At 40.4% G+C, this 72,089-nt stretch overlaps 1 long non-coding RNA gene across 3 annotated transcripts; it reads right to left on the bottom strand.

Annotated features, from left to right (window-relative positions):
- Positions 1-21,875: 21,875 nt before the first annotated feature.
- Positions 21,876-59,887, bottom strand: LOC102547655 (uncharacterized). 3 transcript variants are annotated; one of them, XR_010065399.1, is made up of 8 exons: positions 57,829-59,887; positions 53,602-53,672; positions 52,002-52,072; positions 51,314-51,457; positions 44,957-45,043; positions 35,150-40,638; positions 34,075-34,132; positions 21,876-22,813 (listed from the first exon to the last, which is right to left on the bottom strand). It is a non-coding gene; the product is annotated as an uncharacterized LOC102547655 (long non-coding RNA). The 3 variants fall into 3 exon arrangements; XR_005502491.2 differs by lacking the exons at positions 21,876-22,813; positions 34,075-34,132; positions 35,150-40,638 and adding an exon at positions 52,808-52,958 and having other exon boundaries at positions 45,003-51,457; XR_010065400.1 differs by lacking the exons at positions 44,957-45,043; positions 51,314-51,457; positions 52,002-52,072; positions 53,602-53,672 and having other exon boundaries at positions 35,150-35,236; positions 57,829-59,885.
- Between the last annotated feature and the right edge of the window lie 12,202 nt (positions 59,888-72,089).

The raw sequence follows: 72,089 nt of genomic DNA, 5'->3' as shown, positions 1-72,089 counted from the left end.
AATCCTGGCTTGCTTCACAGTATCTCTTAGAACTTGCACAGGACTCTGCATCTTCAAAGCACCATGTGGACATTAACCAATTATTCCATACTTGGACCGATGCCGAGTTACGCTATCAAGATTTGACAAACTCTTTGTACTCTCTGTAGTTCTACAGGAATGTACGTTTGTCTATTTCCATCAAAACCGAAGCCAAGCTGAGACCTTCAGTTGAAGGAAGCCCTGACAATTTAATATTTAATACAAACATCCTGTTCTCATAAACTGATCCTCTTTAACAGAAAAGAATATCATTAGAACACAGCTGAGCAAAAAGGGAAAAGGTTATAAACTTTGAAAAGATTAAAATAGTTGCAATGTGAGGCTCTTCAGGTTCAGCCACAGAGGCTTGTGCAGCTGGGTGAGTGGGGAGCAGTCTCACGTCCTGTGCTTTCATCTAGCTATGGATGCCTGGTAGTCAAGGCTTACATTTTGTTTATGATAACTGTGATGTGTGGTTATTTGCTTTATGAATTTCTTCCCTCTTTTGATTCTCCCTCCTTTCCTTGCCTTTATGGCACAGTGCTGATGGAGAGTGAGAGAGAATTTGGGCCCAGAGACAAAGCTATCTGCTTAAAGATAGGACAGACCTGCTGTGGGAAATCACAGCCGGATCCAACACCTCCTCTACACAGAGAGAGACACACACAAACACATACACACACACAAACACACACAGAGCCTGCCCACTGTCCTTTTTCAAAACTAATCATCCATCCAAGGGGACCACCCTCTTCAAGTTCTTCCCAGCATCTTCTCTGTGAGTCACGTCCCAGAACTAGCCCTATACCCACGGAAATCAAGGCAAGTGGCTAAAGTGCCAGGATTTCAATGTGGCAAAAATATCTCTCTTTTTCGTCAGACTTCATAGCATTAGACAACTGGATAGGAACCAAGACCCACCAAATACTGTTGACCATCTGGTCTTGATTTAAAAGCCAACCACACGGCATTTGCACTTCTCCTTGACTGACAAGTTCAATCACAAACCAACCCTGGCTCTCCTACTCTACTTGTCCCTGAGACTTTTCTAGAAATTGGCATTGGAAATGTTTATGAGCATCCTACCAGGGAATAGTGCTACATGATCATCCTGAAAATATAGAAGTCCAACCTTAATAAAATGATGCTACAACCGTAGACAGGAGAAAAAAATGGAGAACTTGAGTTTCAAATGGCATTAGCCATCAACAAGTCGTTATTTCACAGTAGGGACTTGGTGATTAAAGTTTCCCACTGGATACTTAAGCACTGCTAATGGCTGACATTTAGTATAAAAGAGGGGAATAAAAACACAGAGGTTTATAAGAATTCCAGAAAACTTTGCCTCCCATAGATCCCCATGCCTGATATTTCACTTACCCATGTATTGAAATCATAATCGCATGTAAAGGCTCAATTCCAGAATCCAAGCACTTGGTGCTTTTGTCCCCATGAATCTTCTATACTATCTATAGTCTGTTTAGTTTATAACTATGTGTGCTTGTGTACACGTAATGGATGTCTCCTATATCATGCTGCTTCATAGCATTGTGTTACTTGCTCTACTTTAAATGAATAGTTTCATCTTCTAATAAACCTGAGAAACACAGAACTGTAGACAACACTTGGATCTAGGCAGCTTGTTTGAGAAGTAGCCCCAGAACTAGGAATGAAGGAACAGAAAGAGTGGAATAAGCAAAAATGAAGATCCAATCCAAGTGCGTGAAGCACCATTAGGGTCGCTACAAAAGATACTATATCTTGGTTCCACGGGGCACACTATGAGGAAGGAGAAGTGCAGATGTGCTGGTACATAGGAGATAACAAGTCTGAAGCTATCCTGGGCTACATGGTAAGTTCCAAGGCTAGGCTACAATAGGAGACTTTATCTCAAAGAGCAAAACAGAAAAAGCCAACAAACCTCCTAATACTTTCAGTCTTGAAGGAGAGGGGCTGCTGTACCTGCTCACTATGTTACATCACTCACTGAGCATCACCTTGAGATTTTGATCCCCAGGTCTTCTGGTGGCAGTTATAAGCCAACCATGGTCTATGGGTTAGCAGCAAATGCCATACAATGCACCCTTGAAGCAAGATGCTGGCAGTTAGTTAGGTTTCAATTAATGGAGTTGCCTGTCACATGTGTGCTGTGAGTCTGTGATGCCAATGCCAAGGACATTTGTTCTTGTCTCACCACACTGACTTGACTGCAAGTTTCTCAGAAAGAGGCTGTCTTCCAAGACAGAAGCCACTCAATGCATCCATCATAGAGTCAGATACTTGGAAGGAGGTGAAATAATTATTTTTAATAGAAACAATATGATCAGAATAATTTGATCATTTATCACATATGCCAATGTCCTATCTCTTTTCTTTTAACCCTTTCATTGTTTCTTTTTACCTTTCTTTCTTATTTTATTTTTAATGTACTTATTTTAGGACAGGATCTTTTTATATATCTGAGGCTAGCCATGGATTCTCAGTCCTTCTATCTCAGCCAGGAAGTAGTTTATAATTGGGTTCCTTCTTGCCTGGCCGCCATGTTTCTTTCTTTTTTCCCCAACTGTTTTAGTTATGTGTGCTTGATGAAACTTATACTGCAAAGTCCTGAAGCTGACTTTAAACAGACAATGGGCGGTAGGTCAGAATGTCTCTGAGATTTGATATGAAAGCATGTAAGTTTCTTTCCAAGTGACAGTCATATAAAAATGAGCATGCTGTGTGTGAGACACTTGGAGACCACCGATGTAGCACCACATGTAAGAAACATTCTTCTTCCCAAAACCCATCAACACCTGCTTCCTACCTTGTCCTCCCATAACAATTTCCAAACATTTCAAGTTGCCATGGAGTCACAGGACGAAAGGAAATTACATCATCATGAAAAATTACAAATTAGAAAGTGAAGATGCCCCTGTTCATACTCAGTTCTGGAGTCCTGCTATCCCTGGCATCTTTGCCATTCTACCCTATGGCTTCCTCTGAATGCCTAAGTTTTATGCAATTACTTCCTGATGATTCTAGAACAGAGCAGTACAATGCTTCCCTATCTCTTCAGTTGATTGGGAAGGGGGTGTCCTTTATTCACCAAGAAGAAGCAACTGACTCATTTTTCCCCCACAGCCAAGATTTTTCTCTCTGCCCAGCAGAAGTTCAGGATTTGTACAAGTTAGCCATATGTTGTGTCCTCCTATGTTTAGAGGAAACAGGCAGACATGTACAATATAGTCTTGGGTCAGAGAATAAGCTGTCTCTTTGCACTCAGTTGTACAAACATGCCTGGGGTGAAGACTCCAACATCATTAACATCACATTCATGGACAACCATCTCCGACAGTTGAAACCGGGTGAGAGCAAACCCAACACTTGAAAATTGGAGACCTCATAAGCTTTGACCTCTTTAAAGCTGAGCCATGTGGAAGCCCTTTCAACAACCTTCATATCACCAGTCTCTGCAAAGAGAAGCAGACAGTGAGATCGGCTTCCTAACAAGGAATGATATGTTCTTAGTAAGCAAGCTGTGGCCTCAAGCCTTTCTCATGGACCACTCATGTAATGCCAATACGACAGGAGTCGTGGTTTTCATTAGCCCTTTCATTATATCATTAGCACAATCCTTAGTACTGCAGCACGGGATGATCAGAAAGGTATATTTTAAAGGTGCTTAGTGTCCTTGGTATTTGATCAATGATGACAACCATGCCTGCTGAGCATCCTTGAGAGCTGAGGTGAGTTAGAACTCGGCTAGGCATTAGGAGGGGCAGAAAGAGAGACATCAGGAAAATCAAATTATCTCAGCTGCACACAAATGAAATCAGACAGCTTGCTATCATCTCTTGGGAATGAAAAATGTTAATGTGCCTAGTGTTATAATAATAATAAATAGTAATATAATATAGGTAAAGAGATGAAAAATGAAAGACTTGTTTCAATGAACCAAATCAAAGCAGAGATGAAATGTTGCCAGTCAGAGCATACCCACCCCAAGTATGAGCCATGCCCTTGTCCACTGCATCTCTATTTCGAACATCAGATGACCTCACAGTAGCTTCCTGAGCAATACACACACTTTGGCCCCTTTACCTGCAGAACCAGGAACTAAAACCAGATCCTCCCCAGATGACTTCGCTTGCTATTACTTGAGCATCCCAAGGCCAGCTCCACCATTGTCATCCCTGGCCCAGGGCCCAGGCCAGCATGCTTATGAGCGTCATGAGCTCCACAATTAATCCCAGAAGGTTGGCATCTTTCTAAGCTTACTTTGACAGAAGAGGAAACTGAGGCTTCCATTGGGGAGTAGCCCTACAAAAGTCTACTACTAACTGAGGTTTGAGGAGGAACTGCATGGGCAATCTTTCACCTTACCCACAGCTGCTGAGTCACAATCCAAAGACAACCCCCAAGTACTTCTTAGCCATGTTAGATCATAAGTCATAGTGCCCCAGGTCACAGTGCCAGGAAATGTCAAGGTCAGAAAACAAATTCAAATAAAATGAGTGTATATTCTAAACTCTTCCAGCCATTCTATAGGCAGGATTCTTGTTTCTTGAAGAAAGAGGGGTGTGCTTAGTTCTTTTTTTTCTGGAGCTGGGGACTCAACCCAGGGCCTTGCACTTGCTAGGCAAACACTCTACCACTGAGCTAAATCCCCAACCCATGCTTAGTTCTTATTAGCCATGATCTGGGTGCCAGGCAAGCCCTGAATACGTTCTACACTCCTCTGAGTGATCTTTAAATGCATTGTGTACTATCAGAATAATCTCTAGGATTACTTGGTCTCTGCACTAATAAAACTATCTTAAACCAAAATGGCAGCATATCCTTCTCCTTTTCTAATAACTTTAAGGATAAAGTTTAAACGGAAACTGAAAGCATTCTGGTGGGCCTAAGAAAAGGTATTTTAGGAAAGCTCTGTTGTAGATGAAGGATGGCCAGGGACTACTGCAGGTATCAGAAAGGACTTCCTTTCCTAACAATTGGCCTTGGTTTCTCTCTTGGTACCTTGGCTTAAAAGACATCAGAAAGGTTCTCCACTTTGCTGAGAATTGAACCCCAAAGCAGATTAAACCACCCCCTCCCATTTGTTGGGTTCTTCTGGAGTAGTAAACACAGTGCTCTCCCAAGCTCTTTTCCAAGATGGATTGTATATAAAGCATGTGTGGGGCAGGAGATGATAGTACGCTGGAGGCTTTCAGCAATCGGTGTTTACAGACTATAATGGAAACCACAAGTTTCTTCTTTAACTCAAGTCAGTATACATTCCTTCAACCCGCAGGCAAACTGGGACAGGGAGAGGGGCTGGGAGGGGCTCCCAAATGAGTCATCATTTCACATTTTTTAACAACTTGATGAACATCTAGAAATGCTGCACGAGCCAGAAAAAATACAGTTTTCTTCTTTCCCCACCCAGCACCACTGATTCAACAGTGACCCTATTTGAATGTGGAATTTCTTGAGCATCTACTTGAATTGTCATGATAGAAGGTGTGTGACTGCTATTTCTACTGTGGAGTTACAGGAAAACAAAGACCTCACTGCTACAATTAAGGTAAAAACCACGCCTCATATTGCCCCACATATGAGAGGGGAAAAGCATTATTTCTCCTAGGTTCCATTAATCCTCCGGAAAGCCCCAGCCCTGGGTGCTTGGGGGGGGGGGGGGATGGAAATCCCAGATCTGCAAAGCATCCTTCTCAGCCAAGATTCATGGGACAAACAGACAGATGGTAAGTAGAGCTGGGTTCTAAAGCCACAGCTGTGTGCCTCTGGGTCTCTCAGATCTATGTGTGTGATCACTGAAAAATTTCAGATCATCTGAAATGGGAGGCTTTGTGTGCTCTTGGTAAATGTGGCATCCCTGGATCTCTTACATACTCAGCAGCCACATGTATCGTGTGGGTGAGCAAGGGAGATTGAGGAGTGTCTCCTGCAGACATGTTTTATGCTACATTAAGTCATTAGTTTATCAATGAATCTTTAATAACTGAAAGAGGAAAAAACCCTGAGTTTATTTTCAGGATTTTTTTTTCCTGAGCTCCAGATAAACTCTATTTTATTTTTCATTGTTCATTCTCTCTTTAGTTTTAGTAGTATAGCGTATGTGCACATTTCGTAGCAGCTATGACCAGAACCATGCCATTTGTCCTTAACCAAAGTTGGCATGTTTTAGAGAAAGGCCAGTTCTACAGGCAATTCAGGGGAAGAGAAGGTTTGAATCAGTCAATTTTATAATGATTCTTTGAGCTTTTCCTGAATTTCCAAAAAAAAAAAAATAGAAGCAAACATGATTGTAGCTACTTGTAATCTCAGTATTTGGGGAATGGAGGCAGGAAATCAATGCTATCCTTAGCAACTCAGGCTAGCTTGAGCTATATGAGAATCTGTATCCAAAAAAATCCCCAAATAATAAAATAAAAAAGATGAAAAATCAGGCATACCTTAGTACCAGGAGATTGGTTCTGAAACTCATGAGAACAAGAGACCATAGATGCTCAATGCTCAATTCCTTTCTAGAAAAAAAGAAATCATGTGATCGTTGCATACTGCCTACTCCACTCTGCTTTATATAACCATCTCTAGATTATTAATAATGCCTACCACAATGAATGTGTTACATGTGCAATTTCTATATTCCACTGTTAAAGACTAATGACAAGATTCAATCAATGCCTGTATTCAATACAGATGCGACTTTATTTTCATCTCCAGTTGGAAGGTTAACTTTGCTGATGCAGAACCCGTGGATATAGAAGCCCAACTGTAAACCATTTCTGTCATGATGGCCAGAATAGCTCACAGATACTTATTCTATGTCCCAAAGATTAACATTAAAACTGTATGTTCGTTCAAAGAAATAATTTAAGAATAGAATCATAAATTATGTGGAATTTGTCATGACTAAGAACAATTCACATATAATTTTCTTAGAATTAAATTGAAGACTGGCTTAAAAGAGTTTAAAGAATTCTTTATAAATACTGACAAAAATAAGAATCTAAGCACCTAAATACATTTTATGTTTGCAGTTACTGTGTAAATCCTCAGAATAAAGATGATTCAACATCGTTAATTCTACTTCTTGTCTTTCTAAGGTCATCTGTGTTGAGTTATCATTTAGTCCTGTTGGTGCACGTTCCTACTCAATATAGTCTTCAGAGAATTTGATCCGGAAAAATCTAACAAGTTTCAGCTCAGTTTCTACTTTTCTTCCTTTTGAGAAAAAGCAAAAGGGGCTAGAGACATGACTCAGCAGTTAAGAGCACTTAATGCTCTTTCAAAGAACCCAGGTTTAGGTTTCCAACACCCACATTGGGCTCACAACCATCTGTAATTCCAGTTCTAGGAATAAGTTATCCTACTTATGAGTTCTTTGGATTTAAAGACGGAAAAGGGCAAGCCATGAATGAATACTAATGATGTGTGAACAGGGTAACTCACACACACACACACACACACACACACACACACACACACACACACACACAATCACTCTTTCAGCAGCTGTTAACTTCCAGGCGAGTGTATAGATTACAATAGGTGCAGGGAATCCTGTAGAGTATGAAGTTGACCAGGTCCACCCTTTATATAGATTTTCAGATTAATAGTGAGTAGACAGTAAAGATAAGACAGTAAAGAAATGAAATCAATGGGTTAATAAGAAAAATGTTAAAAATAAGACTGAAAGCTAGGGATATATAGACTTTACTTAAATTACAACTGGAAATCTGATCATAAAAGATACTTTTAAGAAAACTGAGGAAAGCTTGATACCACCTGGATATTTGACGTTGAAGAATTATATAAACTTGGTTTGGGATCAGGGTTTGATGAAAATGTTTAAAAAGAAAATAAGATGAGCAATGCCCTTTAATTTCATCCATGGTGTCACAAATAACAGGATGTCTTCATAGTAGCTGGATATTAGCACATCACGGGCAAATAAATAAATATAATTATCAATTAATTATTGATTATTTATAAATACCAATTAATTATTGATTATTTATAATTATTAACACAATTAGTGTGTTCTTCATTATGTCCTAGAAAAGAACAGGTTTTAGGTGTTCTTACTATAAAATTCAAAATTATCAGGTGATAGATATGTTGACTCATTTGGTTATAGAATCATTCCTATATATGATACATATATTATAGATAATAAAAATATGAAGGAAGATTAAAAATATTCCATTAGATATGTGCTAAAGTACTTCTAGGTGAGTACATGCTAGAATTTGCTTTCTATCTAAAAGGGACTCTGGAGGGGTAAAGCTATTTGAAGCATGAATGGTAGAAGGGCAACATTGTTAGAGGTGGGCAAACACAAACAACTTATTTTACTATTTTTCAGGTTGGTGACTGTTTCGAAGATATCCTTAACATTTAATACAATGAGTCTTGAGAGGTGGCTCAGTTGAAAATGTACTTGTCATGTAACGATGAGGACGCGGGATCAATCCCCAGCACCCATGTAATAACCCTGTGGAGTGTGCTTATATATAATCTAAACACTGAGAAAGAGCCAACCGTCAAATCGGTGTAGCTCACTGATCAGCCAACCTATCCTACTTAGTGAGTTCAAGGTCAGTGAGAAACCCTTCCTCAAAAACAAGGTGGATGGCTCCTGGGGAACTGCACCTAGAATTGTCCTCTGACCTCTATAAACATGCATCAACACACACCAATGTAAAATAATAATATTCACCCTGTCAAAGGAGTTGTCATGTCTATGCCATAGGAACAGAGTGGACCGTCATTCAAAAATTTGGCTTGATATTCAGAATAATAGTGCCCCACATACCAAGAATATATGAAAACCTATAACTCACACCATGATTTCCAGTAGGGTAGACCCAGACACACACACACACACACACACACACACACACACACACACACACAAAAAGGTGATTTGAAGGTGCCTTGACAGAGCAAGAGGAAGGCACTGGGGTAGAGATCTAAGTGCTGGTGACAGGCAGGGTCAAGGATTCCATGTGTAGACAGGACCTTGTACAGTCTATCACTTTCCTAATAAGGAACAGTGTGCTTTCTTATCAGCTTTTCCAGATGTGAGACACAAAGAAAACAGGGAGTAGTGAGTCTTTAAGGCTATCCGCAGTAAAACATCCAAAACTGGAATCAGACTACTGCAATCACTTCATTTAATCTACATTAAGGTAGATTAGTAGTTCATAGAGGAAAGGAAAGCTTAGCAACATTAAAGTACCTACCCTGATTACAAAAGTAACAATAGCAGGGCCATGCTGTTCTCCATGCACAGTGGTATCTGAGATCTTCTTCCATAGGGTAAGAGGCACTTCTGCATAAAAGGATGACTCTGGACCATTCTCCAAAAGAGGAATGTCAACAAGGTTTATTGCACTAAGACTCAACATTGGGAATTTTAGCCCAGATGAAGCAATAGGCACCGGAAACAATGGCAGTTGGAAAAAGCACACAGACTCCTGCTGATGAGATGCTTTTCCTCTGAATCAATTAAGATGTTCTTGCTGCCAGTAATCAAGGCTCTGAAACAATGAGGAATTGTACAGCAATCCGTGGCACAAAGTGGAGAGTAGGGTGGGACTCTGGGTGGGTGGGTTCAACAGCTCCTTGGGGTTCTCAGGATCTGTGTTTTCTTCAAGTTTATATACTCTGACTTGGTCTGGTTTCACTCACAGACTGTGACACGAAAACAAGTGTCACGTCAACACATGGTGTCAAGGGGAAGAAGAGAGATCTCCCAAGAGAGGAAAAAAAATCTTTCTCTAGAAGACTTGCACGTTTTTTGTATTTTATTGGCCACTGGGCTGGATCACACACCCATTTTTGCACCAACCACTAAACAAACTGCCAAGGTCAGTGTTAAACCACAACACACATTTGACCTTGGAACTGAGAGGAGACTGTAGGCCTGGGAAGTCTGCACAAAATGAACAGGGCAGGTTTCTAACTGACTGGGAGAGACTGGGCTGAATAGTAGGGTGGATTAAGTGCCCTGAGACCTTCAGTTTCAGATGAAAAGACAGTAATAACTTTAAAAAAAACTATATTTACAAGTGTTGCAATACATTTAATTTCTAAAGATATTTTGTAAGCTAACATCTTTTTGTCTGCCAGAACAGGGCTAGCAACTGAATGTAACCTTTGGCTTGCCGGGATGAAAACTGAGAAAATGGAGTCATTAGGGATTCTGTTTTGAGAAGGATGGAGAACAGGCCATAAGCATTTTTAGCAAGCTCCCAACCACACTTGATGCTGTTGTCTGCGGACCACACAGGCACAGCACTATTCACCACTCTTAGGCCACTCTATGAAATGACTGGGGAGCGTGAATGCTTAGCTCTGCCCACAGAAGCAGACTGTGATGCCTCACTTCTTTCACGGTACCTCCTACCTTCCCCCTGACATTTCTCTTCCCTATTTTTGACCCTTAGTATGTACTTTTATGGAGACAAATTTTAACTTCTAGCTTTCTCACTGGTGTGTCTTGCTGTCTCATCCCAAATGGAATAATAAATTGAAATGCACTGTGATGTAGAAAGGCAGAGGGAACTTCAAATGTGCTGGTTACTTTGCTCCACACATTAAGAAAAGGCATAAACCAAAGCCACATTGTTCATGGTAAGTGAGGCAAGGTAGGCTTGGTTTTAATGAAGCGGTGATCTCCTCTCCTTATCCTAATGCCCAGACACGCACAGTTTCATCTGCTCCTGATTTTCAGTTATCGATAAAGTGATACAGATTTATTTTTCCTTTGCATTATAGCTTGTTTTCATCTAATTTGTGCTTCCTACTGCATAGGTTTTCAAGGCTGAACTATTTCAAGTCACACACACACACACACACACACACACACACACACACACACACACACACAAATTTCAAAATGTATAGGGTGCCCAACCCATTGACATCAGGAAGAGGACCCAGACCTTAGTGTGTGAGAATCCCTCGGAGAGTTTCTGTTCTCTGAGCTAATCACACTGGGAGACACTAAGGTGGGAAGCAGAAGAGAAGCAGAGAGGACCCAAGCTGCCTTTATTCATGTGTATAGCAGTGCAGAAAACAGAGTGAAGCAATGTCTCCAGAAATTTCCTCACACTGCACTCTGACGCACTCTAAGGAGGGCACAGAGGAACAGTGAGAGAGTGAAAGGTATGGCAAAGGCATCACAGATATTACAGCCTCAGCTTGTGTGCATGCCAGATGATGGAGAAGAGTCAGTTTTCTTCATCCAGTGAAGGTGAAGCGAAGGTGCATGCTTCATACCAGAAAGAAACCTCCAAACCCTCTGGGTAAGCCTGAGAAGGACTAGTGAAAAACAAAACAAAGGCAGCAGAATGCACTAGGAAAAGAAAAAGTACTCAGAGCTCCACAAAAAAACACAGCGTCCTACAGGATGAAAACCTTCCAGGGTGACCCTTGTGGTCCTGTCAGTCCTCTGACTATCCTAGGTAAGGATCAAAGCTTATTCCCTTAGGCAGACGTGTTCCTGCTCAGAGCTCTCTGTACCTGGGTCAGCGGCATCCTCTTTTCCCGCTAGGACATTGAAAATAAAATATAAATTTCAAGTTTTGATAAATGTGCACACCTGTGCAACACCTACCCCAACCAAACATAAAATACTCCACGTCAGTCTGGGAAGTTCTCTCAAGCTCCTCATTTAGTCAGCTGCTCTTGTCCCTAGGACAATCCTGATCTAGGTCAATCACACAGAATCGTTTACATGTCCTAGAAGCCTACCTAAATGGAGTATAAAGTACACTGCTTTCTGTCTGTGCTCTCTTATTTAGTGCAATGTCTGTAAGATTCATTCATACTGGTACATGTACCAAGGGTTCATTCTTTTTATAGCTGGCTTGTGTTCCTCCAGACAGACACACTACAAGGTTTTGTTCACTCTGCCGGCCTGTTTAGATACCACAAATAAAGCTGCTATAAACATGTACAAGCCTATAGTTTTATTTCTGTTGGGAAGAGAGCCAAGGGAAGAACTTTGGTTGTAGGATAGGTGGATGCTTTACTTTATAGAAAATAAACTGTTTTTCCAAATGGTCACAGGATGTTGCACTCTTATTAGCCACGCATGAGACATGTTTTTGTCATGTCTCCTGGACTTTGTCTTCTGGTCAAGTCCTCTGGTCTTTATCATAACTTGAGAGTCTTGGTGTTTTGTAATTTGTCATTCTAGTATGTATATAGTGAAATCTCATTAAGTTCACATTTGTATTTTCCTCGAGGTTACTTTGCATTAGCCTCCCCCCTTTTTTTGAGGGGCTTACTGGCAGCATCAGTCAGTGTGGGCTATCATAACAAAATACTGTATGCTGGGATGTTAACAGATTTTTCTTTTCACAACTTGCAGGTTAGAAGTTCAAGATCAGAAACCTAGGACGCTCCATTCAAGAAGGGAATTTTCCCTAGTCTGCAGATGATGACCTTCATACCATGTCCTCACAAGAGAGTGTGAACAGGGGGAGCAGAAGAGAAAGAGAGAGAATTTAGAAGGGCACTGGGTTAACTGCAAACTCAGGGCCTCCTCTCACTTTACTTCCTGAAGTTCACTTCTTCAAAATACAGCCACATTAAGATCAGAGTTTCAAGCCAGGGGTGGTAATGCATGCCTTTAATCTCAGCAAAGGTAGGTAAGCCACCCTGGACTACAGAGTAAGTTCCTGGACAGCCAGGACTACACAGAGAAACCCTGTCTCAAAGAAACAAACCTATACAAAACAAAAAAAATTAGGGGTTTGAACATAGAAGCTTTTGACAGACACAAATATTTAGTCTGTAATCCCAGTCATTTTTATAACTTCATTTCTTTTTTTTTTTTTTCCAGAGCTGGGGACTGAACCCGGGGCCTTGCGCTTGCTAGGCAAGCGCTCTACCACTGAGCTAAATCCCCAACCCCTATAACTTCATTTCTTAAGAGTCTACTCACATATTCTGTATTTTGTATAGGATTGTTTAGCTTCTCATTGGATTGTATCATTTATATATTTTTGATCAGAGTACATCATGAGAAATTTATTAAGATATTTTATCAATTCGATATCTTTAAAAAATTAGAGGTTACAATTTTGATGGCATACATGTAATTGTTTTCTTTTGAAAGTAGTAGGAGATTGTTATTGTTTTTTGTTTTGTTTTGCTTTTTCCTTTTTGAGTAGTATCTTGCTTGCCTATGAAAATCCTTTTCTTCCAGAATTCTGTGCTTTTGGGCTTCTTGTTTCATGATTTTATGTTTTATATTTAGGTCTAAATATTGATTTGAGTTAATGCTTGCAAATGTATGAGAGACAGATTAGATGCTCATTTTGCTTTCTATCCTTATATATGGCTGTCCCTGAAGGAAGTGTTGATACGTATTTTCTGCATATTGAGTTATGCAGTGGCCACTCTGACAAAACTCAGTTAACTGTAGATGCAGAAGTATTTCTGGACTTCTTTCTTTTATATTTCTATTCCTTCTTTTCTTTTCTCTCCCTCTTTTTTCCTTTTCCTTTCCTTTGTTTCTGCTCTCCATGATGGAGATGGAAATCCATGCTCTCAAACATGCCTAACCAGTTCTCTACCACTGATTAAAAGCTACAGCCCTGTTCCTACATTGGCAAATACATTCAGTTAATTGCTATGCCCGCTGAAATGCACTATAAGTTCGTATACATTCAGACATCCTGAATTCAGGTAGGGCAGGCTCTTCAACTTTGCTTTGTTTGTTTTTTTTTTCAAGATGCCTGTTTTTTCTAGGTCTTTTGCACTTTCATATAGGTTTTAGCATCTCAATTTTGAGTAAAAAGTCTAATAGGGATTTGGTTAAAATAGATTTGGACACTACAGGTGTCTTAACATTATGGAGTCACTAGTATGTATTTAGGCATTTCCTCCCTTCTCTCAGCAATGTTTGGTACATGTTGCCTAGGGATGTGGTCAACAAAATATCCAGGCAGCAACTAGAGAATTTCCCAGGTACCTTACTGCAGGTTGGCAGACTGGTACTGTGGCTGGCAGAAGCCCTCAGCATTTTCTGCTTGATCTTTCTACAACGCAGCTTCAGAGTCCTTTTGACATGTCAACTGCATTCTCCTGATAAAGCTACTATGAGGCTTCAAGACTTCTTCTAAATCACAGGTTGTAGCTGGCTGACTTTAAAGGTACATCTTGATTTGGTGTTGAAGCACTCTCTCCCGGGCTGGGATACCTGACAATAGAGACCAATACAGATCATCCTAGAGAGTGCCTCATATGTCAGTCATTCCAACCTCCCAATAAGACCCTACGCCTAAGCACTCAGAAAGACATAATTTCTCCACTTGGTAGTGACCATATAGAATTTGAAAGGATAAGCCTTGGACCTTAGATTTTTTTCATAGACCTGAATTTCATAAATCCTCATTCTATTCTACGAGAATTATCACTCTCTGAGCCTATCTCTATTGGCAAAAAAAGATAACAATACCCATATGATAATGCTACTATGAAAATTAGATACATTCATGCATTTTACAAAATAAATAAATACAAAATTAAAACAAAATACAAACGATTTGGCACTCGCTACATGGTAAGTGTAATAATTACTACTTCTTTTAGTGTGTAATGTTACTGAAGAGTAGAGTTACTCAATTACTTCAAAAGACTAGCACCATTTCCATCAGGGGAGATAGTCTGATTGGAGAGCCTGTAAGAGGGATTCTTCCTTCATGTGGAACTGCCTTAACCTTCAGAGATGGAAGTTACGGTGGATAGTGTTCAGGGTCAACCTGGCCAAATCTACATCACCAATGAGATGGGCCTGTGATCAGTCCTATAAAGGAATGTCTTAATTTGGTTAAAAGAAATGGTGGGAGTATTTACCCCAATCTGCACAGCCTCGTTTCATGGGCTGGGACCTGGATTGGATAAAAGAGGAAGCAGAGCAGTAAACATGCATGCCCTAACTCAGTGCTGTCTGACCTTGACGATAAATGTGATGTTACCATTGGCTTAAAGTTCCTGCCTCCTTGACTTCCAGGCAATAGGGAGGGAAAGGAAAACAGGAGCTATTGCTAATGAACCCAGATTATAACCAAAATCCTTTGAGCTGTACTCAAAGCATCCCATTCAGATACAGCCAGTTCTCCTGTATGTCTCTGTATAAAGCCTCTCCCATGCCACCCTCCACCCTGATTTGAACAGAGCTCTGTCAAATCTTAGGCGTGCTGGACAGCTTCAAATGGAAAGTAAGCAGCTCATGAGTGCCCCACACTGTGGAACCGAAGCTGAAGAAGACATGTCCGAGCTGCCGTAGCCTGTGAGGGACGAGTGTCAGCTGTCTTCTATGGCAGGTGACCCAGGTCGTTCCTAGCAGTATTAAACCCTATGGGAGTAATGTATGTCTCTAAAACTCTTCATTGATCATCTTTGTTTGTTCTTCCTTTACTCTTCCAAGTCTCTCAGTGTTTTTACCTAGACTTACTCCCAAATCACCTATGGGCACCCAAATCTGTATGTGACCAAATTCGTATGTGAGGAATCTCTATTTGAGGCATGTCACGCTAACATAGAAACTAACCTCGGAGCAGTGCTTTGAGCCCATGGAGTGCACTGAAGGGTAACCCTCTTTGGAGGAAGAAGTAGAGGGAGAGAAACGCAGTGTCCTCTAAATTAAGAGCCCAGGTTGGAAGGAAAGTGAGAGACAGTCACTCGTGATAGACTTTGATCCCAAATCATCCCTGGCATCACACTCAAAGGGTTCAAAAGCACTTATCCAGGAGATTTCTTAGCTAAGGGTCTGAGGCCATTGGCCAAAACACCTTGCTCAATAGCAGTCTCCTGAAAGAATGGGGTAATGTCTAGCCCGTGCCTGCTTTTCCTAAGATAAGCAAGCCACAAACCACAGGTAGAGGATATTATCCCAAACATAACAGATTCACAATACGACAGTTTCCTTTGAAAGGGTTATACAAATACATGTCTCTCACTTGAGGACTTCAGTAGAAAAATAATTATTCTTTTCTATCTCGTAATATATATTAAAAATGTTCTAATGTGGTTTGGTAGGGAAGTCTGCCAAATGTTTTGAGGCACCATATCCAGCTTTGCTTAATCTTAGACAGCCTGGCAAATCTAGTCTAAAATACTCTTTCATACAAAATGAATTTGCTAGAAAGGCTAAAATATATGCCTTTATATTAAACACCAATTTTTAAAAGGCATCTTTGGCCTCTCTGGGCGATCACATGAAAAGCAATTGTTACATGCTTTTCTAAGCTTTTCCTACCACCAAGAAACAAAACAAACAAGCCCGCTACCTTCAGAAACTGCAACATACGTGACAAGAAGGTTGTGTGCAGATAAACCAGATGTTTTATTGCCACCCTGGCATACACAGTCTCCACAGCTCAGCTCACGGCCCCTTCTTGTTCCTATGAGTTCATGCCAACAACTAGAAATGAGCACAAAGGCTGTGCGAAATGCTGCGTTTGTTCGAGTGTTTGTGTTGGCTTCCTTAAAATCGGCTGATTTCCAAATCCCCTCCCTACCCCACCTTAGTTGTATTTATGCTGTGGGCAGAACAACCTGGAGCCTGTATTTAAATACAAAATGCTTTGTAGCCATTCGTGCAAATCTCTTTATCGGGGTCTCGCACATTAACGCCCTTCACAATTGACCCACAGGCCGATTGTTTAATGTAAGGCTTCCACGGGGCTGTTTCCATGTTTCCACCGAAGTCCAGCCTTGTTTTTAGTTTTCTTAGCTTTTCTGGACAATCAAAAGGAAGTGGAACCGAGCCGGCTAGCTGGGGCTGGAACTGCCCTGTCTCCTCCTACCTTCTGTCTCGGTTTTGTTTTTCTACCTTTTTTTTTTCTTTTTCTTTTTCCCTCCTCATCACTTTTGATCATAGTGAAAAGCCGAGCCAGACAGGGAGGTTGCTTGCTTGTGATCTGGTGTCTGCTGCTTTTTCCTTTTAGTTCAAAGCTCCTGGGAAGCCACTGACCAGGAAGCTATATTGCTACCTCCTTGATTTCAGCAGAAGCAGATTCTCTGCAGCTAACGGAGAAGTTAAGGAAAGTCCGTGCGCGCGCGCGTGTGTTCATGTAATAGGAAATGTGAATTTCCGCATTTCTTTTTCACCTAGGGAGATGCGTTAGCCAGCTTTAGGCTCCACAGTACTTTCCCTGCTTCCCTTTTTCTCCGTTGGAAGAAAAACAAGGGTTGAGGCAGATGTAAACTAAGCACAGACTTAAGATGCCAGAGGCACTTTCTTTGAAAGTTCTCACAAGGTTGGATGGCCATGACTCACACTCCAATGCAGTGTGTTCCGCTGCAAGCTAGAAACTGATTTATATTTATGAGTGTTTATGGTAGCACTGGAAACGGGCTACACACACTACAGACAATAATAATGTTCATCTTAGATGATGGCTATGAGGACTTAAACTATCCCAGGAGAAGCCCAGGGTGAGTATTGCAGAAATGTCAGTCATCATCATCATCACCACAAGTTATGAATCATAGTAAGACCTAAGAGGTCTTGATCTGGGTGGGGTAGCTCCCACCTGTAATTCTAGCACTAGGGAGATGGACGTAGGAAGATCATGAGTTCCAAGCCAACCTGGGAAACACAGCAGGATCATGTCCTGAGCCTAATGATGAATGTCTCCATTGTGGCTGGTACATCAATCATGTTTTGGAGAGACAAATATGCATGTGCAATTGCTTATTCTACAGTTTTTTACTTGCATGGACTTGGTGTGTTTTTCTATGCTCCACAAACCCCCAAATCCCTGTCTGTAAAAAGGAAACTAATAAGGTCTCTCTCTAACTGAAAGAATCACTGTGAGGGCTATGCTCATGCAGGTCCTTGACACAAGTATTCTGCTCATCAATACACACTGTGTTTACCAACATGTGGTTATCATATTTAATATGAATTGTTTCTTTAATGCATTTTATGGCAAGGGCAAAATCCAAATAGGCTCAAAGGATAAATATATACTTACTTGTCCATGTACCATAAAGACACAAATTATTTGCATAATTTTTTGGTTGGATGATAAGTGCATTCTTTATTCCTTGGAAATGTCTCAAACCAGTGTTAAGCCACATAGGAAATGAAAAAGAGAGCTAATGAGGCAAAGACGCATCCTGAGATTCATTTTCCTGGGAGACAGTTAGTTCGATGTTACTCTAGTTAAGATATGCAGTCCTTAAGCCACTACCCAAAGACTATACTTGGACTGACCCTGGGCTCCAACTGCATAAGTAGCAATGAAAAGCCTAGTAAGGGCACCAGTGGAAGGGGAAGCCCTTGGTCCTGCCAAGACTGAACCCCCAGTGAACATGATTGTTAGGGGGAGGGCAGTAATGGGGGAGGGATGAGAAGGGGAACACCCATATAGAAGGGGAGGGGAGGAGTTAGGGGGATGTTGGCATGGAAACCGGGAAAGGGAATAACAATTGAAATGTAAATAAGAAATACTCAAGTTAATAAAGATGGGGGGGGGGGAGGATATGCAGTCCTTAGTGCAGCCGTTGGCACTTACATTATAATTGCTTAACATTAGGCACGGTATCTACTGGTCATACACATAAACATTCTATTCACATCCATAGATACCCAAAGTAAATCTGTGAGGAGCTCTGCTAGTTATTCAAGAAGCTGTTCAGGTCCCACTCAGTCTATTCTCAAACACCCTTTTTGTTGAAACCTATTTCCATGAAGATGGCAGGAAGGGAAGGCAAAGTCACTGGAGGATCTTGTAAGATATTTCAGGGCCACTCCCCGGTGTAAAATACATTGTTTCTGCTAGCATGCCATTGACTGAACTCAAGTTATCTGCTGCCTCTGGTTTCAAGGGATCGCAAGAAAATGAAATAGCCTAGTGCACTTCTTTGCTCCTGTCTGTAGGGAGAACTCACCTGAGCTCTTTCAACCTACTTAAAGCTAGTTATTGGGCAGTGGCAAAGGCATTCTCAATGCTTTTAAGTGCTACAGGAAGAACAAACCCAGGCTGAGCTTTAGGGCATTGGTTTTTGAGGAAACAAAAGGAAATGGTCTCTGAAACGTGTTGATATCTCATCTCCCACTGCTCACTCTGGTAAAAACCAGCATGCCTCACTTTCATTCTCTGTCCCACAACCTCAAGAATAATTTATGCCACTTAGTAGGTGACAACGTAATTTTAAAACTTCGCTATATTTTTCTGAAGTCACATAAGTAAGATGATATATTTCAAAGCCAGAGCTTTCAATGTCCCTTCCCTCCTTTTAGATGCTTTAGAGAATTATCTTCTGCAGTTCTCCAATGACCTTGAAATAGGTCAGCTGTCCCCTACCAAGGAGCAGCCATTCCGTATGAAATACATTCAGTGAACTGCAAATGTGGCCACAGTTCTTTTCCACCATCACCATCCTTCATCCACGCCGTTTTTTTTTTTAATATGAAATTTGAAGCTCTTCTCATAAAAAAGTGGAGTCCATTTCCTTGTCTCTTAAATCTGAGCTGGACTTGTGACTTTCTTGGGCTAATAGATCATGAGAGAAATGACATCTGAAAGTTCTGAACTTAAAGACACCTTGTATATCTGCATAATGGCTTTAAATCCCTGCTCACTGGCCACATGAATAATCCCTCATTCACCGGATGTCAGGTGGGAGAATGCAGGGAGCAGAAATATGTCACCCCAGTGGGACATCCAAGAACCGATCAGATGGCATGTGAGCAAAGTCACCAATGGAAGATGCAAGGAGACACTGCGTTGAAATGTGTCACTCCAGTGGGTCACTTCAGAATGGACGGCTGACATGGCAAAGGGCAGCTGCTACATGAATGACCTCCTCCTGACGAAGAGAAGTTCTGTGAGTCCAGTCTACACTTCTAACTGGTCAAGCAGCAACCTACCCAAAAGCTCTGTTAAACCACAGAATCTTAGTGCCGTGGTCAGTGTTCTCAAATGTTATATCCCCTTTCCCCTTTTCCCCTCTGGAACTTCCCTCTCTCATCCCCTCTCCCTGCTTCTATGAGGGTGCTCCCCTCACACCCACCCCTCACACCATCCTTACATTCCCCTACACTGGGACATCGAGCCTTCACAGGACCAAGGGCCTCTCCTCCTATTGATTGCAGACAATGGCATTTTCTGTTGCATATGTGGCTGTGTACTCTTGGGATGGTGGTTTAGTCCCTGGGAGCTCTGGGGAGTCTGGTTGGTTGATATTACTGTTCTTCTTATGGGGCTGAAAACCGCTTCAGCTCTTTCCCTAACTCCTCCATTGGGGTCCCCATGCTCAGACCAGTGGTTGGCTGTGAGCTTTCGCCTCTGTATTTGTCATGCTCTGGCAGAGCTCTCAGGAGACAACTGTAACAGGTTCTTGTCAACAAGCACTTCTTGGCATCTGCAAGTTTCTGGGTTTGGTGTCTGTATATGGGATGGATCCCCAGGTAGGGCAGTCTCTGGATGGCCTTTCCTGCAGTCTCTGCTTTACACTTCATCCCCCATATTTCCTTTAGACAAGAGCAATTCTGGGTTAAAAATTAGGAGATGAGTGGGTAGCCCCATCCCCCAACCGGGGGCCTTGCTTAACCTCTGGATATGGTCTCTAAATATTCTCCCACCCCTTTGTCAGGCATTTCAGCTAATCTCATCCCACTTAAGTCCTGGGAGCATCTTGTTTTCCTGGCATCTGGGACTTGCTGGTGGTTACCCTCAATTCCCCATCCCTTACTGCTACACACCTCTGTTCAAATTCCTGACCCTCTGTATATCATCCCTTTCTCTCCCATACCTGATCCTGCCTCCCTTTTCCCCCTCCCCTCCTCAATTCCTCCCAAGTCTCTCCCACTCTCTACCTCCCCTGAGTATTTTGTTCTCCCTTCTAAGTAGGAATGAGGCATCCACATTTTAGACTTCCTTCTTCTTGAACTTCATGTGGTCTGTGAATTGTTCCTTGGGTATTCCGAGCTTTTGGGTTAATATCTACTTATCAGTGAGTGCCTACCATGAATGGTCTTCTGTGATTGGGTTACCTCACTCAGGATGATACTTTCTAGTTCCATCCATTTGCCTAAGAATTTCATGAAGTCATTGTTTTAAATAGTTGAGTAGTACTCCACTGTGTAAATGTACCACATTTTCTGCATCCATTCCTCTGTGGAAGGACATTTGGATTCTTTCTAGCTTCTGGCTATTATAATAAATAAGGCTGCTATGAACACAGTGAAACATGTGTCCTTGTTATATGTTGGAGCATCTTTTGGGTATATGCCCAGGAGTGGTATAGCTAGGTCCTCAGGTAGTACTATGTCCAATTTTCTGATGAACTACCAGACTAATTTCCAGAGTGGTTATACCAGCTTGCAATCCCACCAATAATGGAAAAGTATTTCTCTTTCTCCACATCCTAGCCAGCATCTGCTGTCACCTGGGGTTTTGATCTTAGCCATTCTGACTGGTGTGAGTTGGAACCTAAGGGTTGTTTTGATTTGCACTTTCCTGATGACTAAGAATGTTGAACATTTCTCTATGTGTTTCTCAGCCATTCAATACTCCTCAGATGAGCATTCTTTGTTTAGCTCTGTACTCCATTTTTTAATAGGGTTATTTGGTTCTCTGGAGTCTAACTTCTTGAAATCTTTGTATATGTTGGATATTGGCCCTCTATCAGATGTAGGATTGGTAAAGATCTTTTCCCCACCTGTTGGTTGCCATTTTTTTTTCGATTGACAGTGTCCTTTGCCTTACAGAAGCTTTGAAATGTTATGAGGTCTCATTTGTTGATTGTTGATCTTAGAGCATAAGCCATTGGTCAGTGTTCTTGTTGCTCACTTGTCTTCCGATTTTAAAAGAAAAAAAATATTTTTTAATAAATCTACTGTTTTATTTTTTTAACGTTTTGAAGTTAATATATTTGCCATCAAAGTTATTAAAATTTTGTGCACATTTTTAAAAACATAACTTTTAAGTAAGGATGAAAAAAATGGTAAACCTCAGAGAAGACCCATGGCAGGATTTAATTTATTTCTAATAAACTAACAGTTACGTATATTTATGGGGGAAAGTACAATGCTTTGATATAGGACTAGATTATAGAAAGCTAATAAATGTATCTACATATCTCAATAATTAATCACACTTTTGTGATTTCAAGTCTATTATTTTAGTAATTTTGAAATATGAAATACTTGGTTACGATAACCTGTAATAGCTTACAACAAAGTAGTCCTCTGGTCTAATTGGTACTTGGTACCAATGACAGTATTCTTGATGCCTGGATCCCCAGAACTGACTGATTCTTGCCCTCCATGAGCATGGCCTCAAACAGCACCTTTGATACTGTCAGACATCTGTATCCTCTCGACAAGTTCTTTTGGCATAAAGTTTTACAATTTACTGTGCAAACCTAAGTTATATTGAAGACTTCACTCCAAACTACATTCTTCTAATAAAAACTTCGGTCAGAGAGGAAGGCTAGTTATCACTTACAGTCACATGCCCCTAGAGGCAGAGGCCAAGGAATCTGAACAGCCTACTAGAGAACAGAATCATCTCAGTATGTGAGGTCATCATCACAGTCATTACCACCACGCCAGCATTAGCAGAGAAAGAGAGGACAGGTGCTTATAAAAAGTCCCTTCTATATATTAGGGACTAATACTATAGGGTTTTCAACTAATTATGGTTACTAGCTAGCAAAGCCTTTTTTCCTAGTGGGGTGGTCTTCAGAATGGTCATTCAGTGTCTCGGGCTCCTTCCAAATCATCACTTCACTCACATCTGGGTCTTCAGAGCCCTCAGCAATCATCCTACACACAGATGTGAAGGAAACAGAAAGAGATGTGAACAAGAGGACATTGTAAGCCAGCCTAGATGCACAGCTACCTGTTGTGCCTACATCCCATTGGACAAAGCATGGGAGCATCACCACATCAAACTCTAAAGGGGAAAACATGCAGCTGTATTCCCAGGGAAATATGAAGAAATTTTAGCTAAAGGCTCTCAGCAAATTTTATACAAAATCAAATTGTGGAGATTAAGTGCTTACTGGAGAAAAAAAACTGTATTTCAAAAGTGACCAACACAAGAATATACCCATATTGCATTCATTACCGAATAAAAGATAATTAAAAATGGTATGCACACATTAGAACACCCAGAAGCTGAAGTTCCCACATTCATGGCAACTTACTAAAGAAAAGCTCACTTAGGGCAGAGAACCCAGCTCAGCATGTACTATTGTCTTGCTGTAATGTTCTGCAGGTTTTTCATTTCTTGCCCCAAATAAGCCTGGGATTAGAGGGCAGTTTTCAAGTAAAACCACTGTTTCTTTCTTTCTTTCCTCCTTTCTTTCTTTCTTTCTTTCTTTCTCTCTTTCTTTCTCTCTTTCTTTCTTGTTTTTCTTTTCCTTTAAGGCAGCAACTATAACAGCTTATTAACCACCAGCTTACTCTTAAAATGTTGGCATGACTTTAGATTCACTCAGATACATTTAAAGGGAAAAGCATTCTTTACTTCTCTCCACCCCAGCAGATTTCTTTTTCCCTTCCAATTTCATAAGACAGTCCTCAGGAAAAATAGACATTATAACAGTATCAAATTAATGGATGAATTGAGCCTACATTTTTCTTTTCCCATGATGCAGTCTAAATGCTGAAAAAAGGACCAGACAGAAAGCAGGATCCATCCATCTACATTCCAAGACACGCTCTAGTTACCCAATCACGAAAATGCATTGCCAGCATGCAGAGAACATGATTTGGACTAAAAAGCAGAGCTTTTCAATATATTCAAGTCATAATCCTTAGCTGATAATGCAGACTAGCCAATCCTTAAGCAGCCAATGAGCTTAAAGGACACTGAGGGTGAAGTAGCATCTTCCTGGCTGCAAGGTGTGGTTCTCAGAACTATTGCTTCTAGGGTTACAAAACAGAGCTGTGAATGTGTATACTCTCTCCCGATTTTCACATTGCTTTGCTTTTCCAAAATGTTTCACTACTTTTCTTCCAGCCCTCACCCCCCTCCTCCAGGTCTTTCTAAAGACAGAGAAGAAACCTAAATTGTTTAAATAATTGGTTTTCAAAATATGCTAAGCATTTGGAGAGTAATTAGAAACAGTTTTAGTTCCTCCTTATTTTAAAGCAAATTATTATTGATTTACAACAGGCGGTTCATCTGATATCTCTCAAGGAGCCGTAAAATGTAGACTGTGTATTAAAAATGGTTGATGTCTTTCTGGCAATAGCACCTACACTCAGCCAATGACAGACCTTTCCAAGTGGATGAAAAACAGCCCAGTCTTGCTGTGTGTTCTGTTCACTCTTGTGCATATGCCAAAGAGCCTATATTCATAGGCACTTATTTTTGGATTGGCTTCATTTTTTTTTCAGAGGGATTTGTAGATACTGAGTTCATACTAGCAATTTGCAAAGCAAGGAAGAACATTTGCTAACATGATCGTGGACTTACAGCTAAACATGCCCTATTATAGCACAGCTAAAAAAGGGTTGTTAATCACTCCTAAACAATCCCAATAAATAGACTGGGATTGTCTCACAGACGTGCAGGAGCATCTACTCTTTTACTCAGGGGTAGAAATCTGGCTCTATAATTTAGCAAGTTCTAAGTTTTAGCAAGCCTCAGTCTTCTTCCATAAAAGGCAGGGAAGTGAAGATTTATACCTATGATCAACATAAAATATAACGACAGTTTGAAGGCTTCATCATAGTACTAGGTGTGTGAAGAAACTCTCTGATTACAGCAAGGTAATAGTACAGAACTAAGTATTACCAGATGGATTTATTATTTATTGTTCTTTATACCTCGGGCAGGTCCACAAAAGTCCAGCAATATTTGGTGCACCAACATGGGACAGAAAACCAGATTTAGACACTAGATTCAGGGTTAAGGCTCAAGACCAGATCCAGACACAGGAGCTGACCAAGAGAGCTGAGAACACAAAGTTTCCCCTCCTCCTTCTTCTTCCTCTCCCAATCCCCTTCCCCTTAGGCTTCCTCTTCCCCTTCTCCTTCAACTCCCCACCCTCTTCCCACTTCCTCTTCTCCTTCTCCTCTGTCTTCACCTCCCCTTTCTCCTCCTACTTTCCCTCCCCAGTTCTCTGTCCCTCCCCTTCACCTCCTACTTACTCTCCACATCCACTGCCCTTCCCCTACATCTCCCCCCACTTCCTCTTCCTCTTCCCCTTTCCCTTCCACAATAAGTAACAGCTCTGCCTACCCAAACTCATGACAAGGATCAGCCTAGGACAGCGTGATTTCTGCTTTTCCTCTGATCCTCCCAGAAGGATATGTTCTTGTCAAAGAGATATCTGGAGTTTACACAATACAGAATTGATATAGAATAAAAAAGAAGAAAACAAACCAAAAAAAAAAAGAAAAGAAAAGAAATCCAAGCTAAAATAAGTTCAGAATCATTATATAAGTGACCCTGAGGAGAAAGGCACTTCTGGTATGCCAGAGAACATGTTAAAATTATTAAAAGGAAATTTGAACTTCAGTTCTTGGGATATAGTTTCATATTTTTATAGTACTTCAGAAATGTAAAAAAAGTTTTTCTAATTTCAGTTTTTCTCTAGTTTTATTGAAGGGTGATTGACAAAATTTTTATAGGTTTATAAAGTATAATGTCATGTTTGATGTATTCAATTATGAAATGGTTACCACCTTCAAGCTGATTAACATATCTACTGCTTCATACAGTTACATGGTTTGATATGTATGAAAGAACCTTCAATATCGATTATCTTATCAATTTTTTCTGTAAAATGCAGGAACATTAATTGAGTTATTATGCTATAAAATGCATATACCCTACATAACTGATTATTTGATCAACTTCTCCCTTTTCTCCTGCTCGCAATTCATGGTAAGCACCTCTTTCTTCTCTGCTTCCATGAGGCCGACTTATCTAGATTCCACATATCACACAGATCATGTAGTATTTTTCTTTCTGAGATTGGCTTTCTATCACTTAGCATATCTTCCTAGATATTGCATGTTGTCGTAAATGACCAACTTTTTTTTATTCTTAAAAGTTAATTGTATTTCCTAGTAATGCCAGAAATTATACTCATAAAGTCTCACCAACATGACTGCCAAAACATGACATGCCAAAACAAGGATGGCAACAATGGACGTGACAAAGAGGACAGGAAAAGCCTTTGAGGCCTCAACCTTATACAAAGAATAATAGTAAGAGAGGGAAGCTGTGAGCTGAAAACATAACTTCTCCAGGGACGCACACACCAATGGATTGTTCAGTGTCGAAGGGTTAGTTCTGAAACCACATGTACAAGTAATGTTATATGGGCTGAACAACTTATATTTAGGAATAGATATGCATATACATACATGCATGCAATAATAATATATAAAAGAGTCTATGTATTTGAAGAAGAGCATAGAGGGGTATATGGGAGGGTTTGGAGAGAGAAAAAGGAATGGAGAAATGTAATTAAATTACATTATAACCTCAAATATACATAATATATTAAATAATATTCCAATGGTGTGATTTTTTTATGTTTTCATATGTGCATATTGTTGTACACTTCTTAAATCCCTACTTTGCTGCATTGTCTTTACCCATTCATCTGCCAACATATACACAGACTGATTCTCACCCTTAACTATTGCTTAACTATTGTGAACAACCAGAATTCTTGGAAACTGAAGTTTATGTACGTCTGAGAGTGCACACACATATACACACATTTGTCTTATCCTAATTGATCTGGCCTTTGTATTACAAATTTTGCATTCACTTTTCCTATTACTCAGGGGTATCTAGTATTCAGGTTTAAACTTGATAAGATTTCTCGATCATTGGTAACACATGCTTTTACTTTTAAGCATATTCTAGTTAATCTCCAACCATCAACTCTTTGCGTTGTTCTTTTTTTTTTTTTTTTTTTTTTTTTTTTTTTTGGAACTGAGGACCAAACCCAAGGCCTTGCGCTTGCTAGGCAAGCAGTTCTTTTTTATTTTAATCTTCAATTTAAGTTTTTCATTCTGCATCATCTAATTTGCCCTTGGAAAAAGTATTCTTCAAGGATCTTTTTAGTAAATAAACTAGTACCTTAACAAATCAACATACTGTAGAAGCAACTAAGTCTAAGAAAGCTAGCTTTGTAGGAATGTCTTTTCACCAGGTGAGCTTCAGTGATCTGATGAGTTCATCATGCACTCAAACAAGTCTTCCAAACACTTTCCATCAATACGCTCTTAAATATAGATCCAAAGTAGACAAGGCTAGGTAGAAAACTCAGGCCAATTCACGTTGTATTATGAACATTGTTCCTTAAGTAGCAAAGAAACTTAGGTTTGCACATAGCACAGTGGTAGAGAACTGCCCTAGCATGTCTAAGGCTCTGGGTTCAATGTCCTATAAGATGACATTTAAAGGACACTGACCCAGCTAGCTCCCCACAAAATTAAAACACAACCTTTTAAACTTATTCAACATGCTTTAAGCACACCAACTATGCAGCTATTCCTGATATTCTATGCTATCCCCACACTTCTCCAGCCATATGCCCCAAGTTACTTGCAGTTTGAATCACCTTGACTTGTTTTGTGGGTCCTCATAAAGAACTTTCTTGGCAACTACTCTTCATGCCTAACCTTATAGAGACATTCTTCCTTTTTCTCCACCTTGTGGCCCTTCTCCTGGACCTCTCCTGCCTCCTGCCCAGTCATTGACTACTCATCCTTTTATTAACTAATCAGAGATAATTGGAGAACAATCTTTATACCACATTGATACAGGAGATTTTTCAGTATTCATTACAATCTCACTGGGACTGTAAGTAGATCTAAGAGCACAAAAATCAGCATCTGAATGCACAGAGCACAAGACCACCAATCCCCAGCACAAAAGAAATTATGGGGAGAAGAATTAAATTTAACATGACAAAGCTATTAATACCTCCAGATCTTCCAGCACAACATATAAGTTAGTCAGAAAAGCTGAGTCTTCATGAAGGTTAATTGCCTATCATCATCATTTTTTTTGCCTTGTGCTGTATATATATCTGTCAAGAATTAGCACGGTCATAAAACAGGCCTGACTAGTCTACTAGGAAAGAAAAGTAACAGTAACATTCCAAGTCAGAAATTGAGATACTTGTGAATGTTATGTAATATATGGTCATTTTGCTTTCCAAAACACCACAAGAAATAAAAGAATTTCAGTGAGAACATTTGCATTCTGCGAGCAGCATCTTAGGATACCAGGTGAGGACAGCCTTCCAAGGCATCTTGCCCTAGTTTGGGTTACTATTGTTGTGATGAAACACCGTGATGAAAACAGCCTGAGGAGGAGAGGGTTTGTTTGGTTTACACTGTTCATCATTGAAGGAAATTCAGAAGAGGAAGGAAGTCCAGTCAGGGCCAGGACCTTGAGGCAGAAGCCCATGTGACCTTGGTGAATGAGTGAGTAAGAAAAGGAAAAAATACTAATTCTCTTCCTTTGAGAGAAAGTGAAGAAGTGTCATGAGATCAATAAAGATGTCTAAAACCAAGACAGATCAGAATGGCTCCAGCTTCCTCCTACTGGGGACAAGAGAAGCATAACCCCATCATCTCAAAAGTACCCAAGCAAAAGACACTCTGAATACAAGCCAACAAACCTCAAATCGCAGGACTAGCTTAGACAGTAGTTTCTCCCCCAAATGGTCAACAATGAAAGAAATCTCATTTGCTCAGACTTTGTGCATAGGAGAAATTAGCTGGTCATAGTCTTGAGAGTTCAAAACTGACATGTATCAGGTGGCTGAGAGCAGAAAAATCAAACAAGCCAGGGACTCTAATTAGACCTACCACAGCTCAGGTGTGAGGAACAAACCAGGAGGCAGGTTTGGAGGGCAGGAGGGTAGATGTTGGCAAGCCAAAACATGCAAGCATCAAAAGGCTTGCCTAGAACTAGATAGACGATATAGACTATGGACCTAGTCTTGGTGTCTGTGGACAAAGCTCATCAGTTGAGAAGAACCCTAGAGTTTGAAAGCTTCCAGCCTGAGGTCAGTGGGTAGAAGAAGCCTAGAGCCACTGGCTTGTTTCCTTCCACTGGTAAAGACACCATGAGCACTAAAGTGACACATAAAGCTGCATTCCTCCAGAGCACTGATTGACAGCTAGAATGTCTTGAAGATAGAAGATAGATTCTCTACAGTATAGACTTCAGTGTTTCTGTTGCTCTGACACAGTGATAGAAACAATGTCCGCCTGCCTAAAATAGTAGTCGACCCACAGAACAAGACCTAGCAAAATGTCCAGAGGATGGGTGAATTTGCCCAGCCCCTACTGCAAAGCTAAGTATAGAAAGCAGAACTCCTTGGTGTGAGAAGAAGGGATTCTAACAGACTTACCCAGTAGACTCATCAACAGCATAAATCATAGGGAAATAAGAGTCCATATGCTCACCTGTCCTTCACCTGTGACTATAACTTCAGTCTCAGTTTTCCAGCACTCAGTGGGTGGCCATTCTATCATGTCTTCCTTTTAACTTAATTTTTGAGCCTTGTACTCTTATTCTTTGGACAGTATTTTCTTTTATAGTTTTGTAATTTTTTTTCTTTTTTCTTTTTTTTCTTTTTTTTTCGGAGCTGGGGACCGAACTCAGGGCCTTGCACTTGCTAGGCAAGCGCTCTACCACTGAGCTAAATCCCCAACCCCGAGTTTTGTATTTTTAAAAGATTGTTTTATGTTATGTATGTTATTGCTTTGCCTCCATGGATGTCTGTGTAACACGTGTATGAAGTGCTCCCAGAGGCAAAAAAAAAAAAAGTGCCGCTTCCTCTAGAACTGGAGTTACAGGCAACTGTAAGCTGCCATGTGGGTCTGGGTACCTCACCCAGGTCCTCTATATGAGCAAGAAATCCTTTTTAACCACCTAGCCATCTCTCCACCACTTAGCTTTTAACCTAATATTTAATGTTTTTATTCCTGTTTATACTTTTGAACATTGTTTTTTAGTTTTTTATTATTTAGCAATCTTTTTTTCTGTTTTCTGTTACTTAGCAATCTTTTGTCCTTAGACTTTTTTTTTCTTTTTTCCTGTTTTTACCCTGTGGTCACCTAAACACCAAACCTATACATTTTATTTCTCCCTACTACACTTTTGATTTGATCTATTATCTTTCTCAAAATTCCTCTTCCTATAATTACTCGATTTTGTTTTTGAACATTTGTATTTTGTTCTAATTTCCTGCTTATTTCCCTTCCCCTCCCTCATGTTCTTTTCTAATACTCTTCTTTTCCTTTATTTAACTTTATTTTTCTTCTATTTCTCTCCTTTCCCTGCTTCCTTTCTTTCACTTGCTTACTAACTCAGTGCTTGACTCTAAATACGTTCATAACCTATTTCCCAATAATTTTGTTATTTTTTATTTTGTAGTCTTTGATGATATCTTAGAAGAAACTTAAATGGCCTCTAAATACTTGGAAAAGTGTTCAATAATAGCCCCATCCATCAGGAAAGGTGAAATAACTCTGAGATTTCATCTTCTCCTGGTCTGAATGGTCTTTGACAAGAAAACAGAGACCAATCAATGCTGGTGAGTATGTAGGGAGTGAGGAGCCCTTGCACACTGCTGGTAGAAATGTCAATTGATCCTGCCACTCCAGTATGGAGGTTTCTCAAAAGGCTAAAACAATAGTAATGGGGAGCACAGGGCCTGAACCAGACATCTTCTGTAATCCAGCAATACCTCAAACGGAGGAACTGGGACACCCAGGCACAAAACCTTCAAGTTGCAATTTGCCCTGCTTGCAGAGTGTTCTAGGATCAGAGCCTAGCAGAATCAAAAGGAGCAGAGAGACTTCATCCAACAACAGTTGAAAACAGATAGGGTACCACAGCCCAACATTAAGCAGAGCTCAGGGAGTCCTGTGAAGGAGGGAGAGATAGGATCAGAGGAACCAAAGGGGTCAAGGACACATCGGGAGAACAGGGCCCACAGAATCAACTGACCAGGTCTCATGGGAACTTGTAGAGCTCAGGGAGCCTGTAGGGATCTGAACTACATCCTCTACAGATATGGTATGGCTGAGTAGCTTGGTGTTCTTATGGACGTTGAAACAGTGAGAGAAGTGGCTATCCCTGACTCTTTTGCCTACTTGTGGGACTCTTATCCAATTAATAGGTTGCCTTATCCAGTCCTGATATGATGGTATGTGCCTGGTCTTGCTGTAGCTTGTTATGCTGTGTTTGTTTGATGTCCCTGAGAGACCTGCTCTTTGGGGGAGAAGGGGTTCAGTGGGTATTGATCTGGGTGAGAGGGGAGGCAAGTGGGGAGAGTATGGGGGAAGAGGAGGCAATGAAAACTGTGGTAGGTATATCATATATGAGAAAAGAATAAAAATGCAAAAATAAGAGGGGAAAAGGCTAAAATAGAAACTACTATATGACTCAGGTATATTATTCTTCAATATACACCAAAAACTCTAATTTAATATATCACACAAGTACTGTGGCATCATGTATATTGCTGCATTGTTTACAATAGCCAGAAAATGAAGCCAGCCTACATGTCCATCAACAGATAAATAGTAAAGATGTGGCATGATGTACGACAATAGAATGCTACTCAGTAATAAAAAATGTAGCAAAACTAATAGAACTGGATAATAAATAATTGAATTAAGCCAAAATAAGCCAGACTCTAGAAGACAAATACCACATATTTTTTTCTATATGTGTCACCTAATTTTAAAACCATATACAACACACACACACACATACACATACACACATACAAACATACACGGGTGTGTAATAAATATGCATATATACATACATATATACATGTATGTATATATGTATATATATATGTATATACGGGATCTTGAACAGAAGATATTTTAAGGGAGAGGGAAACTGAAAAAAGAGAAGGGATAACCTCTGGCTGAGGACCGGGTGGGTGAGGGTGGGTGAGTAGCAGGTATGAAGAGAACAGCAGAAGAGACAGATGAGTTAAAGCAAACCATATGATATGTATGAAATGCCATAACAAAACTGATTACTTTCTAACTTTAAGAAAGAGAATCACTTTTGGTAAAATGGCCATTTTTACTATATTAATCCTGCCAATCCATGAGCATGGGAGATCTTTCCATCTTCTGAGGTCTTCTTCAATTTCTTTCTTTAGTGTCTTGAAGTTCTTATTGTACAGATCTTTTACTTGCTTGGTTAAAGTCACACCGAGGTATTTTATATTATTTGGGTCTATTATGAAGGGTGTCGTTTCCCTAATTTCTTTCTCAGCTTGTTTCTCTTTTGTGTAGAGGAAGGCTACTGATTTATTTGAGTTAATTTTATACCCAGCCACTTTGCTGAAGGTGTTTATCAGCTTTAGTAGTTCTCTGGTGGAACTTTTGGGATCACTTAAATAAACTATCATGTCATCTGCAAATAGTGATATTTTGACTTCTTCTTTTCCGATCTGTATCCCCTTGACCTCCTTTTGTTGTCTGATTGCTCTGGCTAGAACTTCAAGAACTATATTGAATAAGTAGGGAGAGAGTGGGCAGCCTTGTCTAGTCCCTGATTTTAGTGGGATTGCTTCAAGTTTCTCTCCATTTAGTTTAATGTTAGCAACTGGTTTGCTGTATATGGCTTTTACTATGTTTAGGTATGGGCCTTGAATTCCTATTCTTTCCAGGACTTTTAAGCTGGAAAGAACCCAGATGCCCTTCAACAGAGGAATGGATACAGAAAATGTGGTACATCTACACAATGGAATATTACTCAGCTATCAAAAACAACGGCTTTATGAAATTCGTAGGCAAATGGTTGGAACTGGAAAATATCATCCTGAGTGAGCTAACCCAATCACAGAAAGACATACATGGTATGCATTCACTGATATGTGGCCATTAGCCCAAATGCTTGAATTACCCTAGATGCCTAGAACAAATGAAACTCAAGACGGATGATCAAAATGTGAATGCTTCACTCCTTCTCTAAAAGGGGAACAAGAATACCCTTGGCAGGGAAAAGAGAGGCAAAGATTAAAACAGAGACTGAAGGAACACCCATTCAGAGCCTGCCCCACATGTGGCCCATACATATACAGCCACCCAATTAGACAAGATGGATGAAGCAAAGAAGTGCAGACCGACAGGAGCCGGATGTAGATCGCTCCTGAGAGACACAGCCAGAATACAGCAAATACAGAGGCGAATGCCAGCAGCAAACCACTGAACTGAGAATAGGTCCCCCGTTGAAGGAATCAGAGAAAGAACTGGAAGAGCTTGAAGGGGCTCGAGACCCCATATGTACAACAATGCCAAGCAACCAGAGCTTCCAGGGACTAAGCCACTACCTAAAGACTATACATGGACTGACCCTGGACTCTGACTTCATAGGTAGCAATGAATATCCTAGTAAGAGCACCAGTGGAAGGGGAAGCCCTGGGTCCTGCTAAGACTGAACCCCCAGTGAACTAGACTGTTGGGGGGAGGGCGGCAATGGGGGGAGGGTTGGGAGGGGAACACGCATAAGGAAGGGGAGGGGGAGGGGGATGTTTGCCCGGAAACCAAAGAATTATTATTAAGTATTAAATAAATTTAAAAAAAATAAAATAAAATAACAATGAAAGTAAAAAAAAAAGAAAGAAAGAGAATCACTTCGGTCCCCAGCTCCGAAAAAAAAAGAAAGAAAGAAAGAAAGAAAGAAAGAAAGAAAGAAAGAAAGAAAGAAAGAAAGAGAGAGAATCACTTAGGTGGAGAAGAATGTAGATGAACATGGAAATTGGATAAGTTCAGGGTGTGCTAAATGACTTACCCCACAGTCCCAGCCCCTGCAATGCATCCTTACATCACTTTCCACTTCCCAGTCTCCCCTCCTCTCCCAAGGAGATGTGAGCCAATCCCTGTGATATGTTTCCAAAATGTCTCTTTGGCTCAGTATATTAGCATCGTCAGTAAAATGTGCTCAATACCCTAGGAGTATGTCTGGCCATGCAGTCCCATAGTCATAGTCCGAGGTAATACGTCATTATTCATTTAAGTGGGATTTTGTGATCAGTGTGAGCATGAAAAAGTTGTACCTGAAAGTGATCAAGATGACATCATTCACTAGCATTTCAATGTCGTCCCAGGAGGATCCTAGTCAATGACAAACAGAACCTTAAATTTACAAGAAAACCCAAGAATTCAAATACCTCTAAAATGTAAATCTAACTCAGTTCAGGGATGCATGTTAAACAGGGAACACAAAAAGCGTTGTTTGGAAGGGGAAGGGGAGCAATAGAGGGTGCACTTCCCTGAACTTAATAAGAAATGAGTAGGGTAGCATATCGCAGCCAACACAACTACACAAGGCTGCATATAGAGACTGATGAGCTCCCAGTTCTGATGCTGCATTTGTGTTAAACTTCATCGGCTCTCTGAAGCCATCAACCTACTAGCATGGCTACTGATTTGCAGTTCTTCAGTCACTTTTCAGTTCTGCATAAACTTTCCCATCTTCTGTTCACTGTGGGAAAACTTTATGTCAAGGTTAGCTTTTGTTAACTGGACACAAACTACAATCACCCGGGAATGATCGGTGTGGGAGGGTCCAGCCCACTGTGGGTGGTTCCAATCCTGAGCAAGTGATGGGGGAATATAATGAAAGGCAGCTGAATGAGAGCCTGAAAGAAAGCAATGAGCAGCATCCCACTATTGCTTTCTGCTTCAAGCTGCTGCCTTGAGTTGAGTTTTTGACTGGGACCTGGATGTGTGAGTCAAATAAACCCTTTCCTTTCCCAGGTTGCTTTTGGTCATGGTGTTTATGACATCGATAAAAAGCAAACAGGACGGCCTTGTTGGATTTAGCTTTTATCACAGTCTGTATTATTATATTTCCTACTATGTATACTCTATATTTAGAGTCGTCATCTTAATATTTGGAAAATCATTCTTTTCTTTGCTAAAGTAAACTCTTCATTACAATCTTTTTCTCAAAACTGGAAAACAATTCTTGAGTTATTGCCATCAATTCATATTCTCTGTTGCTTGCCTCTGATCTTACCGTCAACTAACTCAACAAAGAACAGTTGAATCTGCATGCCAAACTTAAAGAAAGTAGCACAAAAGCCAAAGACCATTTTTTTTATTTTATGTGAAAAAGTATCAATCTACCTTCAAGCTCCCTGTCGAGGCAAAATGACTGCGCATCTGCTTCAGTTCACTTTGTGCTTCTGGAAAACTCTCCATGCAAGATGGGTACTGCAACAGGAAGGAAGAGAACATGGTGCCTGAAACTCCAGTCAGCATAAACTCCGAGCATACACAAAGCCCAGCCTGGACACGGGTAGAAGAAAATAAAGTTTCAAAGAGGAAAGAAAAAATACTTTCTGAAGAATTTTTAAAATGTGGTTCTCCAGGGGGAAAGGGCACCAGGAAAATTGTGTGAGGGTGTAACCACAAATGGCTAATGGACAAAGCTAGGTGTGGTCCAGAAATACAGCAAAGCCTTTATTAGCAGATTCGATGATGCATAGCTCTCGTTGTTACATAAGACCCAAAGAATTTCTCCCATGATTCACAGCCTTCTTCATAATCACACCAGTACCTGACTAGGAAGCATGGCTTTGGGGGAGGGGGCGTGCCTCTGGATTTACAAGCATGTTGTGGTGAACATGGCTTTGCTGGAAGCTATTTCAAGATATTGCCGAGTTCCAAATCCTTACCCCGCAGTGGAGATTAAAACAGAATAAACTGCATTTTAATAACTATTTTGATACAGAAACGGAGTACCAGACTGTAAAACTTGGCTGAGGTCCCAGACAAAGGTCAGAGGTAACATGGACATACCTCATTCAATCTTCCCTCCTTGATGCCCCTTATACAGGTGAAAAGAGAATTCTGAGGTCAAATCAGGGGACTCCTGATGTGGGCAGCAGCAGCAGCAGCAGCAGCCATAAATGTGAACCCTTAGCTCTAGAGATTTGGAGGATTTATGGAGGTCTTGCTGTTTATCGTTTGCTACTTAACATGACAACCCCTCCAGCTGTACTGTGATTTAAAGCACGTCATTCACAGAAACTCCAAAGGCAACCATTACAAAACTCCCAATCAAGTGCAAAACCAGATAAATGAATCCATCCAATTAATTCCTGCAACAGAAGTACATTTTGAAACAAAAAAAAAAATAGAATCTAAATATCACTGGGATTTGTATGGCTGGTTTCAGTTTGAGCTAAAACACAACTACAAGCTACAAGCACCATATTAAGGTTGCCTGATTTTGAGAGGCTTTTTTTTTTAAATTTTTTTAATTTAAGGGAAACACTGTAAAGTTAAAGCAAAACTACTTTCTCCTCCTTGTCTATGTCCCAAGGCTCCAGGAGGGCAGAGCTACATGAGTTATGAAAACTGCATGTGAAAGGCCTTGACTTTCCCAAGAAAGTTCCAAAATATAATATAGCGGTGGATATTTGTCCAGCAAAGCACAAGCCATGGAATTTCAGGCAGGCAGTTAAAACCTGAGAGAAAACCAACAGCCCCCGCCCACAACAGAGCAATGGGGGCATCTTTGTCTTCTCATCATTTCTCTCAGTTTCCATTCCTCAAAAGCATTTGGCACTCACCACACCTCTCAAAGATCTTAGGCGAGAATGGCGGAATGCCCTTGAAACTCACGGAAACGTGTCTGTGGTTGTATGAGGTCAGTTCTTGTAAAGTAGAGCCCAAGACGGAGATTCTGATACAAGGGTTGTGCTGAGGGGGACAACTCAGTGGAGAAACCCACAAAGAAACAAGATAAGGGAGAGACCGTTCCTTCATCCTCAACCCAGGTAGCTCTAGAGAGTGTGTGGGTCTCTAAAATAGCAGGGACATATAGTTAAGTACCAGTAGCAGCCTCTGCTTGAATAGCCCTGAGGTGAGTGCCCAGAAAAATGAGGCAGGTCTGCATGGAGAGTTTACAACATCTATCACAGTAAATGTGATCAGTCACATGCAAGGATGGGACATCCTCAAAGACAGTTGATTTTGCTCAATATTGTCACTATAGTCACGTATTGTTATTGTCTCCTGTTGACAAAACTTTGAGGACTTTTTACATCAAGGAGAAATGTGTCTTTAAGGTTAAATAAAATATTTTATTTCAGTCAGTCAATAATGGCACATGCTTCATTAAGATTTTCTAATCTCCTGGACATAAGGGTGGTTTATCTACTTATTATCTCTTTATATAAAAGCCCAGGGGGTTCAGACAGTCCCACTCTCCAGTTTAGAGGATGATTATATAACTTGTCCATCAAATGTGACATCCCTTTAACTTCAAGGGTTGTTTGTGTTGTAGGCATGAACCCTCAGTGGTATGGACTACACAGTTGCTAGAGATGAACAGGAATGGTGGACAGATCTTGCAGCATGTAATTATTATATGACATCATGCACTAACTCAGCTTTTTATCTATTTAAAACATTTATTGAGGTTTCATTCCTGTAAGTCCCTCAGGTTAGGCAATGAACACACCAGATAAGGTCTTTCCTTTATTAGGTCACCGTGTTTGTCTACAATTAGGGCAAGGATGGAGGCAAACCAATAGCAGCAAAATAACTTCTGCGACTGACGGCTTCCAGAGGGAAAACAGATCATAGAATGAAGGAGGCAAGGAGTGAATGGATTCAGTACTTGCTCAGAGGTGGGCACTTGAACAGAGACTAAGGAGACATAGAGGAGCAAGCTGTGTAAGAATCTTACAACTCGGCACCCAGGCACATAGGGACCTATCCTTATAAGAGGTTTGGTAAGTCTAGGAGGAATTTCTTAACCTGCACTGAGATCGGTAAGATAGCAAGTCCTCAGGCATTTGTCTCAACATTGTCCAGTGGATGAAAGTTTTCTTGTGCTGAGTCATAGAATAAGCAAGGGGATTTTTGATATTGAAAGATAGCCCAGTTTTTCAAACTCCAGAAGAACATCAGGTATTTTAACTGAGACATCTTATATGGTAATTATGGGAAATCTTTCTTGCCTTGTTAAAACGTTCTCAAGATTTTAAAAGATATACAGTTGGACTCAACCTTCCTTTGTCCTTGGCAATGTGATAAAGCAGCATTTTTAGAAAAGAATGCAAGTTGGAATTGACCTTGGCTCTACCAAGGGAGAGTTATCAAGGTCACATTTTGTAAGGTTTTCTTTTCTTTTTTTTTTTAACTGTAATTGGTGTTAAAATGAATCAAGACATAAGTGGAGACCATGGCTTTCATGTCCCATAGGTTTCTGATGCCAATCTCTTTCCTAGTTGTTAAGCAAATGATGACTTTCCTTGATCCTTTTTTCATCATACTGGAGAAGGAGTCATGTTTAGGAGACTAGACCTTGATCACAAACAACATGTTATAACCATTATTCTCAGAAGAGACCACACCTAAAGAGCATGAGCCTCACAGAAACTGTCAAATGGAACCCAATGGAATGGTTTGAAAAGTGCAGGAAAACTGGATTTTTGGTCTGATATTCTAGGTCACTGTCAAAAATCAAGATTGGAGAACAACTGTCTAAACTATGATAAATTTAACATTTCAAATTAAGAATGAACTGAAATTTAGGTAATATTTAAATTCTTTGTAAAAATTTTTTTTTCATATGGTTTTCATTTTAAAAAGATTCCAGACCATCTCCACACACTGTTGCCTGTATCCACTCTTGCCCTACCCACCATGAGAGCCCATGTTTAGTTGAGGAGAAACAACCCACATGTTTCAGATTCTTGGTGTAGTGTCCTTTGGTAAGAGGTTGTTAGTGTCCAAAGAGCCTTCTAGGAATGTGTTCTAGCCAGAAAATCATGTATTCCAGCTTATAGTGGCCTCCAAAGTCAGAAAATCTTGGAAGGGCAGACAAGTTCGCATCTTTAGCGCCAGGTATGAACTGTGCTACGGTATCAAATGAATAACTGTCAATCCACAGAAAGCACGCAATGAGAGACGAAACTATGGGAAGGTTTGGCCTCACCATGGTTTTCCATTTCTAGAAGCAACCACTGAAATCCTATAGGGTCTATAAAGTCAGATTCATTTTATGAAGTGAGCTGGGCCAGATGATGTCAGGTTGGCATTGTATGGCTTTGAGCAAGACAGGGTCTTCCAGGAAAGCTTTCAGATTCCTAAACAGAAGAAGCATTCATTTATGAGCAGCTTCACAGTGGGTAGACTTCGACTTCTGGACAGCAAATCAATTGCCAATTTTTGACTGGAACAAGGGATACCAAGATGGCTTGGTGGGGACAAGTGGACAGTGATGCAGCAATGTATGTGAAGGTATAAGTGTGATAACCTTTGTCCCAGGTATATACCAGGGCGCTCTCCTCTCTCTCTCTCTCTCTCTCTCTCTCTCTCTCTCTCTCTCTCTCTCTCTCTCTCGCTCTCTCTCTCTTTCTCTCCCTCTCTCTCTTTCTCTCCCTCTCTCTCTCTTTCTCTCCCTCTCTCCCTCTTCATGTGTGGTGTGTGTGTGTATGTGTGTGTGTCTGTGTGTGTATGTCTGTGTGTGTGTCTGTGTGTGTGTGTGTGTGTGGTGTGTGTGTGTGGTCTGTGTGTATGTCTGTGTGTGTAGGCTACTGCTTGGCATTGATTATGATTATCTCTTTCTATCACTCTCTACGTTTTGGAGAGAGGGTAAGAGTCTCTCTCATTTGGGCAGGAGTTCAACAAGTAAGGTAAACTGGCTGACCAGTAAGGCTGGGAGATCCTCCTGTCTCCAACTTCCCAGAACTGAGCTTACAGACTTGTGCTTCCCTACACATCTTTTTGTTTGAGTGCTAGGGATGTGAACTCAGGATTTTATATTTAAATGGCAAGCTTTTTACTAAATAAACTATCTCCTTAATCCTCATACCTTTTTTTCTTTTAAAATTTTAACAATCACCATTTCTTAAAAACCTTTTTCCACTTAATGTATAAAAGATGGATTTTCTTATGGAACCCATATATTTTAAAGATACTTGATGTTTGTAGGAAAGGATAGTCTATACATAGTCTTAAAAAACAATGAATTAGACATGTGTAAATAACCACCAAAATGACCACTAAGAGCTGAAAGCTTGAAACCATAATAGCTTGTGTGTGTGTGTGTGTGTGTGTGTGTGTGTGTGTGTGTGTGTGTCTTATTCAACTTTTGAACCAGAAATGTGCTATATTATTACAATGCCATTTCCTGGAGTATGTAAATGTCCACCCATCCTGAAAAGCTTTTGAGTGCCACTAGACAGGAATAAGATAGCTTTAAAAGCAGGGGTGGAAATGAAACTTCTATTTCAGTAATTGCCCTGTGTACATTTTCCAAAGTGTGAGAGAGAAAACAGTTCGTGATGCTTTTCTTTCAATGAAGCCATAGCCATCTATCAGCAAGATTTTTGTTTCTTTTCTTCCTTCTCTGTTGTGGTTTTTAGCACAGCAATGTTAGTGTCACTGGAAACTGTCTTTGCAACTCAGATCGAAGTTTTAGTGTTGTTGTGCAATAAACTTCTAGTGACCCATCTGCATGTTCAAGACTGAGAAACATGGCTGGAAAACATCTTTGTCTTCACTCTGTGTGCACCCCTTGCCTGGATTGTGTCATTTTTCTCCAGGCTTGACTTGATCTTCCTCTAGTCTGTGTTCAATTCAGCTACCAGAGTAGTCTTTGGGAAAGAGAGAAGGTAGAGAAAACAACAGGAAATAAATTCCCTGGCTCTGTAAGAACATCAGTATGTTAACATATTACATAAAACAAATGCCTTGCAGTCACTTAAGAGTCCTACATGAAGGCCTTCTGCCATGTCTTCTGATCTATTGCTGGCCATATGAGCCTTTCTAGCTAACATATCCAGAACAAGCTTTCCCTGATCACTGGGGTAGAATTTCTTCACTCTTCCAGCCATTTTATTCTGTTTCATTACAAATATCACCCAGCAGGAACTACTCCTGTGTATTATATATTATGCCATTTGTACTGGTCCATAAAATGGTCTAGAATTCAAGATTTTTAAAACTTGAAATGTGTTCCCTCTTGGTTATGGAGAGCACCTAAAATCAAAGTGTCAGTGGTTTGAGAATCTAGAAAGGCTCAAGTTTCTGCTTCCAATATGGCTCCTAATCCAGAGGGGAAGAATTCATTGTGCTTACATGGTAAAAGAGGTGAAAGAACTAACAGGAAATGCCGAGGCTAGTTCCCATCAGGCCTTAAATCAGTGATCCATGACTACCTCTCCAAATGCCTCCAAGTCTTTGTACCACCACAAACCACAGATCAAGTTTCAGAATATGAATTTGGAGGAACATTCTGACTTCAGAAACTACCAAACCTAAATCTATCTCTGGTCACTTTCTACCCAGTTTTTATTTCATTGTTTTTAATGCTTTCTGAACCATAGGAAGTGGCCTTGCTTCTTTATTAATGGGCTGTTACCTACAATGTATAATCTGGAGAACACTTCTTTCTCACTCTATCCACAACTGGAACATCTGAGACTCTACCAAGAATAAATGCACTTCATTCATATTTGTTCAATAAATGAATCAATAATTTTACATGTATATAATCTCTACAAAATTGAGTATTTTATCTTCCTTATTTCTTCCCCCGTTTCCATTCCCTCTCCTTTAAAAAGTATTTGTTATGCATTTAGTCTATCCAAGATCAGGATAACTGGTAGGTAGAAGGATCGAACCTAGTCAATGTTGGGAGAAGGGTGTATACGCAGAAGCAAAAGAGACTGATGTTACCAAATTCTTACTGAGCAAATAAGTGATTTCCCAATAATCCCAGAGGAACATCATAATCTAGAGGCTGAAAGGTTACCATATGCATGGTAATGAGATAATGAATCAAGTAGGAAGAAGAGAGTACTTTGTGTGCAAAGATAGCATATATCTCCAGGCAATCAATATGCAATGTTAAAGGAGCACAAGGAGGAGAAGTAGGGCAGGGAGGAAGTGTTGGGCTGCCAGAAGGGTCAATAGGCTAGAGGAACTATGTAGGTAGGGTAGCAGTTAACTTTGTTTTACTTGAGGGAGTAGCAATTTATGTAAGAGATCTGCTCGAATTATTCATTGCACTGTTCTTTCTCCTCAACAGTGTCTGGGTTTGAATGATAAACCATGTGGTCAATCTCATAGGCTGTCTCATAGGCATCTATCCTCAGCGGCTTACCACAAAGACTTGTGATTAAGAATGATGACTCTGAACCCAGGTTTTCTGGATTTAAGTAATGGTTTCTGTTATTTACATTTTAAATCCTTGGGCAAATCCTGAAACTGAGTCGTTGCTTCCTCATCAGTAAAACAAGCATTCAATAATTATAGTTTCCAAGTCGGGGTTTTAATAAATCAATCTGTAGTGTGGTTTTCTGACATATATAGTAACTATATTGTAAGTGTGTGCTAGTTTATTAGTAGTCTTTTTAATTTTTGTGTTTTTATGTATGTACTGCATTGTTACTTAACTGTGAGGTATCACTTGATAATCCAGTGCTTGTATAAGATATGTAATGGTCAAATCAGGGCTGCAGGATTTTTAATATATGGAGAATAATGGTAGCCTGTGAACGCTATCTGAAATGGTTTATGTAGAATTGTTTTTTGCAAAATAAAAAAATTAGACTATCTTGTTAAATACTGTTGTAGGAGAATGATTAAAGTAGTAAATGCTTATAGACTTCTTTGTGAAGTTTCTGTAAAAAGTGTTCAGTAAATAAAGAAATGAGTACTTAGCATAATCCTCTACTAAAAATAGGAACATTTGCCAAGGCTGTAGCTTTGAATACTTCCTAGCGGTGGTGACCAAGCAGCGATTCAGAATATGAGCATCAACAGAATAAGTATTGCTTAAGAATTTGCAGAAGTAGTAATAATCAGAGTTGAAAGGACCACTCAACCCACTCTCCCAAGTCAAAACCTATATGTCCTGAAATACATCTCACTTAGAGGGCTTGGGCTTCACAAAAGGTTCTAAAATGTATGTGCCCTCCTTAGTGTATTATCAAGAAGGGTTGATCTTCAATGAAGTCCTCCCAGGAAGCCTTAAATTGAACTTCCCAAAACTGAGATATCTCTTCCACAGTTACTGACTCCTATACCCCACAGAGAGAAGGAGGAATATGGGTGTAGAAGATGTGTTCTCCACAGTCCCTTGTCACAGGAGCATGGACCAGGATCACAGAGAGATGCAGGTAGTTAATGGTTCCTGGTATGAACAGAAGAGATTAGTCAGTCACACAAAAACTTGAGTGCAACCACTTTCCCACTGAAATTAAGGAACAGTAAAGATTAACAGGAAATCCCCTCATAGACAGCTGAGGAGCCTAAGCCTTGTGGTAAACTATCAACTACTCAGTAAAGCTGGAATTCTTCACGGTGGAATGTGGCTTGTGTCTGTTTTTGAGAACAGCAGTAGAAAGTTCTAGGTGCTAACCTTCTAGACTATTGTTAGGGGTCAAACTTATACAAAATTATTTGTTGATAACCTTTTGCCTAATTCATAAGTAGACAAGTATTTAAAGCATATGATGTAAATGGAAACTCTTACCTCCATTTATCTCCTCCGTTGATGGCATTGCTCAGTGTAATTGTGGGAAGAACCTGCCCATCTTTCTCCCTCCCTTCCTTTCTCACTCCCACTCTTCCTTTCTCTCCATTCTTCCTTTCCTTCTCTCCCTCTGTTCCTTCTTTTCCTCTTCCTTCTCCTTTGCTACCCCCCCACACACACACACACTTCTGTTCCTTCTTTCTTTTAATACGGGATCTTTCTTTTTTTTTTTTATTAACTTGAGTATTTCTTATATACATTTCAAGTGTTATTCCCTTTCCCGGTTTCCGGGCAAACATCCCCCTCCCCCCTCCCCTTCCTTATGGGTGTTCCCCTCCCAACCCTCCCCCCATTGCCGCCCTCCCCCAACAATCACGTTCACTGGGGGTTCAGTCTTTGCAGGACCAAGGGCTTCTCCTTACACTGGTGCTCTTACTAGGATATTCATTGCTACCTATGGGGTCAGAGTCCAGGGTCAGTCCATGTATAGTCTTTAGGTAGTGGCTTAGTCCCTGGAAGCTCTGGTTGCTTGGCATTGTTGTACATATGGGGTCTCGAGCCTCTTCAAGCTCTTCCAGTTCTTTCTCTGATTCCTTCAACGGGGGTCCTATTCTCAGTTCAGTGGTTTGCTGCTGGCATTCGCCTCTGTATTTGCTGTATTCTGGCTGTGTCTCTCAGGAGCGATCTACATCCGGCTCCTGTCGGTCTGCACTTCTTTGCTTCATCCATCTTGTCTAATTGGGTGGCTGTATATGTATGGGCCACCTGTGGGGCAGGCTCTGAATGGGTGTTCCTTCAGTCTCTGTTTTAATCTTTGCCTCTCCCTTCTAATACGGGATCTTTCAATGTAGCCTAGGCTAACTTTCAACTTTCTTGTTTCAGACTCCTGAGAGCTGGGATTATAGATGTGAGCTGTCATATCTGAAGAGGATGTAGTTCTCTAAGTCAAAATGTTCTGTAAAACATTTTGGAATAATGGATGATCTTTCTGCTTCATCCTGCATTTTAGTCTCTTCTTCACAAACATTAAGCTTTTACCGAGAATGTTTTGTATTCCTTTAGGTTGCCATGATCTTTTTCCTAGCCACCAACTCCCACAGGCAAACCCACCAACCATGCCTGCCACAGAAGCAAGCAGGCCTGTGAAGCAGGCAGACAAACTTCAGATCTTCATTCTCCCTCCTCTCCTCCAAATGTAATACCCCAAGTCTCATCCCCAGCTCTGTTTTGGTCTTACCTCGTTGTCTGCCCCAATTTCCAGGTGACTAAGCAGATCCTGGTAAAACATCTGCTTACCCTCCTGTTTATGTCTACCTACTCCCAAACTATCCCAATTTCTAAGCATCAACTCCCAATACATAGAAATCCATTTTACCTCGAACACCCAGTGGCCACCCCTAGTGGATCTCATACTAGCAAACTCAACAAAGTACCTGAAAGCTGTGGAACAAAAAGAAGAAACCACACCAAAAACAAGTAGATGGAAAAAAATTATCAAACTCCGTGCTGAAATCAATAACCTGGAAACAAAAACAGGACAACAACATAAAGAAACAATAAAAGAAAGAGTTGTGTTGAGAAAGAATGTTCTGGGGGATCAGAACACAGTCGGTAATGGAGGTCCTGGGGTTTCTTGGGTGGGAAGAGTAGGATCTGGGATGATTGCCATGGCTCCCAGTCTCCTGTGTACCCAGATGCCACAGAGGCACTGCTGGGAGTTGAGAGTTGGGGTTTGAGGTCTGTGCTTCCCCTCAGTGCATCTAGGCATGGTGGGTGGGGGAGAGATGGCTGAACCTGGGATATGGTTGTGTGTATGTGCAAAACCCAGTTTGGTTCTGAGTGAGTTTAGAGAGTATGGAGGGGCTGGGAGAGAAAAGGCCTTTCCCAGGAGATTCATGTGCAGCTCTTTACAAGGAAAGCCACCTCCCCAAACCCCACGGTAATCCTTGCTGAAGAGAATGAAGAGACAGTCCTTACTTGTCCAAATTGTTCTATTTGATGGCAGACGTGAATGCATACACCGTACTCAGGGTAAGTCAGGGCTTAAATACTGTGTGTGGGAAGGAATGCCAATGAGGGGAAGCTCACTGGCTAAACACTTGGGGCCCCATCTAGATACCTCAACAGCATAAAGTATTCTAGGTTTTTATGCTACTTGACTGATTGTGATGGTCCCTTCAGCGGGCTGTCATGGTTACATGTTCTAAAACAGGTAGAGCTTGGCAGAGAGCTGACTCCACTCCTGCCATTCTCAATTCTGAGATTCCCCCAGGGGTCTAAGCCTGCTTAGCCTTACCAGTTCTTTCGTCTGGTGGCACAGTCTACTTGCCTCACAGAAAGTCAATAAGATTAACAATATAAGCTTCATACATGCACGTGCGCACGCGCGCGCGCGCGCACGCGCACACACACACACACACACACACACACACACACACACACACGAAGGCATTCTAAATATAATCCCCAAATAATGGACAGCATCCTAACTGGACATCTTCTGTTACCAAATAAAGCTACTTGTACTAGGAATGGATTTTATGTAATTGAGTGTTTGGCCAAAAGGGTCCAAACAACCTAACTGCTTCAAGACTATATGTTGCTCTTTACAAACTGACATGATGTTGCTTAAGAGAACACCACACAAATCATTAAACAGTGAAACATTGATGCTGTGCCTACATAGAGCCTTCGCCTGTACATTCTAGCATCTTTGGTACAGGAAGGTATCCCGCACGTGGTACCAAAGGTGAAATGTAAACACCAATTCAACTGCAAACCCTTTTAACTATGATGGTATCCTTCCTGCAAGATACACTAGTGCAATGGTGACACAAACATTGTGGGAGCAACCAACCAATATCTGATGGGAGTTGAGGCTCACTCTATGAGATGGAACTCATACCAGACACGACATGGGTGACCAAGAACCTGAGACTAGACAGCCCCAGGGACCTAGTAGAAACCAAAATTCTGTTCTGCTGAAAGAACACAGCAATAAAATGACTCTTAATTTCAGTCTGCTTCACTCATAGCTGCTAAACCATCATCAAAGAAACTTCCTCCTGCAGCAGATGGGAACAAATATAGATACCAATAGGCAGATATTATGTAGAGAGTGAGAGATCTTGGAACACTAAGCCCTAAACAGGATGTCTCCATCGAATCCCTCCCCTCAGGATTCAGATAACCCCAAGGAAGAGGAGACCAAAAGAGGGTAAGAGTCAGAGATAATGGAGAAGAAGGTCCTGAAAATCAACAGAATCAAGCACATATAAATGCACAGAACCTGAGGCAGTGGGCAGAGGGTCTGCCCACATCTATACCAGACGCAGCCCTAGAGCTACAAGAGAAGTAGACTCATGCCCATTCTTAAACCAGAAGTTAGTTCCAACTGGTAATCACGCATAAATGAAAATTTACATTTCTCTAAAGGAGTCTCACTGGGGAAACAAACTACTCTTAAGGGAGGCTGCGTACCCAGCAGTAGATGACCAACAGAAAAGGAACTCAAGAGAATCTTTTGAAATTTCCTTGTCTCATTGTGTCCTATCAGGGATTTTTTTTTAGTCTCATTTTTATTATTATTTTATTTATATTTTTTCTATTGACCCTATCCTATGGTATATATTATACCTTTCAGTTTACTGTTTTTCTGGGATGTGTGAGTGTATGAATGAGCAGGTCTCTGCGTCTATAGCTCTTTGTTGTGCCTTTTTCTCAGTTCATCTTTGTTTTATCGTATTCGAATATGTTAGTTTTATTTTATCCTATTACATCTTATTTTATTATTATCCTTTACAGGCCTGTTTGTCTTCTAATGAGATCAGATGGAAAGGGGGGTGGGGAGGAACTGGGAGGAGTAGAAGGAGGGGAAACTAATCAGAATATATTGTGTGATTTTTAAAAAATCTATTTTCGATATAAGGAAGAAGCATTGTTTTAGGATTCAAAAGAACTCAACCACAAAGCTTCAAAATTGTAAAACTTTTCTTTTCTGGCTGCTGAGAATGTTTATAGTTGTTAAGCAAAATATATTAAGCTAAGATAAAATAAAACAAAAATTATGTGAGTTGGAAATACCATTGAGAGAAAATACTAATATAAAGGTTAGGAGGTGAGCAGCCTCCCTACCTTTTTAATAATAACTTGTAAAACCTGTGGTTCAATAAATGTTTGCTGATAACCCTCTGTGTAAAAGGCATAAATGCTGGAACATAAACTTGTATGAGGGACATGTCTTCTCCTTGTCATTTTGGTTGTGAGCCAATTCTTTAACAGCTGAGCCATCTCTGTAGTACAGGTCGCTATTAAAACCCGGCTTTGTTAGGTCTCATCTGGCTGAAGCGAGGTTGAGAAGTGAAGGAACAAAATGTTCTGACTGAAGCAACTCTCTGAGGCTGCAAAGAAGTTAGAGGCAGAAAAGCTTGGAGATTGGAGAAAAATAGGACTCTATAAAAGTATGAGCAGGTTCCAAACAGTTCCAAGAAATGAAGATGATCAAAGAGATTTTGGGTTAGTCAGACATGTTGCCTCAGTCACTTTGTAACAGAGGAGAGAGCCTGTGGCTCCTTCACTTCAAATTCAGGTCCATCCTGTAGCCACCACTCACAAGTTAAGTGAGCAGGGACTCCAACTTCTCACTGCCTTCATCATTCGAGAAGGCAATAGAAAATTTTAATGTATGTCCATACATACATACCTGCATGCATACATATATACACACGCATATACATCTTAACTTGTAGCCCAAGTATAATAGAGTAATTGCTTGCCTAGAGTTCTGCAATGATACCATTGGCTGAATATGAGCTTATGACTCTGGAGATCAGCCAGCATTTTTCTCTATGAAGTAAGCTTTATATTGGCTAGTAAACACGGTGTAACACAGAAAGCCTTTGTTATCGTATCTACCTCACTGCTTTGAGATCAAGGAGAAAGTAAGACACTCAGTAAGGAAGGCGTGCGTTGACTGGCTTCCATGCATCAAGAGCAGCGCTGTGCACTGAGGACATGAGAATCACAGTTACACTTCACTTCAATTGAATCACACTTTCGAATCCCAAAGAAAACAATTAATTCCACCTCACAGTGCCAGGGAAGCATTTGGAAAGAGCTGGTGATGTTCTGCCAGGTCCTTAGAAGATAAGTAGGTGTAAGAAGAGATAAGGAATCCCTGGGCGCCAAAGGCCAGTGCGAAGATATTTGGCTTCATCTGAAAGTCGTGAGACAATGAGTAAAGCAGGAAAATGATGTCTTGCGATTTTTTTTCATGTGTCTAGGCCCACATTCATTTGCAAATGCAGTTTTATGAGGTGCATGTTCAAGTTTCCTACCTATTTCCCTATTTGGGTTATTTGTTTTCATTCCTTTTTGGTTTATAGGTGATTATATATATACATATATATGTATATATATGGCAGGAATACATAGAAATAGATACAAATAGAAATGTAAAAGTCTTGTAACATCGGAGTTCTCTTTTACTTAGACATTTATTCATTTACTCATGGCCTAATGCATACTGGGAAAGTCTTCTATCTCTAAACTATATCCTTAGGCTTTTTCTTTTTCAATAGTGTCTCTTGAAAGATAAGGGAATCTTAATATACCACCATCAATTTATCAATATTTCTCCTTATGGTAACCATTTAGGGGTTTGAAAAAACTTAAAACCAAGTTTTCATGAGTATACATTCACAGTTGCCCAAGGTTGGGGGTGACTCAGACGTCCATCAAGAGTAGAAACTAATACAGATGAAGTAAGCATAATTGAATACACAGTCTATGATTCCATGTTTTTAACGTTCCAAGGGTTGCAGGTCAGGACAATTACTATCCCTGTGAATTACTAGTTGAAAGCAATATTGATGGCTGTGTTCTGCTCTAGGACATGCTACTCTCTTCATTGGTGTGTGAGCTTTGTAAGTAAATAGTTCCTCTTTGTCTATCTTACGCTTCATTTAAAATTTTATTAAAAGTACTAGGGCAATGAAGCAATAACAGTATCCAAATAGTTAGTTGAGAGAAACAAAAATGTTTCACATTTCAAGATTTTGGTACTCATCACTTAGGAGAATTCTAAAATGTTTTAGAAATCTGGCTCTAGGAAGACTAATTTTCTGTGAGGAGGACAGATCTCAGGGGTAAGAGCAGTAGCAGGGATTTGAATCTACAATTGTGCAAGCAAGAGAAAAAGAGGCCTGGCTGGAGGCAGAGTCAATGAGTAGAAATTACCTAGCGATTTGCAGCTGATTGTTGCTTTAAAATCCATTCAGCAGTGTCATAAGGACCAGAAGCACCTGCTGAAAGTGTGGGGGGCAAGGACCTACAAGTCTTTGACAGATGTTGAGTTTTCAAACAATGATAGACCCTGATAAACAAACCTCTCTCCTGGATTTATTCAGTAGGAGCATTTTGGTCTGGATCTTGTCTTGGATGTTAGGAGCGAGTGCTCATACAAATCCACATAAGGATTAGTTGAAAGTTATAGAACTCACACGATACTGTTTGAACCCATTTTTTTTCCTTTCCTTGTCTCCCTGCCCTGCCATGAACACAGCTCATCTTGCTGGGTGGTTTCTATTTGTCTCCTTAATTCCCTCTTCTGTCTACACACTCGTTAAGAGAAAGAGTCATTCCTGTCAGTGCAAACGGAGAGCTCTGGAAAGCAGGGAAGAATTCAGGTAGGCGGCATGTTCCAAGACAGATCTTGGCCAAAACTCCAGGCTCAGCCAATGCTTCAAAGTCTCCCATGAGCACAGAGTGAGGACCACATGGGTGTCACCTCCAACAGTCAGGAAGGGGTGAGGCAAACACCTTGCTGTCATCAGGGTACCTTCATTATCCTCACCAGCAAATAATGATTGGGTATCTCGGGCTGAACCACCCACTCAATTGCATGCTTCATAGGAAGGGCAGGAAGGAAACATGAACTCTACCCCACTGCTCACAGTGAAATGATGATCAAAAGAACTAACACGTACCCCCCACTGCATCCTGCCCCAGGCTCTGTGAAGGCAAGTTCTGCCTGGAGGAGATTTCTTAAAGGAAAAGGAGGTAGTATGAAACCACTTTAACCCAGTCTCCTTGAGAGCAGAACCATAAGCCAGGAAGAAGCAAGGATTTTCAAGCCTACAAGAGTTTGGCTTTCTCATCTTTTAAGACCTCTCTTTGAACCTAATAATATCTTCATCCCCTACACATGTACACACACACACACACACACACACACACACACACACACACACACACACACGAATAAATGAAGATTTACTCTATACTTCTTTAATGATTTTTTATGTCTGTGTTTCCCCAGCAAAAATAGCCACGATTATTTTCATAGGTTTCCTGGGTGACCCTTGCCTAGAAAGTCACAATATCAAGATCAAATTCAGTATCATCCCCTTGTGTGTGTGTGTGCGGGAGGGTTATGGGGGGATTAATTGACATTGGCTCAAAGCGCAGCTTCTCTGTGTCTTTTCTGAAGAAGTATGGTCTATGGACTCCACTGCTCAGCCTGAAGGTTGCCCATATCTTTTGGATGGAAATGTCATTACATTATTACAGGAAAAAGCATCCTCTTAACCCCCGTCTCCCACTGACCTGAAATAATTTTTTGAATCTAAATCAGACCACACACTTCTAGTCCCAGCCCTTCTCCAGGAGAAGAGTGTCTCAGATCAAATTTAGTCTACAAAGTCTTCAAAACAGAATGGCATACAGTTCATTCCTGGGACAACAAATTTTCTATTTCTTGATCAGACCCATAAAGGCTACCAATTACTTACTGAACATTTAAATGAGTCACATCTTGGAAGCAAGCTTTGAAGTGATGCATGTCTGACCTTCAACCAGTAGAGTTGACCACCACAGTCCTCTCATGAAATATAACAAACTAAAACCTTTTCAGTTAGCTTATCCCTTCATTGGTCCTGGAATTGGAGAAAGGCATTTTTACTGTACTAAATCACTCACATATATAAGGTCAGTATGACCCACCACAATCTCATGTTTTCTTTATCTTTAAGTTATGCACAATTAATACACTATTCTAAATTACACGTGCCCTTTGACATACACGATCAGTACTATACTAAATTGGGACATTGCTTTAAGTTGATGCTCTAGGAAGCTCTACTAAGTTCTATTCCATGAGAAGCAAAGGATCTATTGCACAAAATCTTTGAAAGGGGAACAAAACAGTAAATGTTAACTAGCTTGTTGAATTATATTTATAGAAACATGCTTATTAGATGTCCCATAAAGACAAATTAAAAGTGTATGGAAGTATAAGAGATAATGCCTTACACACTTTTGAGAGAGAAAGAAAACACAGGAACTTCTCTGCTTTCCTCCATAGGAACTTCAGGATACACTACGTCTTAGAACCAATTGGTATTTAAATGAGTTTACCTCCTATCTCTTTCAGAGACAGAGGACTGTAACCCATCCATGGAAAACTTGTTCTGTGCCTACCTGCCAATGCCTCCAAGGAAGCCAAATTCATATTCATCATCTTAATTCATTCCCAAAGTCCTATTGGAAACCTTCAGTGAATGTGAAAGGAAAGAGAATAACATATTATAAGAGAAATTTCCCAGACAGCCAAAATTGTACCCAGCAAGAACTTTGGGATTGATAGTATCTTGGGTGCTGAAAACCCTATCTATTTGGTATTAACATGCTTATGTCATACCATACATCAAAATTTATTCATAAGGTTTATATTTCACCACAGGCCTGTATTTTTTTAACACACAGATCTCAACAACATGGAGTCCATGGTTTCTGGTTCCTATATACCAATGGTTATGGTCCCTTGGTCATCACAACTCCTAGTCTGGTACTCAAGACTCTTCTTCCAAGCAAAAGCTTAGATGAAGCAAAAACTACAACTACTTATGACAATTGCCCTCCTGAAAGTTCCAGTGGCAAGATCTCAACCATTATTATTACAGAACTGTTCAAAGATCAATTCTTCTTTCCATTCTATCTCAGTAATGGAGGCAAAAGTGGATCCTAAGACAGCTTCACTTGGTAGTCTGTCTGGACACAGGGTCTTGCTATGTAGCTGAGGGTAATCTTCAACATATTCTCCTGACTTACTTCTTTGAGTACTAAGATTACTGATATGTACCCCCCATGCCTACCTAGAAGATCATTTGTTGATTAAAAAAAAGAAGAGGAGGGAAAGAGGAGAGTAAGGGTATGTCTCCTTTGGAATCTAGCTTCATTCGGATCCAACAGAGAGCGCTGGGGCCTTGATTACACCACAGACTTACTTATGTCCATCCAGTTTTGAGGCAAAGTGTCTTTTTGAGGCCCCTGCATCAGTTAGTCATTGGCTATGGTTCATCTCCAGTGGAAGGAACATTGCAAAACCAGGCTAGGCAACTCCCATTTGGTCAAAGACAATTCTCCAAAGGAAGAGGCCTATAAGATATTAACAAAACCCAGTTACTGTGGCTGATGCCAAGAAGTGCTTGCTGATAGAAGCCTGATATGGATGTCTCCTGAGAGGCTTTGCCGAAGCCTGACAAATGCAGAGGTAGATGCTTGCAACCAACCATTCAACTAAGCACAGGGACCCCAGTGGAGGAGTTAGGGGAAGGATTGAAGGAGCTGAAGGGATTTGCAACACCACAGGAAGAACAACAATATCAACCAACCAGTCTCCCTGGAGCTCCCAGGGAATAAACCACCATCCAGAGAGTATACATGGAGCGACCCATGGCTCCAACTGCATATGTAGCACACAATGGCCTTGTATGGCATCAATGGGAGGAGAGACCTTGGTCCTGTGAAGGCTTGATGCCCCAGTGTAGGGGAATGCTAGGATAGTGAGGAGGGAGTGGGTCGGGGGAGAGCACTGTCATAGAAACAGGGGGAAGGGGGTGTGGGATAGGGGTTTGCAGAGGGGAAACTGGGATAGGGAATAACATCTGAAATGTAAATAAATAAAATAACTGGTAAAATTTAAAAAAAAAACCTGTCAATGTTCACAGCATATTGGATTAGGGTACCACAGTTTAGTAAAGAGAATCTGGCAAATTGATAATAGCATCATTACACTTACCTGCCTAAGTCATCCCAAAACATTTTCCAATGGACAGTGTTTGGGTTTGTAATGTTTCCTTTAAGGCAATTCTAGTGGAAAAGGCATACAATACACATTAATTTAGACTGTTTCCTAAGTGCTGAGTTTGTGTCAGGTACTTCTTTAAATGTACCATACTCAGATATTACTTATGAAGTAGGTATTATTATCTGTATATTACCTAGTACTAAAACCTTAAAAATGGCAGATCCAGGGCTAGAATCCATTTTCTTTTTTTAAATTATTTTTTTATTTAGAACTTATATTTCTTATGTGTATGAGTGTTTTTCTTGCATGTATATGTGAACCATGTTTATGCCCGGTATATGTTGGAGTCAGAAGAGGTAGCTGGATGTCCCATAGCTAGAATTACAGATGATTGTGAGCTACTATATGGGTACTGGGAATTGAATGCAGGTCCTCTGAAAGAATAGAAATGGCTCTATACCTCTGAGCCATCTTTCCCACTACATAGAACTATTTTCTTAACACTGCATTAAACTGCTTCTCTTTTCATTGTCAAAGGGTACTTGTCAATAAAAAAGAAATATAAGGTCAGAGCAAAAATGATAAGTTTCTTGTATAAGACACCACACCAAAGTGTGTGAGGGGAAAAAGGAAACTGAATTATGAATTAAAAAGTATGAGGGTGGTTAATTCTCGTGTGTGTGTGTGTGTGTGTGTGTGTGTGTGTGTGTGTGTGTGTGTGCGTGCGCATGCGCGTGTGTGTGTTTCAAAACATGTTATACTTTTCTCCAGTGAGTTGAATCTTCATCATTTAAATCCCATGAAAGTACCATTGCATAAGAGATGGCTGTACCAAATAAAATATTATCTAATATTTGTTAATAATTTCCCTACACCAGAAACTGTTCTGTGGGGTTTCCCATGTACTTGAGTATATCACACAAACCTCAGAACCACAACCTCAAACAGACCCTTTTTCATGGGAGCAAACTGAGGCATAAAACGGTGTCAGAGTTTTAATTCAGAGTAGCCACTAGGCTGTAGAGCTTGTGTTCTTGGTTCACTTCATCACCGCCAGAGGAGTTACAGATGGTTGGAGCAAGGATCCCTGTTGGGAGGTCCTGACTTAAAGATGAGGAAACTGAGGCCCAGAAAGAGTCAATGACTTTTATCAGGTGGCACAGATTCAGAGAGTTTAATCTTCCTAAGAGTGTTTTTTATATGTTGACAAATATTATCCAAAGAAAAACACCACTATGAATCAATATCATTTGCTTAATAGGAATTCAGTAGAGAGGAAATGATGCTGTCTCTTCTAGCAATCAAGAAACTCCATACATTGTTTGAGATGGCAAAAAAACAAAAAAACAAAACAAAACAAAACAAAAACACCAATGCCTTGCCGTGGATGCTACTAAGAGGAGTTTCTTCCCATGTCTCCTTGCAGTTCCCTAAATATATGCATTGATATAATATGACTGGACCAACAAGTTCCAATCTTGAAGCACATCTCTTTAGGGATTTAATAGAAAGAGAAACATTAGTATTTACTAAATATTCACTATATGTGAAACACATCGCCCATATTATTCTCTGTACTATGTAAAGTGTAGCTGAAATTATTCCTACAATAAGAATGTATGCCAGTTGGCATTGTCTGCATGGCGAATATTTATTAAATGCAATGATTTAACACTAGGTCATCTGATATTGGCCATCTAGGTAACCTGGGTGTTTCCTCTGAATCATGCTAGGATTGAATATTCATCTGGGTTCACTGATCCAGGTATAGGTAGCTGCTGAATTAGATGAGACCCGGCTGTTCTGGAACACTCTCTGCTGACCTCATGCCATTTCACTGCACATTATACAAAACCACGTTCTAGGTTTGTTCATTTGAAAGTAGCCTAAGAGATCAGTCATGAGGTCTCTGACACTTAGAATCATATTAGGCCCAGCATCTTTCTTCTACTAGCCAAATAAAGGCACAACAGTAGCCTAGATGCAGGGTAGGGAAGAAAATAAAGTCTGCCTCTCAGGTTGCACTGTCAATTGCTAAGGTCCTGAGACTAGTAAAAAATCAGAGACACTTTATAACCAAACAACTAACAAACGTCTTGAAATAGCCATGCTGGATCACTCCATTTATGTCATCACACTCAAAAGTGTCTTGGCTCCCTTGCTCAGCTACTAAAATATTTTGAAGATATTTAGTTTCTCTCTATTTCACCTATACAAAAAGGCAGTAAACGTGCATTGGATATTCTATGTGTCACTCACATGTAAAAATTTAAGTTAATCAAAGATACATGACTATCTAAACAAAGTGAAAGTCTTTTTATTTCTATGCCTTTTATAACAGGATCAAGCTAAGCAATTGACCAAGGCAAGACTTGAAACTTCCAACAAGAGGAAGCCCCAAATTTCTCTAGTGTTTTATCTTGCAGACAAATAATAAATAATAATAATAATTATTATTATTATTAAAACCTCTAAATCAGAGAGATTACATACATAAATGTGATATTAGGATATATATATATATATATATATATATCTTCTATTAAGCAAATTGAAAAAGGATATGACTAGGCCACAAGCAATTCTAACAAAACCAAATAGATTAAGAATGATTAAGAAAAACACGCAAGGGTTTTTGTTGTAAAGAAAAAGGGAGTCACATGGGAGGGTGGAATAAGGAAGGATATAAGGGGGTGAAAACAACCAAATTACATTATAAACATACATGAAATTGTCCAAGAATGAAAAATAACTAATTCTTTTAAAAGACACAGAAGAATGCAAAATGTCCACGATAGGAACAGTTGTATCAAATAATTAAAAATATATCTGATGTTGGCTCAGAACAAATATAAACACATGAGAAATGATGGGGAAATCTAAAAATATGTCAAGAATATTAGCACATGGGGTTGGAGATTTAGCTCAGTGGTAGAGCACTTGCCTAGCAACCGCAAGGCCCTGGGTTCGGTCCCCAGCTCCGGAAAAAAAAAAAAGAAAAGAAAAAAAGAAAAGAAAAGAATATTAGCACAGTACATCTTTATAGCTTCGCTTGGCTCACAACAGGATACTTTTACATGTTTCTCAAGATAATATAGACTATCTTCTTTGTCTAGAAGGGCTTGAGGCTAGACCCAGTCAGTGTCTTTTAATTTAAGGAATGAATATCAAAGCCACATCAAAGTTTAAGAGCAATGATATAATCACACCTCATGGTGTAGACAAACACCAATATGTAGGGTTCTCATTGTGTCTCTGCTCTTCGCACCATGCAGGTTTCAATAGCCCTTCCAGTTGCAAAAGAAAAAAAGATAAAATATATGCATATTGAGTTCATAATGAAAATTAAGTGGGCTATTATGTAATATATCAGGACTAATAACTGAAACACAGTTCAGGATCCCTTGACTTCAGCTATATGAACAGTAGCAAGGCAATAAATAATTTTATATGTATATATTGTTGTTTCTACTCTATACCAGGAACTATGATCCCTGCTGAATATCAACAGGAAAAAACATAAGACTTAAAGATGTGCCTTTTACATTTGAGGAGAATAGGGTCTATTCAGTGATGAAGTAAATATTCTTGAAACAGATAAGAGCTAATGAGAACAATGTGGAGAATGATGAAGTGGACTCCAAGAATACCGTGAGTCTAAAGTCATTGCTTCCATTCTCTGCCAAAAGAATGCATTGGCCTCTCATTCACATCAATGGCTCCCTTTTCAAGGGATGGGTATTTGAAGTGACCTAACCATTGAAACTTGTTTCATCTGATTTTTGAACACTTTTTTTAATTTATGCTTGGAGGGTTAGAAAAACATTTTGTCCAATAGATAAAAAGAGTGGACCATTATCCAAGACTTATCACCCTCTGAGAGTCTCAAAAGAGACATACCCATTTCTGAAGTACAGAAAAGAGGGTCACCTCCTAGCATGCTGGTACCACTGTGTACTTTCCACATCATCATCACTGTCATGGGACATATATTAGACCTTCAATGAGATAGTGTAAAAGGGACAGCAGGCCAAGGTCTGATGCTTTCAAAATGTTCCCGTAGATGCCAATACCTCTGAATAATCATCCTTTCTTTCCATTACAGAGATGTCATTATGCAGGAAAGCATGTTCCCAGTTGCCCACGGTAAGCTAGAGGCAGGAGGATACATTGTTCAGAGATAATTCATGTCCCATTAAATGTCAAAACCTGACTCACGTGATTGAGCCACTGCCTCTCCCAGTTGCGGCCTGGAAAATTCATCTGAGCTTGCACCTCTGTGAGCTGAATGGTGGGAAAAGACGGTGATCACTGGGCTCCACCAGCCAGCAGGAAACAATGACTGAAGATGAAGACCTCTGTGAGGTCATAAAGCAGCAGCGATTGCAATTAAGTGCTGATAAATATGAAAGAAGCCTCTTGTTGCCGGTGGTGAGGTGCCAGGACAAAGTACAGGAGCAGCAGCGTGGAAAGGCAAGTCTCTGAACTCCGCTTGTGAGATGGATTAGTTCACCCACGCTATGGATGATGGGAGGTGGGGAGGAAGGAGCAAGGAAGTAGAAAGGATTGAAAGAAAATCATAAAAGGTGGCTGCTTGCCTCCAGGAGGGTGTTCAACTTCACTGGGTGCCATGGGTCTTCTTCACCAAAAGATGCCTTTGGATGATTCCCCAAATCAAAACAAAAATAAAAAAAATAACAAAATAAAATAAAGGAGTTGTTGACAATAAAAGCAGATGCCATAGCTGTTTGGATATCACAAGTCTAAAAATAAACACAAATGAAAGGAAAAACTCAAGACCACATCTTTCCGAGGTTATTGTAACTAAAGTCCTTGGAATATAAGTTTTGGTGACAAAGCACAGGCATCATTTACTCTAAAATGGCCTTTGGGTCTTGTTAATTAAATACATAAAGAAAAAGGTAGAAATGGATGGTAGTATGTGCTTTCCTAGAAATTTTTTTTACAGTATCTCTGACAACTACAGTGTGTGTGTGTGTGTGTGTGTGTGTGTGTGTGTGTGTGTGTGTGTTTTCAAACTTAGGTTCTGAACATTAGTACATCAATGATGGGAGAGTCACAACTGTTCTGCAGTGTTCTGACTTCAGTGGCTTTGGAAGTGATAAGAAATATACAGGGAATCAACAGACACTACAAAAACAATTTAAATGAAGGGTAAGACTCAGATTATAAGAGATCTAATTCAATGTCCCTAAAGGACATAACAATGGCTTCCCGAGATAAGAGATCTAATTCCATATCCCTAAAGGATTGAGCAATGATTTCAGGAGATCAGACATAAATAGAATAAATTAAATGAATACATTGAAATATTTGAGATGTTTTTAAAATATTAATTCTAACATCAACTAATTGAAAACTCCAAGAAAAAGGGCTGGAAACCTCAAAGTGTCCAGTGTCCCCACAAGATTCTCAATTGTTTTTGGCATTGCTGAAAAGTGCACAGAACCTAGGATTTGAAGGGAAGGGAGGTCAACCCCCAAAATGATTATGTCCCTGTGTCCTATACTTGCTGCACCAAGGACAATCTGTCTAACAATAGCACTTGCCATCTTTTTGGAGCCTATTAGAAATACCGAATATCAAATCTGCCAGTCAGACCCACAGGTTAACAATATCCTCCCATGAATCCTGAGCATCTCAAAATTTGGGAGGAACTGTCCAAGCCAAGCCATACAGTCACAGGGAGGCATGGGGAGAGGAGTTCACATAGAAAATGGTGATTTCTTCCTCCTCTGGCTCCTAATGCTACATGTTGACTATCAAAGCGAAGGTACACCAAACATATTCTAGAAAGTTCTGAGTGGATGCCTGGGAGAGAGATCCTGAGGGTAGATATGCACATTAGAACACACACATACACACACACACACACACACACACACACACACACACACACACACTCAGAGAGAGAGAGAGAGAGAGAGTAAGAGAGAGAGAGAGAGTTTTATAGAAACCAGTGATCTAATCGAATTCCAAAGCATATAATATAATACACCCTCACATGAGATCATGACATCCTGTTCAACCACAGTCAGTTCCTTACTGGGGACAGGAAACTGAGGAGAGAAAACGGTTGTAGACAACCCTAACTTCCAGGGCAAGTCTAGGCGAGGAGAGGCAGGAAAATCCAGGTGTCTGCACTCCCATCCCTGGACCACCCTGTCTTGTTGTCTCAGCTGCTTGAGAATTTTTTTTAAGGACAGAACATAATAACAACAAGGAAAAGCAAGTGTTTATAGGGGTGGTATACCGACATTTCTCTCTAGCCCATCCTGGCACCACGTTAGTCTTCAGATTATCATTTGAAAGTCAACAAAACTAACAAGAATGGAATTGAATTAAAGCTCCTTCTTCTAACAATCATACTACTTCTACCCCAATAACCAGCCCTATCTGCTTTCTCTTTATGAAGCCAATGTCAGGCAGATATGCCCTGATGTCCTGCTAGTTCCAAAAGTCTAACAATCATACTACTTCTACCCCAATAACCAGCCCTATCTGCTTTCTCTTTATGAAGCCAATGTCAGGCAGATATGCCCTGATGTCCTGCTAGTTCCAAAAGTTTTTCTCTGACATACTCTGCTTCTCACTTCAGAACTGTTTTCTGTCATGTACCCTTTCGGAGACTCTGAAAGTTTATTTCTCATTATGAGAGTTGTACAATAGGAACTCACACATTTAGACACATTAAGCTATACACCAAGAATGCAGCTCATCTTCCTCAAGTAATCTTTACAGATACACTTACCTGCAATAAAATGTGTGTAGAAAGATAGATACAAACATGTGCACATATACATCTAAGCATTCTTTCTGCTCATTTTTACATAATGATAGTATCCATCTTCATAGCTACCCTCCTGGCTTGCTTCTTTCACTTAATGTATTTTCACAATGACTCTGTTTTGCAATGTTTCACTCTGTTGGTGAGGGAAATGGTGTGGTCAGTGCTTTCTTGATAAATGCTGCTTCATCAATGTCTTGGTAGCTGCTTCAGCTTCTGCTTAGCATGCATGAGCTCCTGGGATTCCTGGGTCTCTCCAGTCTTGTGTGTGTGGGTGCATGTGTGTGTGCGTGTGCATGTACATGTGCATGTGTAAGCATCTGTGCACACATGTGCAAGTGACACTTGTCCATTTATAGTTATGCATTTATGCAGGTAAAACTGTGGGATTTGCTCTTTAATGTGGCCTAAAAAAATGTGACTCAAAGAGGATTTGTAACTTTTACAGACAACTGCCAAGACAAACAGGAGTCAGGCTTCTGAAAATGATGTGAAATAAAATATGTTTAACTTTTCAAGCTTGTCGGGCTCTAAAGTCTCGATCACATTCTCCAAGATCTGCCACACCATCCTCGAAGTACACACAGAGCCCTTTCTAAAGGAAAGAACACAACTTTCTTCCAATAAACCATTAAGGGCATAAAAGTAATTTTATATAATATATCTGTGCCACAAATCACTGCTTTTTTCTGGTGATTTTGAGATAGGATATTATTAAGTATCACAAGCTGATCTCAAATCTGCTTGCCTTATGACATGATTGTGTTGCCTAAATAAACTATTAATAACATGATTAATTGGTCCCCTGTCACTATTATTTTCTCACATTATTAATTGTTCTTAATTCTTTCCCTCTACATCAAATTTTGCATCAATCTATATACTTAATATTATATTGAAACACATAAAAATGGAAGATAGAGATACAAATATATATATATGTATAAACATATAGAATCATTCTTATTTTATTTGTTTGTTTCTATGACAATATCTGCATTAGTCAATGGACATATGTGTATCAGGCCCTGAGGCAGACTAAAGGAAAGTGGTTTATGTATCTCATAGTTTTGGAAGTTTAAAAGCACAGCCTGGCCTGCTACCGGTGCTCTACTGGTCGGCAGACTCCCAAGTCAGCACACACTACTATACAGAAAGAGCACTTGTGTCTGTGTCTAAATCCGATTCCTTCCGAAGGCTCAGCTCTGGACATGTGTAGATTTAGTCTGTCTTCTTTTACTCTGAACACAGAACTTTATATATAAACTCTCACATAAGTTCACTGTGGACAAGTCACTTTCTAATCTTATCATTTTTATTTTTAAAGTTGCCATTGATATCCTCCAGCTCTTTATATCTATTCCCAGAATTTTTCACTATGTCAACATATATTTGTTTAAAACTTACGACCTAACAAGCAGGACAGTACCAGGTAGATGACAAAGGGCAGGTCACTACAGAAGGATCAATAATCTCTCACAAGTGTTTGAAATAGAGATTGTTCTTCTCTGTTTCCTGGGAAGAGCAATTGGCAGCAGTAGCACTTGGCACAGGACTAATCCCCTGGCATGCTAGTCTATGGAACTGGCTTATCTAGCATGTGTGAGGCCTTGGGTGTCATTCCAAACATGGAAGGAAAACAAAAACTACAAAACAAACACGCAAAAAATCTCCCAGGAATATGAGTGGAAGGAGGGATGGATGTGTGGATAGAAATCTCGAGGGATGGATAGCTACTGGATCACTATATCAATGGAGAAACTTGAATGTCACACCTGTTGTCTCGTCCATACATGGTGAAAAACATTCATTTACTTGATACTGAAGGAAAAGCTGGTCTTTCACGATCCCTGTCAATTTCATGATTGTGCAATGGCCTGTAGAAGAGTAAATGTCAATTGATTTTCTCTCTTTAAGTCTTTTCTTTATTAACTGAGCAAAAAAAAATACAAAGCAAAATTTGAAAACTCAAATTTAGTGAAGAAAAGAAAGACGTTGTTTTTTAGTGCTGTGTTTACTGGGACTTCTCCTGAGTTGATATCTTTCCCAAAGAACTATACATCAGTGGGTGTAAACACTGCCATAGACAGTCACATGAAGTAGATTATTTAGTTAAACCACTGGTTAACTATATCTGATCTATGGAAATACTCCTGTTGTGGAGAACAGAGAAAAGGCTCTTTGATTCCTTCCATTGGTTCTTATTTGGTAGGGCAGAGTGTATGATGGGTAAATATTTTGCTTGCAGAATTTGAATGAGACCATTTTGGTTTCCCTGTGACAAAATGATACTTAAATACACTGGTATATATTCTCCACAGAAACCAGGGCTCAGGGTCGAATCATTGCTCTAATCATTGGCCATTCTTTTTTATTAAGTCACCTCCCCTAGTTCTGAGCTGGAAACTACTTGGAATGGAAGAAAATCAGCTCAGTTAAAGTCCTATTATAGGCAGAGCTCTTAATGCTTCTGTTTGAATCCTAAGCTGTAAAGTGGCCCATTCAAAAATGCACTGCCTCTGAGCAGGCTGCATCATGAATGAATGGGGTAATAAAAGCCAAGCACATACCCAAGACCTAAGACAGTCTGAGCTACACAAGAGCTTCTGAAACACAAGCTGAGACTTTCAGCCTAAATAAAGATACAGACATAGGATGTTTCCTTACAAAACACCTGGACAGCAGGAGAGATAGCTCAGTGAGCAACGTGCAGGCATTACCACCCAGGTTAATCACGTTCAAGGAAGCTTTTGTAGGCTGTATTTGTAATTCCAGCTCTGGGAAAACAGATACAGGTGTATCACTGGGACCCATTGGCCAACCAGCCTAGTTCACCTAGGCGCTCCTGGCGACTTCCACCCAGATCTGTGAGAGATCCTTCACAAAAGACAAGTCAGATAGCACCTGAGGAATGACACCAGAGGGATGCTGGTTCTTCTTGGCCTACACACACACACACACACACACACACACACACACACAGAGCCTTCACTCCATAATTAATAAAATTTGTACACATTCTTGAACTCCCTTTCCCCTGAAGTGAGCATACTAGGTAGCATGCTTTCCAGTGATTTCCAGAGTTCAGCAGTGGTGTTAAACTCCACTAACCCACTTCAGATAATATCTTAGTAACCTAAGTTTTTCCACTTCTCTGTCACAGTTTCCAAAGATTATTCCCCAAAAATCAGTGTATCAAATTATGCTAGTATCAAAGCCTACTTCTGGGGAAGCAAAACCAAGACAGACTATGTAGTCCAGTACAGTACACTATAGGCATATAAATCTCTCCTAAAATCATATAATCAGCAAATGAGCAAAATAGGAACATTTGGTATATATTCGCCATAAAAGGAGAGAAATGAATACATTTGGGAGGGGAAGGGGTCTTATCACCCTCTTCTCATCCATCGTGTTATATTTTGCTCAAACTTCCTAGATCCACGCCAGGCAGTGCTGCCCCAGATATCACATGGAGGTGTCCATTCACACCTCTGTGTCCCCATTCTTCACAGTGAGAATGACCCCCCAATTCTTCAACATGTTCAAATTGTACTGTCCGGCTGGGGACACAGCTCTGCTGTAGCAGACTGAAGTAGCACCTAAGGAGCTCTGGGTTCAATTCCCAGTACCATGAGAAGACAGACCTGACTCAACTTTGCCTCTTCGGTGACATCTCTTATGTCATAACTGAGACAATTCGAGCACATGAGAAACCTGTAATTCACAACTCAACACTTAATCATAGACGTTTGCATCTGCTCTAACTATCATACGCACTGCCCTCTCGTCTCTCTAATTAAACTTGACTCTCCTTGGGAGTACTAATAGCACCTTATACTCCATGGGCTTTCCAGGGCCCAAAGCAATGTAGCTCACACACTTTTCAGGGGATGATTTACGCTTTTCAGTAATAAAGCACAGCATGTGTATGGCCTGCAGTAATGAATCATCTTTAATGGTCTTCAGAAAGGTCTCTTCCCTCTGCAAACTGCCTGCAGACAGGGTTATCTGGAACATCCTTCTGGATGATCCTTTCCAGGCATTCCGAAGAGGCAACTGGCCACAACAACACCTTGGTTTCTGTACACAATTTCCCCTCCCGGCTTTCAGGGAATAATAAAACATAATGCTTCTCACTCGTAAGTAAAGAGAACTTACTTGTAATTTTGATGAAATGATCCGGGGAGTGACTGAAGCCTTTTTCTCTCTGCTGTGATTGTTACCATTATAAATAGACAACCATAAAAGGATCAAAGCAGGAAACCTTTTAAAGGCTTACCCCAAGGCCTGATGCCCTCCCCACTTTATTTTTCTTAGCCTTAATGCTTAAGGAAAACAAACACTTATCAGTGTGTACTGATGATGTTTATCCCTCCATCTGCAGGAGGAGGGTGGCAGGGTTCCAAACCCTGAGACAGTTCACTAGAGCGCCTAGTGAACTAAGGTCAGCATCTTTCTCTACTGTATCCATTCAGTTATCCCCAGGGCCAGTGTGGATCTCATTACTGCCACTTGGTTTGCCAACTCATAAACCACCCTGGGTCCCCTTTAGGAACACACTATTTGATGGCAATTATGAAGGAGAAGAGTACTTCCTGCTTTGCTCATGAGCTGCCTCCCAGTCACTCCTACCAGAGCTACTCCAGCAAGGACTGCGACCAGGAAAGCCTTTTTCCGTGTGCCTGAGCCCTTTACCCACCTCATCTTTTTCAGTACTGCCTGGCAATGTCTCGAACTCTTCTCAAGGTTCTGCTGCAAGGTTTTTCAGCTTCTGGCAAGTCATCCTTCATCAGTACGAAGTTCAAGGACCCTGTTAAGCTTAGAGGTCCCTGAAAGGCTCCAGAGGAAGACATGAGCACTTCCTGATGATTTCTCTACCTCCCACCTCAAGAGTAGAGCAAATGGAGGAAGTAGCTTTACTCCCTCCTCTGCCTCCCTTCCCTCCCCGCCACCCCCGGCTTTCCCTGAGTTTCAGCATTTTAGGCACTGACACTGGATGGAGCACATGGCCAGGGAAAGCATGTCTACGGCACGATTGTTCTTTGGTAGAGATCTGGTTCTTAAGAGTGTCTTAGTATAGCAGCTGCCCATGTGCCTCTTAGAGTCCACTTACTGACATCTCCCAAATCCTGGACCATGAACCACTCCCTAATGATTCTATAAAACAAGCAGCAGTCAAGGAACAGAAGACAGGTTCATTTAGACCACATTGTACTCCTTAGGCATGGCTTTTCAGTAACGGCGCTGAGCACAGAACCAATCTCTATTTTTGCTAAAAATTCTCTCAAAAGGCAAAAGTCATGAAAAGATAAGACTAAGGTTTCAAGTTTCACCATGCTTGACATGTGTATACATGGCATCTCTTTTTAAATATTACCCTCATATTCATTATTTGATTTGATTCCCAAAATAATGGCATGGATCTGTAGTTAGGAACGCTGTTCTATATAACTTGATAATACCTGCTTTACAAATTCACTAGCTTTAGAACTGAGCAAATCATGTGCCCTCCATTATGTCTCTACTTTCATAGCTATTACATGTAGAGATTTTCTGTGTACCCCATTCATCTGCATGTAAACACATACATAAACCTCATATAACACATACTATACATATACAATATATCGAACTATATCCAATATAAGGTAAGTGTGGGACCATGAGAGGCAGCCTGGTTCCTGGTTGAGCTAAGACTAGAAGCCCTGGTGACCCTGAAGTAGGCATTTCACCTGACTCCTGGGAAACCAGCCCCCTGTCACTAGAGCAGCTCCCCATGGACTTGTGGCCATCAGTCACATAAAAGTAATGCCCAAAGCCCCTCCACAGGTAGAAGATGTGACCACAGGTCATGTAGGCTTAAGACAGACTTCCATTTTATTAAAACTAAAGGCTTGGAGGCTTAGCCAATAAGCTTTCCTTCCCAGACACTCCTCCATGCAAAAGTATTTAATCTCATACCCACCCTGAGAAGTGGAATATGGTTTTACTCATCCATCCACCTCTCACCACGACAATAAATGTCTTAAAGCCATGGACTGACTCTTTTCATTGGGATTTGGCCAAGGGGAGCCACAGAGAAGGCCTTCGACTACAGATCCACTGTCTAATCTCCTGTGGTCTGCTACCACTATCAAGCCAAAGACTACCCCCACGGGACAAGCAGGAGTTCCCCCTTGGCCCCCAGGCTATGATCCAGCCTGGAGGGGCACTCCATTCTCAGTGGGGGTGGGGGGAAGTCCACTCCCGTTCTCAACTCTTCCATAGCTTCCAGTGTTGCCCGGATGCGCAGGCATCCCTGCATCTCAGACTGCACTTCCCCACCCTGGAGCCTTGTCCTGGGGCTTCCCTCCTGGCCTGACACTCCACCCAGCATCAGCATGGGTTAAGTATGGTCAACTTCCTATGTTCTGCCTCCATGAGAGGCCATGCCCTGTGGCAGAGCAGACGTGGGACCCCACCAACCGTACAGGCAAGTATTAAATAAATTATCATGTCAATATTGGAAATAAGAAAATAAAAGATTAACAGATTTTATCTTTGCCGTAAGAAATACTTCAAGGAAGCCAGGGCTAAGTAGGGTTCTTCCATAGCAGAACCTAAGACAAGCATTCTACTACAAGCAATCTGTCAAGAAACTGAAACGGCTTAGAAAGAAAATACAGCAATTAAAGTTACAATCACAAATTTGTTATAAACAAATGTGGCCAAACACATTTACAACACGAAAGTGCCCTCTGAATGATTGCCGAACTCACCAAACATCTCAGAATATTTCTCTGAATGTATCTATTAGCAGAGAGGTTTACCTACCAACTTTATCCTTCATGATTGATTGCTTCTTCTGGCCAATGACTCCATAGCAGTGACTTCTAGACCACCCATAGGAGGAACATGCTTACTGATCATATACATACAAGATTAAAGACATAAGGAAACAACACAAGCAGCACACACTACACTACACACTACAAGTGCAAGTGGTCCCTTGGTGTGGCTAAAGGAATTGAATCTGGTTAGAAGTGCATATAAACACATGTGTAGTTCAATTTTTTTAAAAAATTTTTGACCATCTCAAGAATTTAAATAAATGAATCCAGACATAAAAAGAAAATCAACTTCTGGCAAGGACATTGTGTCATATTTCCCAATAATTCATCTGAAAGTTTATTAAACTTTTCCCCATCCTTATATACTACCTGAGTCCCTTCTGGTGAATGTTCTTGTATATTGCTTTGAAAAAGAAAATAGAAAAGCAAGTTTGACAATATATTTTCATTGACAAAATAAAAACAATCTAGCTAAACCATAATAGTAAATTCTCTTTTAGGGCAGAACATCTCAGAAAAGGGTATGTTGTTGTTTTTGTTGTTGCTGTTGTTTCTTTGTTTGTTTGGATGGTTGTTTTGTTTTTACCGCATTTAGTATTTACCCTACAAGACATGAAATCCTCCTAGTGATATGGACCTCAACACCATTGGGAAAGTACTTGGTTGCTCCTTTAACAGTTGTGCCACTATACCAAAATGTCTTCATTTTGTTTATGTCCATAGGTGAACATTGTCACTAGTGTTAATCAGAGGAACTTCTCTCTGCAATGAAAGGCAGTGACTATAGAGATGAAAGTTGCTCACGGTGCTAATAATAAGTGAAAGTATAATTATTATCCCTAAAAGGACATCCAAAATGCCCCCTTTAAGACTCAGGAATAATATGGTAGGAGGACAACAAGAATATGAGAGTTAGAAAATATAGCAAAGGGCTAGGAAACAATCTTTGAGCTATGACATAGCCAGTCTCATAAGAACAGCAGAGCGGCAGAGGCTGCCTTCAACAGACCTGCACAAAACTAGACTTGTCTCAAGCAATATCAATTAAGACAGAGTCCACATGGCCCTATCTACTTCTGATGAACTATGGGCTGCTGATGAATTCTAGGGAAGGGGCAGATAGTGTCTTCAGTTGTATAATACCTAAAAAACCCAATGTGCCCCAGTGGTTAGTTCCAAATGCACAGTCACACAAACTATCCTAGGCAAATTCAGTGGATCCCAAATAATCCAAAAATGCACAAATGTAGGAAAGAGATTTTCAGTGACATGGAAGAGAAATAGAGGTGGGAGGGAGCTACGAAAGGATGAGGGTGACAGAAATAAAAACATGTATGTGCTGGCTAGTTTGATGTCAACATGATACAAGTTAGAGTCATTGTAAAGAGAATGCCACCCCCAGACTGACTTGTGACTGAGTGGTACACTTTCTTAATTGATGATTGATAATGGAAGGGTCCAGCTCAGTTAGGGAAGTGCTATTTCTGGGTAGGTAGTCCTCAGTGTTATAAGGAAGCAGGCTGAATAAGCCATGAGGAACATGCCAGTAAACAGAAATCTTCCTGTGACAGATATGACTATGTGTTTTTAAGAGGATTGTGGTAGTAGTACTATAGCCCAAAAAGCTCTTGAGTGTTGAAAGCTTGCTGAGATGTCATAGGAATGTGAAAGGTAATTCTGTAAGTAATGCAAATGATAAAAGCATAGATTGTGAGGTTTCAAAGGAAGACAGATTCTACTGGGGCTATTTATGTGGTATTTTGAATTAAAAATCTGTTGTTCTTGTAACCTGGGCCTGACAAATCAGTCATGATTAACAGGTGATCAGCACCCCTGAACCTTTGGTTCACTGGGACAATTGAGGCTCCGCATTAGTTGGAGCTGAGAAATTAGCAGTGATTAAGAAGAGCTCAGCATCACTGGGGATCATATACCTGGGAGTATTTCCTCAAGCACACAGAAATGGTGGTCTAGAGAGGGGCAAGGCTACCTCTCATGCTAGTAGCTGAACTAGATACTATAAGAGAATTCAGAGGGTACTGAGTTTGAAGGAAACGCCAGTACCATGAGACAACCATCAGGGAGTAAAGAGACCTTGGAGTGGAGCCAACCTGAGCCCAGGAGACAAGCTATTGTGTGTGTGCATGCTTGTGCACTATGGCAAGCTGTTTGGAGTCTAGAAGACAGTGAGTCCCAGAAGTCTGATGCTGGACTTTACACTATTGTACTTTAGTTTTCCTTGATCTATTGTGATTGTTTCCTGTTCTTCCTTCTTAGACAATGGGAGAACTCGACTTATTTCTACTCTACAGGAGCCCACAGCTGAGTTTGGACTTTTGAAGAGACTTTGAAACTTTGCAATTATAAAGACTTGAAGTATTAGAGATTCTGAATATTCTAAAATAGAGGGGCTGAACTTTTTTAAGTATTTGAATTTTGTAATAATGTGGTATGTACAAATGTCTGACATGTATTATATTTTGGTATTAATACAGCGTCTAGCAGTGAACAAGAAAAAATTGGTTATAGTTTAACAGTGTGTTTTGTTTGTGTGTCAGGTTGGTAAGGGGTCAATCATTCTAGCCAGTTTTATGGAAACTTGGTACAAAATAAAGTCATCCAGGAAGAGGGAACCTCTGTTGAGAAAACGCCATCTCTAGACTGGCCTGTGGGCAGGCCTGTGAAGTATTTTTATGATTGATGATTGAGGTGGAAGGACCCAGCTCACTGTGACCAGTACCACCCTGGGACATTGGTCATGGATGTTCTTAAGGAATCAGACTGAGCAAGCAGACTGAGAAGCAAGCTGGTCAGCAGCAATCCTCCATGGTCTCTGCGTCAGTTCCTGCCTCTGAGTTCCTATGCTGAGATTCTGCCATGATTTCCCTGGATGACAGATTTATAATCTGTAAGATGAAATAACTCTTTCCTCCCCAGGTTGATTTTGGTTGTGGTGTTTTATCACAGCAATAGGAAACCTAGCAAAGAGTCTCTCTCTCTCTCTCTCTCTCTCTCTCTCTCTCTCTCTCTCTCTCTCTCTTTCTCTCTCTCTCTCTCTCTTTCTCTGTGTGTGTTAGTCGAAAAGAGAAAAAGGTTTTAAAACAATATTTTTTAAATGGGGGAATGGCATTACTTTTTAACCTGCCAAATACATAAAGAGGGTCTCTGAAAGGAAAGTTCACTATTCTAAAATATGCCCCTATTTTAAATGCCTGCACTTTAACAGGCTAACCCCATTGGATAGAAGTAGCTCAATGCTGTTGATTCCTTGCACTTATTTTTTTTAACAAATTAAAGTTTTGCAGAACCATGTTCAAGACAAGATTACACTTGAAAGTCAGAGAGTACACCTGAGTTCCCAAGGGCATGCAACCAAAGTCCTCAACTGTTCTCAAACATGCTTCTTCCACTCTTCCCTGTTCCCCAGGGAGAGCTTCTATTTCATCTTTCCCCCCTTCTTCCTAAAGGAACTTTTTTTTCAAAATGAGTTTATGAAAGTAAGAACTCTTATCCACCATTCATTTCTAAATAAAGAAGAAAGGAATACCAATGCAAAATGACTGAATTAATCATCTCTCTCTCTCTCTCTTTGAATTCTAGCCAAATCCCCTTAATGCGGACAAGATACAGTGAGTGACAAGGATATGGGACAATGTGGATTTTATGTACTGTGCCGGTTAGGCCCACTTGCAAATAGGCATCTTTACATCTGTCCCAGTGGAGAGCTTGTCTTCTCTATATTTGGGCAGAGGCCATGAGAATCTTTAAAAAACCACTACCTAGATGACAAACTGTGATGTAGACCAGAGGGGCTCAGCCAAGGTCACCAAGGACAGAGATCCACAGTGAAACCACACTGTATTCTTTCATTTTTCAAACTTACACATCTTCCTGCACCCCTTTCATTGCATATGATTTATGTTTGGTTGATTTTGCTACAAGCCTGGAGTGTTTACACAAAGGCTTAATAGACATTTACTTTGGAAGTTACATTGTGAGATAGAATCAAGGAATTGGCCCATTGCCGAATTCAAAATGGGAGGCCACCTGGAAGTTAGTAATCACTTTGCAAACACCAGAGGCATGGAACAGAAGGGTCCAGGAGAGTCTGACTTCACATGATAACCATATTGCCCTCAGATATATCTCTCTGAAATGACTAAGGAGAAAGTCATGTTCAATACAGATATCCACAGATAACACTGTCCACAATACACTCTTGATAGCTCGGTATATTAATGCCATAATTTTATATTGTACTATGCATTTCACCGTTTGTATCGGCTTTCTATCGTGGCTACAATAATGCTCTACAAAAAGGTTGCTGAAACCTTAAATGCCAATAGTTCATCCTGAGCTCAGCTTGGAGTCAAATATAAAAGAATTATAAGCCTTTCCTTATAGACAAGGGAACTGAAACAGACTTAGTATTCCACTTGCTCCAGGCTACATGTTATGCAATTGGTTTAAAAAAAGATAAGTTTTTCTAAAAAAATCTTCACTATCCCTTAGGTGTTTGGATTAAACCACATTCTTTTTAATGCTCCAACAAACTCCCAACATACGAGTTAGGCAACATAAATGTTATAAAACTGAATGTGATAGATGATAAAAATAATATAAAGTCACCCTCTTTGAGATTCTAACCTAATTTGGGAGGAAATTGTGCATCTTTATGTTGCTTAACTTCGCAGTCAGAGAGAGAAAAACTTTTTCTAAGCAATTGCCTATAAGACACAGGTATATAAAATAAACACATCTCTTTATATATCATCCACATGGCATCCTGGGAAGAAGAGTGAGTACTTCAAAGAAAATGCTCAAAGACATCTTCAATT

Source organism: Rattus norvegicus, chromosome 3, assembly GCF_036323735.1.
Source record: "Rattus norvegicus strain BN/NHsdMcwi chromosome 3, GRCr8, whole genome shotgun sequence".
Taxonomy (NCBI): Eukaryota; Metazoa; Chordata; class Mammalia; order Rodentia; family Muridae; genus Rattus; species Rattus norvegicus.
Note: the sequence above shows the minus strand (reverse complement) of the source record. Positions and strands in the feature narration are given on the sequence as shown.